This window comes from Brassica napus, chromosome C3 (genome assembly GCF_020379485.1).
Source record: "Brassica napus cultivar Da-Ae chromosome C3, Da-Ae, whole genome shotgun sequence".
NCBI classification, from domain to species: domain Eukaryota; kingdom Viridiplantae; phylum Streptophyta; class Magnoliopsida; order Brassicales; family Brassicaceae; genus Brassica; species Brassica napus.
In genome coordinates, this window is record NC_063446.1 from 31,470,430 (window position 1) to 31,531,377 (window position 60,948).

At 34.8% G+C, this 60,948-nt stretch overlaps 6 protein-coding genes, 3 long non-coding RNA genes and 2 pseudogenes across 10 annotated transcripts; 2 read left to right on the forward strand and 9 right to left on the reverse strand.

Moving 5' to 3' along the window:
* Positions 1 to 2,202: 2,202 nt before the first annotated feature.
* On the reverse strand, positions 2,203 to 2,472 carry LOC106384419 (VQ motif-containing protein 22). The gene has a single exon (XM_013824384.1). It carries the CDS (start codon positions 2,470 to 2,472, stop codon positions 2,203 to 2,205), a length of 270 nt encoding a protein of 89 aa, XP_013679838.1.
* Positions 2,473 to 3,151: 679 nt separating this feature from the next.
* On the reverse strand, positions 3,152 to 5,221 carry LOC106384420 (annotated as a pseudogene).
* Positions 5,222 to 5,532: 311 nt separating this feature from the next.
* LOC106389393 lies at positions 5,533 to 8,520 on the reverse strand (annotated as a pseudogene).
* Positions 8,521 to 10,225: 1,705 nt separating this feature from the next.
* Positions 10,226 to 11,975, forward strand: LOC125584553. Its single transcript, XR_007321468.1, has 2 exons — positions 10,226 to 10,477; positions 10,590 to 11,975. It is a non-coding gene; the product is annotated as an uncharacterized LOC125584553 (long non-coding RNA).
* A 72-nt stretch (positions 11,976 to 12,047) lies between these two features.
* LOC106384422 (phospholipase D gamma 1) lies at positions 12,048 to 17,718 on the reverse strand. 2 transcript variants are annotated; one of them, XM_048753241.1, is made up of 10 exons: positions 16,733 to 17,718; positions 16,396 to 16,515; positions 16,118 to 16,312; positions 15,783 to 16,034; positions 14,917 to 14,985; positions 14,681 to 14,828; positions 14,458 to 14,606; positions 14,205 to 14,333; positions 13,935 to 14,132; positions 12,048 to 12,738 (listed from the first exon to the last, which is right to left on the reverse strand). In XM_048753241.1, the coding sequence occupies exons 1-10, from the start codon at positions 17,564 to 17,566 to the stop codon at positions 12,445 to 12,447; spliced, it is 2,388 nt and encodes a 795-aa protein (XP_048609198.1). In that variant the 5' UTR covers positions 17,567 to 17,718; the 3' UTR covers positions 12,048 to 12,444. The 2 variants fall into 2 exon arrangements, with proteins under 2 accessions (XP_048609198.1, XP_048609197.1); XM_048753240.1 differs by having other exon boundaries at positions 14,205 to 14,372.
* Positions 17,719 to 35,375: 17,657 nt separating this feature from the next.
* On the reverse strand, positions 35,376 to 36,629 carry LOC106363043 (receptor-like protein 6). Its single transcript, XM_013802852.1, has one exon. It carries the CDS (start codon positions 36,627 to 36,629, stop codon positions 35,376 to 35,378), a length of 1,254 nt encoding a protein of 417 aa, XP_013658306.1.
* Positions 36,630 to 39,979: 3,350 nt separating this feature from the next.
* Positions 39,980 to 41,253, reverse strand: LOC106366947. Its single transcript, XR_001273764.3, has 4 exons — positions 40,882 to 41,253; positions 40,679 to 40,795; positions 40,471 to 40,559; positions 39,980 to 40,374 (listed from the first exon to the last, which is right to left on the reverse strand). It is a non-coding gene; the product is annotated as an uncharacterized LOC106366947 (long non-coding RNA).
* Positions 41,254 to 45,635: 4,382 nt separating this feature from the next.
* Positions 45,636 to 46,345, reverse strand: LOC106366944 (60S ribosomal protein L27-3-like). Its single transcript, XM_013806627.3, has one exon. The coding sequence runs from the start codon at positions 46,266 to 46,268 to the stop codon at positions 45,861 to 45,863; it is 408 nt and encodes a 135-aa protein (XP_013662081.1). The 5' UTR covers positions 46,269 to 46,345; the 3' UTR covers positions 45,636 to 45,860.
* A 1,930-nt stretch (positions 46,346 to 48,275) lies between these two features.
* On the reverse strand, positions 48,276 to 49,563 carry LOC106366946. The gene is made up of 3 exons (XR_001273763.3): positions 49,354 to 49,563; positions 49,057 to 49,189; positions 48,276 to 48,515 (listed from the first exon to the last, which is right to left on the reverse strand). It is a non-coding gene; the product is annotated as an uncharacterized LOC106366946 (long non-coding RNA).
* A 3,203-nt stretch (positions 49,564 to 52,766) lies between these two features.
* LOC106366942 (OVARIAN TUMOR DOMAIN-containing deubiquitinating enzyme 11-like) lies at positions 52,767 to 55,066 on the forward strand. The gene is made up of 9 exons (XM_013806625.3): positions 52,767 to 53,251; positions 53,417 to 53,490; positions 53,620 to 53,674; positions 53,765 to 53,839; positions 54,086 to 54,159; positions 54,256 to 54,304; positions 54,498 to 54,582; positions 54,672 to 54,728; positions 54,811 to 55,066. Exons 1-9 carry the CDS (start codon positions 53,036 to 53,038, stop codon positions 54,852 to 54,854), a joined length of 729 nt encoding a protein of 242 aa, XP_013662079.1. The 5' UTR covers positions 52,767 to 53,035; the 3' UTR covers positions 54,855 to 55,066.
* A 2,971-nt stretch (positions 55,067 to 58,037) lies between these two features.
* LOC106363042 (zinc finger BED domain-containing protein RICESLEEPER 2-like) lies at positions 58,038 to 59,869 on the reverse strand. The gene is made up of 4 exons (XM_013802851.1): positions 59,471 to 59,869; positions 59,170 to 59,320; positions 58,623 to 59,071; positions 58,038 to 58,571 (listed from the first exon to the last, which is right to left on the reverse strand). Exons 1-4 carry the CDS (start codon positions 59,867 to 59,869, stop codon positions 58,038 to 58,040), a joined length of 1,533 nt encoding a protein of 510 aa, XP_013658305.1.
* Positions 59,870 to 60,948: the final 1,079 nt, after the last annotated feature.

The window sequence follows — 60,948 nt, forward strand, 5'->3', positions numbered from 1 at the left end:
TAAGATTGTTAACAAATTTACAGGTTCATAAAAATAAATATTTTATTTTATGTATATTCATTTGTTTATGAAAAAATATACGAAACCAAGTGTATCAATGGAAAAAAAATTGTTCAAAACGCAATCTATATTACATCAGAAATTGTTTGTTCTTAATATATGATAAATGCCATTAGAATATTCGGTTATTATACTTAAAATGGAGTTTTGATAATTTATTATTTGAAAATTGGATAAGGAAGGTGTGAAATGAGGGAATCAAGTAATTAGGATTATTGAAAGATATGTTAGTTTGTAAGCTCGATATATGTGGAATTAATGTGTTCGAATTATGTTTTGTTAAGTTTAGATTTTGTGTATATTTTTTGGAAATATATGCCGCATTTTTAACTTGGAAGTTACTTTTTGTTAACTTCAAAGTTTGTCTTTATTTTTTTAAAAACATGTCAAATTTTTAAGTTAACAATTTAAAGTATTAACTCTATCTATGTATCCAAACAAAATAGTTTTTATTAATCCTACTATTCATATACCCAAACAACTCTCAAATGTATTTTAGCTTTAATGAGATAGATATATATAGATAGATTAACATTAGAGCTAAGGAATTGAAAAAAATAATAGATAAACAATAATGATCTTTAATCTAGGCATAGGCATGTTAAGGGCATGATTATTGGGGGTCCTTGCTCTTGGATCCTTAATACACATATATTTATATGTATATATTATATATGCGTATATAATTGCGGGCTAAAGACTTTACGGAAACCCAAACCGAAAGTTCTTTAAAGTCTTTAGTCCGCAATTATATGCACATATATAATATATGCATACAAATATATGTGTATTAAGGACCCAAGAGCAAGGACTATACTACCTTCACCAAAAATCTTCCTAGGCAAGTTTGATTTCAACATGATCCAATAGTCTCATCCCCATATTTATTGTCAAAAGACTATTCTGGTCTTTCAGAAAATTCTATTAAATGTATTTCACTAATCCAAATTTTAGCAATAAAAAACGATTAAAAAAAAAAAAGCTAAATTAATTTTGTGGAAGGAAAAAGGCCAATCACAGTTTATTTTCGACTACAACTCATATATGATAGATAATATCAAACCATTATGCCATAAAAGAAGAAAAATATAAAGTTATAACTTATATTTATAATTTAAATTGAAATTTTCAAAGACTGGTTTCAAGAGAATTATGGATTGAAAATTTAGAATTCTCACAACCTTTATTGAGCTAATTTGGTAAAATTGCATTCACATTAAGTTCGTGTTTGAGAAAATGTCTACAATCCAATAAGAATACAAAAGTTAGCGTAAGCTAATTTGCTAAGCTAATTTGGTAAGCTAATTATGGATTGAAAATTTAGAATTCTCACAACCTTTATTGAGCTAATTTAGTAAAATTGTATTCACATTAAGTTCGAGTTTGAGAAAATGTCTACAATCCAATAAGAATACAAAAGTTAGTGTAAGCTATTTGCCTCGTGCATCCTCCATTCATATGCACGTTTTATAAAAGAAATTATGAAGTTACAACTGATATTCATATTTCCAAATCTATCGAACTAATGGTAAAGCAGCCAAAAGCTACTTTCATACTAATTTCATGTTTGAATGTCTACACTCCAATAAGAATAGAAAATTGGACCTAGGCTATTTGCCTCATATTTTCTGCATTTTCTGCACGTTATGTGTATATTCTATGACTAATATTTGAGAAATATATTTTTCACATGCAATTGATTTGAACTTCACGTGAGGATATTTCTATTAATCGCTAAGGTATGTGATATAAATATTAGTGCTTAAGAACATTTATTTTAATTAAGCTACGTCTAATAGAAATATGGGCTCCATAATTTTTGTCCGATAATTTATTTTGGTAGAAAATATACACATTTATTTGGGAAACACTATTTTATTTTTCTTATTGCCAATTTGGAAATTTGAATGCAAGCAATTATGCATGCAAGTCCAGTCACTGAATATTTGCCTCTCTAGGACCATGATAACGCTATACCTTATGCTTAAAACAAATTAAAGATGATAAAAACTTAAATATGAAATTGAAAAAACAAAACTAAATAACAAAGGTCAAAGATTTCATTATATGACAGAGAAAGTCAGACCTAACATTTCTGCTTTTCTGCGAAAATATATTTTCAAAACGAATCCAGTCGTTTTCTCATGGCAGCTTCGAAGAAGACGTATTACTACTAGTCCCCTCCTTAGACGACGGAGCCGAACCTCCTCCTCCTCCACCATCCGCCGGAGGAACTTGTTGGGAAGATCCGGCGGATGGATCCGACCCAAAAGCTATAGCGGATGGAGATACCGTGTACTGCTGAACCACGGCGCGGTAATTGGCTAGATCGGTGGTGATTACTATCGCTGGTGTATTACGGGGGGCTCCTGATCTTTCACGGCCTGTTTCTTGACTCGGACGTGAGTTCATTTTGTTGTGTGTCTCTGAAGCCGGACTGTGAGAGTTTGTAAGAAAGAAAAGTGCATTTGCCTTCGTTACTTGTTTGTTTATTTATAGGTTTTATTTTGATTCGACTTAGTCAGACGAAGACTATTCTAAATCAATCATGACTGTTAGTTGAGTTTTACCAACAAACTATAAGAATTAAGTTTGGTAATTGGTAATTGGCTACTTTCCCAACAAGTTTACGAAATTGATCTATTTCACTCTTATGTATTCTTTGATTAAAGTAGTACGTATAATAAGTCCTTCACTTTACATAAAACGTTACAGAGCTTACGACATATTTCCTGAAAGTTCTAACCAAAATTAGTGTGAATCCCTGAAAAAAAAGGTGTGAATCCTGATCCTGACGTGTGATACAAACTACATCATCGTTCTCTTTTTGTTAATCAAAAACAGCCAATGACCAAGCTTGGTGATAATCAAGCCCTAGTTAAAAAAACACAGACGATATAAAAGGAAGCTAATCTTGGGATCACACAATACAACCACAAAAAAAAAGTATAGACCTTCTTCTTTCACGTATCCTCTTCACTTGTTGGCATTTTTTTCCATGAACTCTTATTAATCACTTTGTCGTTTCGAAAAGATGACAGGCCAAGTGAGACACTTATTCTTTTTTTTTTTTTTTTTGAAACACAAGTGAGACACTTATTCTGATAGTAATATTATCACACTTTTGAAATAAAAACTTATACAAATATAACGTACTATATATATAATCACATTGGGAGGGCCATGAGAAGCATGGTCCGTTCTCCCAAAAAAAAAAAAAAATCTGTTTCACAAAATTAAACCCCAATCACCTTACTTGAATAATAACAGTACTTACCAATCCATATAAGGAATCCACCAAGAACAATGGACAAAAAGGATGGCTAACTATAAATAACAGACAACAGTGAAGACGGAAAGACACCAATACCACAGGTGTTCTCTTCTTGATCAATGTACAAAAGCAACTCTCTCAAGTCTGAAACCCATTGTGTTCTGTTCTCCCATGATTGTGTCCCAGAAGCTGTGTATATGTACATGAACGATGGGAGAGGGATTTGGGCTGATGATTCACAGAGACTTAAGCAGGGCAATGCAAGCCTTTGTTTTATTGGTTCTGAGTTGCGTCTTCTTTGGTTTTGGGCAGATGTCTCCGTGAGTTTTCCCGCTCGGATGACTTTAGCTGACGGATATCCTAAGGATTTTCCTGCTCAAGAATGAATATTCACAGTTTAGACTTAAATAGGACAACCCGAAATCTTTCAAAGATTAAATGTGTTGCTTCTCATAGTTCCAATGTCTAATGCAAATCTGGCTCTCTTATCACCATCACAACATTGATAAGACTATTCTCTTAATCAAGAAAAAAGTTTTTTAAAAAATAAGTTTCCTAGAAAGAGAGAAAGAGATCTGACCACTGTTTGGTAGAGATAACCGTTCCTTTGGACTGCTGTGAGATCTTGGAGCAGCACCAGGTCTTCTTGAGTTAACTTCAACAGCAAGATCGTCTTTAGCAAGCTTTGACCTAGCCTTGGATACCACTGGAATGCTTCCAGGTGAAGAAGAATCATTATCAGACAGAGATGGCCCTGCTGCCTTCCCACTCGGATACAAGAGTTGAAGTGTTTGGCATCCTGCTTGCAGTTTTCATCTGTGTTCTATGCACATTCTCACACTGCTCCATATTGTTTAAGTTTGCAACCTCTCTCTCTGAGGTTACTAGTGTCAAGAAACCGGTTCTCCCATGGACGAACAGCCATCCATCTCTCCAGCCAGTTCCATCCCCAGTTGTTTTTGTCAGGTTGAAATTCACTGTGCGCAGACAGCTGCCGAGTTCCTGCTTGCCACTACAAGACAACAATTTAAATGTAAGAGAAAGAATGATCTATTAACTAGCACAGAGGTTGTTGTGAGTAACCTGGTGAGTCAAACCATAATCCATAGCCCTCTCACGCTTAGCTGCAGCTTCCTGCCTCTTTACCAGCTTTGCTTGGATTTTCTCAACAGATCCATTGCTATCACACCAACCTTCCTGATAGATGAAAAGACATTGTCAACACAAGTCTATAACTCTCTCAACAAAAAATTAAAGTGATTATCACCTCTATTTCTCGGACTCTGGCTTCATTTGCTACCTGCTGCTGAAGTGTCTGCTGACCTGTTTCACATTCCAAGGAGAGACGAACACGTCTTGCACGTGCACGAGCCTAACGCTTTTATGCACCGAAGGGTTACAGCTGCTTGTTTTCTCACAACGTGTCCTCTAACAAGGGCTTGTAGTCTAACCAAACCCTTCAACGCTCTTAAAGCCCTTCTAGCATAAAAAATACATCATCCATAAAGTAGAAAGCAAAACAATAACAGATTATAGGACTTAACAAGGCTAATATTGATACCAGAAAGGCTCGAAAAGCTTATTGGATGCGCGTTGCAGCCATATATATGATCCTTCCTTTGTTCTTCATAAGCTGCACCATATGATTGTAGTTAAGTTGAACTAGAGACTCCAGCCTCTATCACACTATGCACAGTATTTAATTCTTCAAGTCCATCTTGGAACTTTTCAGCATCAAAACCAACTGAATGCTTTCTCCCAAACCGGCTCTTGGTAGGAATCTTGTTTGTGATTTGGAGAGAATAAGAGGAAAGAAGGATTTTATTTTACTTATATCTTTAGGTTCTTCATACACTTACGTACGTAGAGCTGTTGGGATTGATGCATCGATCTTATGAAGTCTTGCCAATTCTTACTTTCAATATTTTCTTCATTTCTACATGTCAATATTTAGTGGTGTGAACCAATCCTCTCAACTACTAACTAATGATCTTATGACATTAACCACTCGACCAACTAGATTTTTCATAAAACTTCTAACGTTTCGTTTCTCATAAAAGAGGCTGCAAGCAAATGCTATCTTCAAAGCCTGTGCAACAAATGATGCTACAGAGAAAATATATCATGTATGTGATGGATCAGGATTATACCCAAATTTAGAATTGTAATTGAAAAAACGTCAGTAAAACACACATGTGTGGCTACGAAATCAACTACTTTGTTTTACCGAAAACATAGTTCTTCAAATACAGAGAAACAAATAACATATAGGGAATGGGAAACACACAATGCTAAACAAGAAACACTAACTGTGATAGTCCGATCTATCGAAATACAAACACAAATAAAATATTTTGAATTAGCTGAAATGATATCAGCCACAACCTTCTTTCTCAGAAGGCCGTCTGGTTTGGTTGCTTGAATTTATTCTTCTAGATTCTTCGCCTTCTATTTTAAAACGTATGGAAAAAGAGAAACATCGATACATTAATTATATCAGTTATTCATTCATGGTGACAGTTCTAGTATAATATAAATTTGAAAAAAAAATTCAGAACATCACCTTTTTAATGAATTGTGGTGTCTGCGTTTATTTGGGACAAAAGCTTTCGTGAACCACTCTGGTTTGTAGGAAACCAGTACGTATCCCATCGTCAATCCAAAGAAAACACCTGGTACGAATCCTATTGCAGCTGCTATCCAACTCAACACCTCTTCGTCATCTTCATCTTCTTTTGGATCTGGCGTTTCAGATTGTTGACATGTTGTCGCGTGGATACAACCACAAACTTCATTAATTGAAGGACCATACAGTCCCGGGTTATCCTCGAAAGAAGAACAAGGCTGCGTCAGAAACTGAGTGCCCCCTGGCACTAGACCTATAAGCTGGTTATGAGAGAAGTTCATGTAAGCAAGGAACGAGAGGCTCCCAAGCTCTTGTGGAATCTCTCCTGAAAGCTTGTTTTGTGAAACATCCAGTGACTCAAGCTCTGCCAGGTTTCCCATTGATGATGGGATGTGGCCAGTGAAAGCATTGTTTGAAAAGTTGAGCACATGAAGCTCTTTCAGTAGACCAATGGACCTTGGAATCTCTCCTTCAAATTTGTTCCCAGAGAAGTCGACTGCTGTGAAGATTTTTAAAGATACGTTCCAGATTCCTTTCTACACCTTTATTCACCATAACCACTGAATCAGAATAATAGCTTGTACCCATGTACCTCTCTGCATATCTATCTTGATTTTGTTCAATGGTGGTATACATTGCCGTCCAATTCACGAAGAAGTCCGATGGCAAAGTTCCATTGAAGTGATTGTGGTTTATGTCGATGATCCGTAACTTAGAAAACGGAGTTTGATGTATTATTGGTCCATGAAATGCGTTGGAGCGAAGGACAAGAACCTGTAGCTCCGGCAGAGAACTCAACCAGAAAGGAAACATGTCACTGATTTTGTTGCTTTCCACATTCAGAACTTGAAGAAAAGGGATACTGATGAATGATCTTGGAAGCTTCCCCACCAGACGGTTATGACCCAAGTCAAGGGACACTAGACTTTGAGACATGTTCTCTGGAATATCTCCACTTAGATGATTTTGTCTAACATTTAGAACTTCAAGAATTCTACTGAAATTTCCCAGACAGCTAGGGAACGAACCACTGAATTTGTTGCTAGACAAATCGAGAGTGGTTAGAGAGCGCAACTCACATATGAAACTAGGGATCTTGCCCGTGAAATTGTTGTTGGCGCCAGACAAGTAACTCAGAGATGTTTCTCGGACATAAGATAGCCCATGTTTCTTTGGGGTTTGGAAACCAATCAATGTGTTGTTGGAAAGACTCACATACTCAAGAAATGGAAGCTCCCATAACCATCCAGGCACTTGACCTTTGATTTTGTTGTTGGAAATGTCTAGTGTCGTCATGTTGTGTTGTGTTCGTAAGAGCTCCGGAAACTCGATGATACCGCATCCTAACAAGTTCAACTCACGTAACAATGGAGGATCTGAAACCAAGCTACTGTTCTCAGTTGAAACATGGTTTCCCGAAAGATCCAGTGTATAAAAAGTGACTTCAAATATGGTAAGATTGCATTCAAGTCAAGTGTAGTTGTGGTGTTCAAGTGGGAGAGGTAAAGACCATTTAGCGACTTGAGACGAGAGAAGATGGGAAGGTCAACTGAGCCTTGGGTGTTGAGTTGAGAAAGGTCAAGTCTCCAAAGGTTGACTAACTTGGAGATTGATCGGGGGATTGATCCGATGAAGTTGTTATCGCCAAGGCGTAAATCTTCTATCTTAGAGGATGAAGATATATTCCCAAGCTCAAGAGTGCCGTTGAGCTGGTTATTTGACAAATCAATATAAGTCGAAGAAGGGATAGGTCCAGTAAAAGCGTTTTGTCCCACGTAAAATAACTCCAAGTTGGAGACTGAGCCTATGTTAGGTGGAAGCATGCCCGAGAATTGGTTTCCGCTGATTGATATGGAAATCAGCTTTGTTAGATTTAGTAGTTTAAGAGGAAAGTTACCATGAAGGATGTTGTTTTCAACATCTATGTGAATGAGATGATTCGAACTGCCAAAAAAAAGATGAGATTTCACCAACGAAATTGTTTTGTGAGAGGTCCAGACCAGTGAGATTCAAAAGATTTCCAAGTGAAGATGGAACTTTACCAGTAAATTTGTTTTGGGAGAGATTAAGAGTGGTGAGCTTAGAGAGGTTTCCAAGTGAAGATGGGATTTCACCACTGAAATCATTAGCTGAAAGGTCAAGAGTGGTTAGCTTTGAAAGGTTTCCAAGTGAAGATGGAATATTACCGCTGAACTCATTACTTGAAAGGTCGAGAGTTGTTAAAAAAGGAAGGCTTCGAAGCAGAAAGATAGTACTGTTGGAGTTGAACTGACCACGGAGGCAACTGTCACTAAGGTTCAGCTTGATCACATCCCCGAAACTGGCATCACATCTGATACCGTCCCATGAACAACAATCGCTGTTATTCTCCCATGACTTTAGAGGTCGGTCAAGACAAGGCTTTTGAATCTGGAACTTGTTCTTGAAATCCAGAATCGCATCCCTTTGGTCAGGATGACACAAGTGTCTACCAGGATCCGCAAACACATCTCGAAATAAAAAGATAAAAGAAATAAAAACAGAGAAGAGACTGATTGAGTTCTCATAGTCTTTCATCTTCTTTACCTTCTTTTTTTTTTTGATCAAATCATCTTCTTTACTTTCTTATCGGTAGTTATAATCAAGAAAACAGTTTCACGTTTCCATCAGCTTGACTGACTAACGAGTCTTTCTACTAACATGATTGGTCGAATTTTTTTATTTTTATCAATACTATTAAAAGGAAATGAATCTTAAAAAATCTACGTATAAAAGTTGTTTGGACACTTTCATTTATCTCATTATTTTTTTGTTTTACCTTAAATTTAAACTAACAATATGTTACCATATATTTCTCTAACAATAATTTATTCAATTCTTTTATTTATTTAAATCTCACTCCTAAATCCTAATCACTACTATTACTATATTTACCATTTTGATTTTTATTCGTAAAAGCATTGAAACTAATGTTTTATATTATCACTTTTATCGTATAATATATGATTTAAAGCAAGAGAAGTTAGATGACATATATGTGTACATTCTAACTTCTTTTTTCTTTTATAATAAAGTAATCATATAATATATAAATTTTTTTACTAAAATCTCATATCATATACTAAACTTTCAACCGTCTATAGTTTGATAGATATTTTCATATTTAAAAATGAGTTTTCTGAATATTCATGTTACCTTCACAAAAAATGTATAAACTCATTGGTTCTGTTAAAGTTAACCCGACTTCGCGATATCAGTATTGATTATTCACGATTTTGAAAATTATTGGTTTAGATATTATACTTTTATATACTTTTCACTTAAAAATGAATCAATACTATTAAAAGAGAAATAGTCTTAAAAAATCTAATATAAAAAAGTTGTTGGAGTCATGTATAACTATTTTTTTTTTTTGGTAATACCATTAATCATTCTAACCATACAATATTTTAAATATTTTTAACAGATCCTAATATTATTCCTTATGATACCTTTACTCAGAAAAATATTTCATCAATCATGTTTTTGTACAATAACGTTAAAAATCTATATCAAAAGGTTGTTGGACCTGATATGGACGTAATGGCTCCACATATGTTCGGATATTTAGGATCCTAAAAAAATCCAAATATCTAAAAAATCTGAAAAATATTCGAAACTCCAAACAAGTACTCAAAAATTCAAATACCTAAAAATTCAAAATCTTATTCAAAATCAGACACGGTGAACTGAAAAATACCCAATTTTTTTTTAATTTGAAAATTTACCTGAAATCAAAAACTATAATCGTAAGCCAAAAACTTAAAAAAAAATATCCATAATACCGGAAACATATTCGAAATATCCAAATATACCTAATAAACACAACATATTTATGATCGGGTCTAGGGTAGGATCCAGACTCAAACAAAGACCTGCGGGTCCAAAAAAACCCAATAGGTTATCTTCTCTGGATCTGAACTAAACCTATATTTTCGGGTCGGTTCGATTTGTTTTTTTGACCTGGATATAATTCTCATGCCTAAAAGAAACTTACGTAAAAGTGTACATATAAAATCTCAAATAAACTAATTCATAGATTATATAACTGTTAAAAATTATATTTTTCGATATAATAAGACTTTGTATTATAATATAATAAAAAACTCCGCGCTTTCCAAGCGCGGATCAAAATCGGAAAGCGCGGATCAAAATCTAGTTTACTTTTAAAACACTACCGAGCATTTAGCTAGAACTTGGTAAAATACATTGCCAAACAAGTTAAAGGAATAAACCAAAAAGAGTTAGGATTTTATTGTTCACCTAACAATAGTTAAACTTTTCAGTTTTCTCTTTCTTCAACCCCTCTCTTCTCTCTCTCATTACGCGAAATTGTTCTCTTGGTTTTCTGTGTTCTTAGTCGGATCTCATCCCTTAGGAGTTCTTAGTCGAATCTCATCTCATTAGCTAGCTTAATCTTTATGTATCTTCTTAGTCTATCAATTAATGATATCTTCCATACGCTCTCTCGTCCTATCCCCTTTGACGATGAAAACAAGGTATTTGTTTTTTTTTTCATATATCTCCTTTGAATTTTTATTGTATTATTAGCGTTTCAATGTGATGATATAAAGTCTGGAACATGTCTTTCCACCCATCTTTCACCGACAGGGAGAGCCCATTTAAGAAGTTTCCATGAGAAGAGCTTAACTTTTGGCGCACAAGGCATAGTCCATACACTGTTCTTCCATTTGAAACCCACTGCAGTAGGTGGGAGTTCTCTGGTTTCATCATTGTTAACTGCAGTGTAGTAGCCGGACTTGGTAGAATACTCACCCAACTTTTTACCTAACCAAACAAGCTAATCCGGAGTCCGGAGTCTGGTAGGATGCGTCTGATTTTCGCTACATCCCATTCCCCTGTTGCAGGGAGCATTAGCTCGGAGACAGAGAGAACGAGGTGTTGCTCGTTTGGAGGGCCCATTGGTCGCTGTTGTCCGGTTAAGCTCAGCCAAGGATCGTCCCAGATGCTGATTGATTCTCCATTTCCTACAGTCGAGCTGAGGTTTTTAGCCAAAATATCTCTTCCCAAGAGAATGCTTCTCCATCCATGTGATATCGAAGAGGTCTTTGTAGCGTGTAGAATATTGTTGTCCGGGCAGTATTTGCCAAACAAGACCCTACCGAGGAGGCATTGCGGGTTTTGGAGAAGCCTCCAGCTAATTTTGACTAACAAGGAGACATTGAAGTTTTGGAAGTCCTGCAGACCTAGGCCTCCTAGTGCTTTCGGTTTTGCCATGCTGTCCCAGGAGACCCACGCCATCTTTCTCGAGTTCTCATTATGATCCCACCAGTAGCATGTCACTGCGTATTGAATCCGCTTGCAGAGCGAAACTGGCAGGCTGAAGCAAGACATGGGGTATGAGGGAATGGCTGAGAGGACACTTTGAAGCATGACAAGTTTGCCCGCTGCAGAGAGGAATTTGTTGGTCCATCTCCTCGCTTTCTGCTTAATCCGTTCTACAATTAAGGAGAAGAGATCCCTCTTACGCCTCCCAAAGTGTTCGGGCAAGCCCAAGTATTTCCCCACACCACTTTCACTTTGGATCTGCAGCACATCTTTATCCATTGTTTTCAGCGATACTGGCGCTTTCCGGGAAAAGGTGATAGCAGATTTGTCTTTATTTATTGACTGTCCAGACGCGTGTTCGTATTTGCTCAAATTGGACTTGAGGGCTGCACAATTCTCTTTATCGGCTTGGAGGAAGAACATTGTATCGTCCGCAAAGAAGAGGTGAGTTAGTCGAGGACTGCCTCTAGCCACTTTCAAACCTTGAAGTAGGCCTTCTTCTTGCACTTTGTTACATAATCCCGAGAAGACCTCACTACACATAATGAATATGTAGGGAGAAAGAGGGTCATCTTGACGGATTCCTCTACTTGATACTATCTTTCCTTTAGACAAGCTATTAATGAGGAAGGAATATTTAACAGAAGTGATACAATGCATTATGCATCTGATCAAGTTTTGGTGGAATCCCAATCGGTTTAAAACTAACGTGATATCTCTACTTTGATCATGATTACAGTAGACAAGTTATAGGGTAATTTAATTTTCATGTACCAAAAATTTGAGAACCCTTTTTCTCTTAACCATTTTCACAATTAAAACTTAAACTTACATATTCGTACAATTACAATCTTAAAATTACACAACTCAAGTTTTGACTCTAGATTACATGACAATTTCTCCTGACGTAGACCTTATTTAATTTAAAAGGAGTCCCAATCCCACAAGAGAAATCAACAAAATCAGACGAGAAAAAAAAAAAAAAAAAAACCAAAAAAGCATACAAGTAAAACCCAGGAACGACATAAAATGCCATGCACATATATTCATATTCCTCTGGGTTAAAGAGGTTTTACCCTTGAATCTGTTCTTATTATAGCCACGAAATAGCAAGAAATGTTTCACGCTGGCATTGATACGGGGCATATTTTGCATACGAATCAAACCAAGGTAATTTTCAGATGGTGAGGTTTTCTTTGATCACAAAGCCTGTGTCTATAATGCTGCCACCAAGACCTGGGAATGTCTCGCATCCAGGAAGAGAACTCACTTTGCCTGTCCTATCGACTTGAACGGGATACTTTAGAAGATGACTTGTCATCTCCGTGACTTCCTCTGCTGCATACTGTCTCCAGTTAAGCTCACTCAATCTCCTAACTCGTCTCACGCATTCCATGTTCTCTGGCTCTTCGAAACCTTTCTCTAGAGACCCTAGATGTTCCGCCCACAGCGACATTCTGTATCCAAAGATCTGCAAGAAATAGGAAAATATGCAACAAAACCATGTTTTAGGGAAATATGCAACAAAACCATGTTTTAGAGGAGCCAGATTTGTAAATTGGTGACTGTGATCTCAAACTTTCCTAATTATAGGGAAATATATTGGACAGAACTTAGGTGAACTTTTAAATTCATTCACCATTTGAATGACACATAGATTATTAATTAAAAAATATTAAATTAAATAAAAAATAATTACGAAAAAGAAAAACGCTAATTTTAACGACGCTAACGCTTCCAGTTAAACCTTAAACCCTAAATCGTAAATTTTAAACCCTACACCCTAAATTCTAAACCCAAATCCAAACCCCTAAACCCAAATTCTATACCCTAAACCCTAATCCTAGATCCTAGACCCTAGACCCTAAGACCCTAGACCCTAGACCCTAATTATATACCCTAAACCCAAAAACTAGACTATAAACCTAAATTCTATACGCTAAACCCTAAACCCAAACCGTAAACCTTAAACCCAAATTATATACCCTAAACCCAAAACCTTAACCATAAGTCCAAACGGTAAATCCTAAACCCAAACCGTAAATCCTAAACCCAAAACCTATACCATAAACCCAAATCCTAGACCTAAAACCCAAACGGTAAACCCTAAACCCAAACCCTAAACTTAGATGCTATAGGATTTGGGTTAAGGTTTAGGGTATAAGATTTGAGTTTAGGGTATATGGTTTAGGTTTATAGTCTATTTTTGGGTTTAAGATATATAATTTGGGTTTAGGGTATACGATTAAGGTTTAGTATATAGGGTTTGGGTTTAGGAGTTGAATTTGGGTTTAAAGTTTAGGTTATAGGGTTTAGAATTTAAGATTTAGGGTTTAGGGTTTCGCTGGAAGTGTTAGCGTCATTAAAATTAGCGTTTTTATTTTTTGTAACTATTTTTTATTTAATTTAATATTTTTTAATTAATAATCTATGTGTTACTTTGATTATAAAGTGTGGGATGAATTTAAAAGTTCAGCCTGGAGTCTGAACTTAAGTTTTGTTCAAATATATTCTAGGAGGTCTCATAGTCCCCAAGATCTCATAATAGACTGTGGTGGCTACTAAAGCTCCAAGCCTGTGAAGCAGAAGGAAAAACTCTCTAAAACAGATTGGTGGGTTTCTGGTTTTGTGTTATTTGAATGCAAACTCAGATTGAAATTTTATTACCTGCCCACGAGGATGAGAACCTTTCTCAGCCCATGAGTGGTGTGGTTGATATCCTCCCATTGCGATTTCAGTATCCCTAGATCCTTCCAGGGATCTCTCGTTGATATTCGCAGAACCAATTAAGACAAACTCATCGTCCACTATCATACCTTTGGAATGAACATATATCATGAATCTTCGACTCTTCAAAGCTTCCACCTGGATTATTTTGTTGTTTTAGTGAGACAAATGTTATTAAAGCGAAGACTTCAACAATCTATATGCATATACCTGTGGGGCATCTTCTTCCTTTGTGTTGTTGTTAACGTTTCCATCAGCAACCTCTCTGGTTCCAAGACAGAAGAAGTTCAAATAGTCTTGTGGCTCATACTGACTATCAAGTTCAGCTTCCACAAGTGCCTTGTAGATAGTTAGATACATCATTTGCATGGTTTTATACTGCAGAAATGATGAAAAGATTCCAGTCTAAAGGATGCGAGATTGTTATTCAAGTCAGTTAATATTTAGCAAACTAAGTATTTACCTGATATTGTAAAATGCTCTGCGTAACGATACCCGTTGGATCACCTTCCGGCAGCATTGGGATGAGAATATAAGCAGCAAAATTTTCTCTTGCTCTAATTTTATTAGCAATCTTAAGCGCAATTTCCATAGGGATTAGATTATTAGCACCTGCATTTCAAGAAACCTTGTAGTATTATTGCACGAGTTGACTGAATTGCCTTCAAAGGTAACAATTTTCTTACCAACGATTTTATGTGAATCCCAGTTAAATGATGATCCAAAAAAATATTGGTTCTCAATGTAAATGAAACGCTGAGCAGATCTTATGGCCTTAACATAAGCCGTGTGTATGCTCATGTCTATAAGTATATTCTTCCCACATTGAAGATTCTGTTGACATCTTAATAATCATCAGTAAATAGCTACATTGGTGGTGACTGAAGATGACAAGTTTAAAAATGTTCAGAATTGTGCTTACTCTTGCACTAGCTCCCTTTGAGTCCTCTGGAAACGCTTTGACTGAGGTTGAATCAATGGACCGAAAAACCTAAATAAATAGTAAAAATATAAATTAATAATATGGGGACTATTATTAATATATAGAGTTACTATTTTACAATATTTTTTTTGAGTTATATATTTTTGAAGTATATTATTATATAAGAATAAGAAGAAGGATTTATTTTACTGTTGATATACTGATTAAATATTATGTTATTATTATGCAATTATTTGGTGTATATGAGATACATATAGTAAATGTGGATGGTATTTTAGATGTCATATGACAAAATCACATCAAAATATTTTAAGTGGTTATAAAAATTAATATGAATTAAACTGTGAATAAGAAAGAAAAAATACAATGTTTTATTTATATTTATATAAATAATATATATATATATATATATATATATATTAATTATGTTAATATTAGACAATATATTTGCATAATTTTTTTAAAAAATTACTTTATTTCCAGATAACAATACAATATAAAGAGATATCTTATTATTTTTAATATGTTTTTATGCGAAAATTTTATCATATTAATTTATAATCAATTATCTAATATAACTTATAAATATAATATGGTTAATATGAATTATTTTTAATTATATGATAAATTATACAAAATATTCATTAAAGATATAAAAGACATTAACCACTCCAACTTTCAAATCAAATTGTATTATTTGCACTTGTCTAATCCGGAACTTGTGAAATTTATTAATTTATCGAGTATTAATTTATTAAGTTAAATTAGTTCATTGGAAAAGAGATTAGATTAATCCTTTTGTCACCACCACATATGGCTACAGTCCCCTCATATTTCTCAATTACCTGAACATGCCAAGACTCTGGATCATTTTCATCAACAAAAGAAGCTTCTGATAGTCCCATGATATTTGGAATTCTGTCAATCTTAAGCAAAGCATCCTCAGAAGACGATCTGTGTATCGAAATCCTGTGCCTTTTCTCTGAAGCCTGTAGCCAACGTTGTTCAAAATTAGCAAGCACGTCATACGCTGCTGGACCATCAATCATGCTGTGCAGATCATGCCACGGTTGTCTTGGTCCATCATCCTCAGTAGTCTAATACGGAAAAAGAAGTTTCTTTACACTGATCAAAAATAGTAGCAAAACTGAACCAAACAAGAATTGTCTTGAATGGTTACCCCAAAACAATTGTTATAGAAATCATCTTTATGAAGAGTCTTTAATGTCGTAAAGAGAGGATGCTTAGGCGTATCAAAACGTCCTTTGCACACGTCTAGCCCTCCAACAAACGCTACGATCTTTCTTCGACCCTGAGCTGCCTCAGCATCTACAATCACAGTTTTCTGATGATGTGTGTAGATAGTTTGAACTTCCTGATCATCACAATGAGGTTCATAGGATTAAACTATACATACAAGAGTTTAAGCAGTGATGCAGTAATTATTGAGCATCTTACCGTTTTTTTTACAAAGCTATGAAGACCTCTTCCCCCAGATCTAGGACAAATAATAACTTGCACCGACGAGTTCTTAAAAAAATGGCGAGTCTCCTCATCGCTTGTCTTCATATATCCGCGCTGCATACCACAAGCATTTCGTTAAAACAACAAAAGGTTTGTGTAACAGACGTCATGTGAGATTGGTCTAGTGTTGTAACTTGTAGAAGACGTTAATATTATATAACCCTTTTCATCTATCCAGTTTCAATCTACTATTATTATAGTTTACAAGGGATATGATTAAGAAAAGATAGACTGTTAAGAGAAAAACAATACATAGTTAGGCACCACTTACTGTTCTGTACCCCAGAAAGCTCCTTGAAGTTGGATCATCCCACACCAATAGCAACACTCTAACACCTTCTTGAGATCTTTCTTTAAGCAAATCCCCTAATGTACCATTGGTCGGATCATTATTGCGACGAACCAGCCTAACCGGATGGTAAACTGACCAACCTGTGATATAAATCAAGTTCTTTGCCTGTCTAATCGCATCAGCCATATCCTCCCAGCACTTTCCATGTATATACTTCATCCCACCATCGAGATCTACACTCGGAAGTGTCCCGTCTTCAACATGGGCATCTTGATACAGAGTAACTCTACCGCCTTTCCTCAAAGGGAAGTATGTACCGGGAACTCCTTCGCACTCATTACCAACACCCATTTGGTAAAATTTCATCATTTCCACGGGAGTGTATTGAATAGCCAAACTCAACACAGCACCCTTTTTACATGGCTTCCCACTACTATCAAGTATCGGAAACAGCCCTTCGATCGTGTTTCCTGAACATAACTCCTCGGTTGGGATTCCAACATCTCCTATGAACTTTGCTCCAAAACGGTCACTGTCTTTCACCACAAACTTAACCACCTTAGCATGGTGAGCCACCGGTACATAGAAATGCTGCTTCCACACAGGATTCTCATCGTTGTCGACCACAAAAGTTGTGCCAATCTTTGCACCTGCGATAGAGACAGTCACGAAGGGATCACTTGTACTGTTCTTCTTGTACCTCCGAAAACGATCCATGTTAGGAAGATTTTTAGCTTCCTTCACCCAAACGTCTAAGTTACCATGTAACAACACTAATCTCAAAGAACCGTTACTTGACCCTTCCATTGACATGAGTCTCGGTATAAACCGAATGATGCGTCGAGAAAAAGCGGAAAAAGTACTAAATAAGAAAAGGATCAAATGTCGAGCCCAACCCACAAAAAGAAAAAAATCTTTCAGCAAGACCTTTGAGTTACAGTTTCAGAATAGTCTTGAGTTATAAGTAGACGAATCAAGCAGTGAGCTCGTAATATATAAGGTTTGTGTTGTCAGCCGTACGTTGTTGACCGTTCAAATTTTAGCCATTGACACACTTCAACCGTGGTCCAGGCTTTCAATAAAACCTTCCTTAAATCGTATGGGGACAAGACAGAGAATGCAAATTATCAGAAGAAACAAACGTGAGACTTAGAAATACGTTGACTTGGCCGGATATTTGGAGTTGACCTCGAAGTCAAGAAAATAATCTATACTATTATCTGCGAATTGTTTTTTTGCAACAGAACTCTCACTTTAAAAATTAGGGTTAAAATCGATGCTATGTTTAATAAATTATTATATTTATTTAATTTTATATAATTGATCATAAAATTAACTACAATGAAAAAAATTCAAAAAAAAAGATGCAGCATTAATGGTAACTAAATCGAACATTAAACTAATACATGCATTAAATTCAAATCAAAAGATATTAAAACAAATTATCTGCATATTTTAAAAAGAGAAAAACAATGTATAGGATAATTTTGGTCAGTTTAGGCGTATGTTTGGTTTCATCATTAATTATATAATTTATCATACGAATATAATTATAAACCACTCTAAAAAAACGTGTTTTAGTAATTATTTTGTTTGCAAATATTTTGATAATAGTTTGCGACATGCACTAATCAAATCCCTTCGTTTCTTTACAAAAAAATAAATTCTTTAACTTCATACTTTTGTAGAGCTTATACATACAAAAAATTATACTATTATTTACGAAGTAATTTTCGCAACAGATCTCTCATGTTAAAAGTTAGAGTGATTAAAGTCGATGTTACCCTTCATGAATTATTATATTTATTTAATTTTATATAATTGATCATAAAATTAACTACGATAAAAAAAATTTCCAAAAAAAGATGCAGCATCAATGGTAACTAAATCGAACATTAAATTAATCTCCCTTTATATTAATTGAGAAGTCACTTAAGTGATTTATGCTGAAGTGTCGCTCATAGGAGAGCTATCTAATTAATTGTTATCATTTGATTGGTTGATGGTTTTTTAATTTGTTTATTTAATTAAAGTTTTTAAAAGGAAACTAACCCTAGAATTACCTAATCTAATATATGTTTTCAAATATACAATTAAACATCTTAAATATAGATGAATTAATATAATTTATTTATAAAAATAATTAAATATCATAGATTATAATATATAAATTGATGATGTACATTTAAATACATATGATATTACAAAAACAATTATAAAACGGGTTTTAATATATTTATATTAGTGGTGAATACAATAAATCATAGATTCCAAAAAATTAATTACTGTAAACCTAATAATATTAATTAAACTCACTCATTCAACCTATATTCTAAAATGTTTCAAATAAATGCAAAACAGTCAAATATGTAATTTTAAAAAATTCTCATCATTTTCCAATGACAATGTGATATCATAAATAAGTTATGATTTTTAGAAATGATTAAAATATTTTTATATTTTAAAGCATCCCCCTAACTATTAATTGAAAAGTCACTTAAGTGATGTATGATGACGTGTCGCTTATAAGAGAACTCTCCAATTAAATGTTATAATTTGATTGGTTGATGGTTTTTTATTTAATTAAAGTTTTTAAAAGGAAACTAACCCTAGAATTATCTAATCTAATATATCTTTCCAAATATACAATTAAAAATCTTAAATATAGATGAATTAATATAATTTATTTATAGAAAAAATTAAATATCATAGATTATAATATATAAATTGATGATGTACATTTAAATACATATGATATTACCGAAACAATTATAAAAACAGGTTTTAATATATTTATATTAGTAGTGAATACAATAAATCATAGATTCAAAAAACTAATTAATGTAAACTTAATAATATTAATTAAACTCACTCATTCACCCTATATATATATATATATATATATATATATATATATATTCTAAAATGTTTCAAATGAACGCAAAACAATCAAATATATAATTTAAAAAAATTCTCATCATTTTCCATTGACAATGTGATATCATAGATAAGTTATGACTTTTAGAAATGATTAAAATATTTTTATATTTTAAAACATAAAAATTATATGGTAAGTCATTTAAAATTATATTAATCAAAGTATTTTTTTTACATGCTTTTCCTTAGAGTAAATACACTATTAATATAATTCATATAGCTTTGATTATAATAAAATTAGCATGCTTGTTTTGAAGAGTACAAAAATAAAGGAGACATAACTAAATAACATGAGGGAAGAATAATAAAATATATTTGTTGTGTTTCTTGGTTCTTTATATTTTTATGTATTTAATTTTATTTATTTGTCGAGATGCATGTATTTTTTGTGTTACTATAAATGAGAACTAATTAGTTTTATGTGTTTTCAAAACATTGTGATAAATTGAGTTAGAAATATCAATAAAAATGACTTGTTTTCAATTGTTAAAGTCAAAGATATAAAATATAATGTAAATTGCAAGTAGGATAATTTTTTTTTAAAATACGATATGTATATTTTGCGGTATAATAAACTTTTAAAACGTACAATAATAAAATTTAATCAAATTTTATACAAATAAAAATATTTTATTTTGATATAATATTTGATCTCACATTAATATTAAGTATATATGCCTAAAATGACAACATTTCGTTATTTAAAGATTTAAAATTTATCTTTTATTATTAATTAATTAGATTAAATTAAAATAGGTATGTTTTAAAGGAATAAATGGTTTGATTAACCCATTTAATTTTTATGTTAATCACTAAATAAAAAATGAGTGATAAAGTGTGAATTGTGATTTGACAAAATATTTTATTTTGATATAATATTTGATCTCACATTAATATTAAGTATATATGCCTAAAATGACAACATTTCGCTATTTAAAAATTAAAAAATTATGTTTTCTTTTTAATTAACTAGATTAAATTAAAATAGGTATGTTTTAAAGGAAGAAATAGTTTGATTAACTCATTTAAGTTTTATGTTAAACACTAAATAAAAAAATGAGTGAGAAAGTGTGAATTGTGATTTGACAAAATTATAAGAGAAATTACTTAGACTGTTGTTTTCCTAATACATGTTTTCATGTTTATATTAACCAAATTTATCCTAGGTTTTAAAGAGATAAATCATACTATATATTAATTAAGAAGTCACTTAAGTAATTTTTTTCTTATGTATTGTTAATAGATTAAGTTTTAAAAAATAGTTATAATTTGATTGGTTGTTGACGTTTATTAGTTATTTATTTTAATTAGATCTAAAAATAAGAGGTAACTATAAAACTAATTAATATAAATTACCAAATAACACAAGTAAGATTATAAATAATGATTGTAGAATTGGAGAAATAATATATATGTTTTATCAATTTCTTTTTTCTTTATCAATTATTTATATATAATTAAATAAAATACTTTAACCTTTTTATTGAAAGAAATTTATTGGTTATATATTCTTATATAAAAAATAGATTTGTAGGTAAAGAATTGCTAGAAATTTTTATGTTTTCTAAAGTCTACACAAAAACGTTTACAAAACATTTTCATGATAAAAACATCCGATCATTTTATTGGTCCTGCACACAAAAAACTCTCTTTTTATTTCTTGAAAACTAGAGTATCCTTGTTTTTTTCACGTGTTAAAATAAAATATAAAATAATTCAACAACCAATTATCTGAATTAATTATAATATTGTTTTTCTGTAAGAGAAATATTTGTAATGACTAAGGTTAACGTTGTTGAACTATTTTAAATCTCACAGATCTTCTAATAATATATACTGAAATGTTTGATTATTCGACTATTTGAAATTAAAAATTAAAATTTTAAAAGTTTAATTATTATTTAAAAATTATAACAATGTAAATATAATATTTATTTATTCGGGTAAACACCTAGTTCTTTTGTATTTGTACTTTGGTTTGATCGATCAAAAGATCCAGTTTGGTTCGGATAGTAAGATGCTCTGGGTGTTTGGTTTAGAATTGTTCTCATCGAAATAGACTTAACTTCAAATTTGACTTGGTTCGGCTCAATAATATTCAATCTGGGTTGGTTTCGTTTAAAATACTTAATGAAATAGTTTTTTTTTAATACCAGGTTTTGGGTCAAAATCTATAATCCTTTTAGATTCAAAATTACGGCATACTCCCTCTGTTTTTCAAAAAGTGTCATTTTAACTTTTTTTCTTGTTACATAAAAAATGTCGATTTAGATTTCCAATACAGTTTTTACGTACTTTCAACTGAATATTAATTGTAAAATAAATTGATATAATAAATAAATTTATTTATCTCAAATATCATTGGTCAATTAGATGTAATTAATGAAAACATAAATACATTTCAATTATTTTTTTAATATGTGAAAAAAAATTTAAGTGACATTTATGATGAAACGGAAAGAGTATAATAGTAGTTTCGTTTCAAACGTTGCTATTGAATGGTCTTTTGATTTTTTTTTATCAACTTGCTATTGAATGACCTCTAAGCTTTGTTTATGGTGTTTTTCCAGCTGAATCAACGACACTTGTGTAGGATATTATTTATTTCTAGAAATTTTTGAATGTCTGATAAAGATATTTTCAAAATAATAAAATTTCCATATATTTCATATAATATCATAGATAACAGTATTATATCATTAAATTTGTATGACAATCTCGAAGAACTTTCAACTCGACAACTAGTCCACCACCTAAATAACACATTAACACTCATAAGAGATATATTTATATATATACAGTTTAAATCATGTTTCAGACATTAGTGCAAAACTGTTAGGTGAAAGAATATCAGAAAGTTTGTTCCAATTCAATCCTTTCATGTGTTTCAAATCACCTTTTAGACTAGTTGCTTGAAAGACTATGACCTAATATATTTATTTATTTATTTTATTTTTTTGACATCAAACTACGGATTCATATTGACTCTGTGAACCACTCCGGAAGATCTTGATTCATGTGAACGACAAACTACGGTTGCTTCCTGACACTGCGTGCTAGGCTATCAGCTCATGAATTTGTGTCATTGGTACATAGATAATCTCTGATCGTGTGAAACTTTCTTTCAGAGTCTTAATATCTTCCAAATAATTTGCAAATGCTGGTAATTCTTCTGGTTCCGAAACCATCTTCACCAACTGAGAACATTCCGTAGCAAACGTAACCTGAAATTGGCGTAAGTTTTTCATGCATTCCATTGCCCAGAGTAGTGCTTCTATCTCCGCATGTAGAGGAGATAGACAAGCCCGGACATTCCTTGCTCCCAACAGCCCATCAAAACCTTCTAAAGTGCTCAGCCAACCTTGCCCGGAGAAAATCTCATTCTCCCTCAATCTCATTCTCCCTCTAGGAACCATCTGTAAAGCACCATTTCCCCGAAATTGATGGGAGAGTCATAACCTCGACTTGGGATACTATCCTATTTCCGGTTAATACCTGTGCGTCAGCCCAAAGTATTGATTCTGTTTCTGCCAATTTGAGCGTTTCCCTTGGGTCCATGTCCAGATTACTAAAAACTTTATTGTTCCTTCATTTGCAAATATACCAAAGTATCCACGCAAATTGATGATCCTCCATCGGTGGAGAGACTCTCCAAAAGAGATGATCCACGTTTGTAAAAAGGGAGCTCGTTGGGAAAATAGTTGGGTTTGATGGTATCTTGGAGAAAGACCAAACCTGAAGTGCTGGAGGACATTCAAAAACACATGGTTGATCGATTCCTCATCCGCTCCACAACGTGCACAACATATGTCTCCTTGTATTCCTCGCGCTTTCAGATTCTTCTTGACTGCTATACAACCTGTAACCAATTGCCATAAAAAAATGTTTTAACTTTGGGGGGCACCGTATTTTCCAGCAGAATGCCTTCAAAGCATCAACTGATGGTCCAAACATTAAAGGTGGTTTTTCCTTGTCTGGATAAACTCGTTCTATCTGATAACCTGATTTAACCGTATACTTTCCATTGTTTGTGAAATGCCATTCATCCCTGTCCACCATCTGTGTTTTACTCAGTGGTATACTTTCTATAATTTTCACATCCTGGAGATCCATCAAAGCCCTGAGTGCTTGTGAATTCCATGTTCGCGAAGTAGAATCAATAAGAGAATCCACTGTTAGTTCTGGGTCAAAATTGTGTTGATTTTTATTTGCTGGTCTCGGGCGAGTGGTTGGGAGCCATGGATCGTTCCATACAGATTAGATGATCCTGATCCCACCCTTTTGATTAGTCTTTTTCTTACCAGAGATCTAGCAGAAACGATACTCCGCCAGCCATATGACGGAGAATAAGAGCGAATCGGTTCCAGGGGTGATGTATTCCTGTAATACCGTCCCTTGAACACTCGGAAAAATAAAGTATTTGGCTTCTCAATCAGGCGCCACAACTGTTTACCAAACATTGCTGTGTTGAAATCCGTAATATCCTTAAAACCTAGTCCTCCATCCTCCTTATCAAGACATACTTTATCCCATGATTTCCAGTGCATGCCTCTTGTCCTTCCCCCTGGACTCCACCAGAATTGTGTGACCGCGGTCGTCAGTTTTTTGGCGGTTGCCTTAGGCAGACGATAGCAAGACATCACATGGTTTGGTAATGTTGTAACCACGGATTTAATAATCACTTCCTTTCCTCCCTTTGTGAAAAACTTGAAGGTCCAACCATTAACTCTATTATTTAGTCGGTCCTGCACAAAGCTAAAAACTTGTATATTGGATCCCCCCAGATTTTCTGGAAGACCTAGATAGGATCTCATGCCTCCAAGGTTCTGGATTCCCAATATATCTCTTAACTCCTGTCTAGCTGATTCCTCAATTTTGTGCCCAAATTGAATCGAGCACTTATCGAAGTTTATAAGCTGACCTGATACAACCTCATATTCCTTTAAGATCCTAAGGATGGTTTGACATTCTTCTTTTTGAGCTTTACAGAAGAAAAGACTATCATCCGCAAAAAGCAAATGAGATATCGATGGACATGCTCTAGCTACCTTCATTCCCAATAAGTGTTTCCCTCTTTCCGCCTTTTTAATATTTTCAATTAAGGCCTCAATACACAGAATAAATAAATAAGGTAATAAAAGATCCCCTTGTCGTAAGCCCCTGTGTGGGACGATAAGACCCCGTTGTTGACCATTTAGTAGGACCTGATATTGAACCGATGATATACACTCCATCATTAATGTAATCCAATGAAGATCAAAACCCATCTTCTGTAATAGAACCTTGATAAAATCTCATTCCACTCTATCATACGCTTTACTCATATCCGTTTTAATTGCCATATATTTTCCTTGGCATGCCTTATTAGTCCTTAATCCATGAAACATTTCTTAAGCTATAAGAATATTATCAGAAATCAAAATTCCTGGCACAAATGCCGACTGGGTTTCTGATATGAGGGAAGGTAAGCATATCTTCAACCGCTGACACAAAACCTTCGAGATAATTTTATACCCAACATTACACAGGCTAATTGGCCTCAGTTCTGTCATCCTTGTAGGCCTCTCCGTCTTGGGATCATACAAATATTAGTAATATTTAACCTCGGATCCAGTATTCCAGTAACCAAAAAATTATTCACCATGTCCACTAAATCCTTCTTAATAATATGCCAGGAGCGTTGAAAGAAAAAAGCTGTCATGCCGTCCGGTCCTGATGCCTTCTCTGGGTGCATCATAAACAAGGCTTCTCTAACCTCGTTCTCCGTCGCTACTCTCAACAGTCGTTGATTCATCTGAGGAGTGATACCCGGTGTTACTTCTGTGAGGAAGTCATCAAACTCCGTTGGAGAAGTGGTAGTAAAAAACTCTTCGAAATAGTCTACTGCCACTTTTTCCACACTTGTATCCTCCGTAATCCAATTCTCCATGAAACCATTAATAATGTGAAGAAGCATAGTTTAATCAAAAGTAGAATCTATAAAAAAAAAATTATTTGAGTCTTTTGCTGTTTTGTAAATTGTAATTGGTGAGTGAACTCAAAATGCATATAGAGTTGAGAAAAAACGACTGCAATTTCACTTGAGGTTAATGGCACCCACAATGTGTTTTGATTCAATCCCCTCTTTTTTTTTGTAAGCTAAATTTTGATTACCAATCAAAAGATACAAAGTTAATACAAACTGACAAAAACAAATTATTACATAAGTATGTATATACGTCATATAAGGAATCCACAGAGATTCATGGACAAAAAGGATGGCTAACCATAAATCACAGACAACAATGAAGACAGAAAGAAAGACAACATAAGTTCTCCCATGATTGTGTCTCAGAAGCTGTGTATGTACATGAACGATGGGAGAGGGATTTGGACTGATGATTCTCAGAGACTCTAGCAGGGCTATGCAAGCCTTTGCCTTATTGGGTTCGAGTTGCGTCTTCTCTGATTTTGCGCAGATGTTTGCGTGAGTTTTCCTGCTCTGATGGCTTTAGCTGACTGTGATCCTAATGATTTTCCTGCTCAAGAGAATATTCACAGTTTGGACTTAAAAAGACAATGGATCAAAAGACAAATCGAAATCTTTCAAAGGACAAATGTGTTGCGTCTTAGTTGACTGTAACTTGTTCCATATCTAATAGCTGAGGTATTTGATTTGAGGTTTGGACAAACTCTCCAATAAAACTTAGCTATCCTAACATCTAAATTGTGGTCTGGTACCTTTATGACCAATGCAAAACTGATTCTATTATCACTATCACAATGTTGATAAGACTATTCTCTTAATGTTAAGCGTAGAGAAAGAGATCTGACCACTGTTTGGTAGAGATAACCGTTCCTTTGAAGATCTTTCTTTTGGATTGCTGTGAGATCTTGAAACAGCACCAGGTCTACTTGAGTTAACTTCAACAGCAAGATCGTCTTTAGCAAGCTTTGACCTTGCTTTGGATACCACTGGAATGCTTCCAGGTGAAGAAGAATCATTATCAGACAGAGATGGCCCTGTTGCCTTCCCACTCGAAACACCACCGGATACAAGACTTGAAGTGTTTGGCATCCTGCTTGCACTTTTCATCTGTGTTCTATGCACATTCTCACACTGCTCCATATTGTTTAAGTTTGCATCCTCTCTGGGGTTACTACTGTCAAGAAACCGATTCTCCCATGGACGAACAGCCATCCATCTCTCCAGCCAGTTCCATCCCCAGCTGTTTTTGTCAGGTTGAAATCCACTGTGCGCAGACAGCTGCCTAGTTCCTGCTTGCCACTACAGAACAGCAATTTAAACGGAAGAAAAAGAATGATTTCTTAACTAGCATAGAGGTTGTTGTGAGTAACCTGGTGAGTCAAAGCATAAGCCATAGCCCTCTCACGCTTAGCTGCAGCTTCCTGCCTCTTTACCAGCTTTGCTTGGATTTGTTCAACAGATCCAATGCTATCGCACCAGCCTTCCTGATAAGACAATGTCAACACAACAAGAACTCTCTCAACAAAAAAAAAAATTAAAAGTATTTAGACAAGTGATCATCAGTCATCACCTCTATTTCTCGAACCCGGGCTTCATCTGTTACTTGCTGTTGTAGCGTCTGCTGACCCGTTTCACATTCCAAGGAGAGACGAACACGTCTTGCACGTACACGAGCCTGGACTCTTACTAACGCTTGCATGCACCGAAGGGTTACAGCTGCTTGTTTTCTCACAACGTGTCCTCTAACAAGGGCTTGTAGTCTAACCAAACCCTTCAACGCTCGTAAAGCCCTTGTAGCCTAAGAAATGCATCGTCCAGTCCAGTCAAAGGCCATAAAGAATAGAAAATCACAACACAACAGATTATAGGACTTAACAAGGCTAAAATTGATACCAGAAAGGCTCGAAAAGCTGATTGGATGCGCGTTGCAGCCATGTGTTCCTTCCTTTGTTCTTCACAAGGTGCGGCGTATGATTGTAATGAAGTTGAAGTAGAGACTCCAGCATCTATCACACTATGGACAATTAAATCTTCAAGTCCATCTTGGAACTTCTCAGCATTAAAATCAACTGAATGCTTCCTCCCAAACCGGCTCTTGGTAGCAATCTTCACCTTCATCAGTTGAACAAACATATAATGAAAACATACAAAAAAAAAAAAAATGAAAGCTGTAACCAACATTTGATAAAGAGATTCTCTAGTCATTTACATTATCATCCTTCTTTGAAGACTTTGACTTATCAGACTTGGTGAAACCAACCAATGCTTTAATCCATCTCCCTGAAGCACCCATTGCATCAATGAGAACACCAAACCTGCAAAACTGCAGCTGAATTATACAAAAAAGAAACAACCTTCCTATTTTGGGTCAAAGCAAAAAAAACAAGGAAACTCAATTGGGTCGCTAAATGCTTCAGACAATGTTTTTTGTTTGACCAAAACTCTTCAGACAATTTTTGGATCCCAGAGGAACACTAAATCAAACAGCTGTCTAAAGCAAAAGAATAAGCAAAATTTGCAATAAAATTTTCAAGTTGAGAAACAGAGAGAGAGAGAGAGAGAGAGAGAGAGGGTAAGCAAAGTTAGAAACTTTACCGGCGGGGAAGGAAAGATCAGCAGCCGATGAGATCTCCGAGGAGGGTGTGAAAGTGAGTGATCTTCAGTCTCACTGACCGTCTTTCTTGCCTACTTTCTCTGTCTCTCTCGAAACAGTCTCATGGATTATTACAGATAGGAATTGACTAGCTGAAATTTGATTTTTTTTTTTTTTATCGTTTCGTTTCCCTCTCCATAGATACGAATGAGTGAATGATTGGATAGATTGCACGCCGTCAGGGTGCTAAATTTGCGCCGTGTGACCTGAACATGCTGAACTTAAAATGATATATATCATTGACCCAAAAACCCCAAACATTCATTATGATAAACCATTTTCTTAGTTAAAAATTTTTGTTAACACAAGAAATAGAAGAAAACAAAACTCAACAGAAGAAAGAAGGATGCATAACCTCAAACAAAAGATACAAAAACTAGATCGAACCTTAGCTACTTTATTTAATGTTTTCCAGTGAACAAACATAGTATTTATTTTCGGAGAGGTTGTACGTTTTAGGTTTCATCGCTGACATCTCTCATTGTTGGGCTCACTAGAATTCCATTTAGTTATCCTCCTTCGTCTTCCCTCGAACGTCCCGAATTTTCTGAATCAAAAATTTAAGAAGGATGAGAAAAAAATTCATGGAAAGTACCTAGGAGACGTTGTTGAGTGTTCTGCGTCTATGATCGTTGATGCCGAACACCTTGAAAAACAAATGCGATTGGCAGCTGCAATCCAGTTCAAGACTTCTTCTTCTTCTTCGTCCTCAAGCGGCGGCGGGTCATCATGGCCAACTACTCCTCCACACTCGACGTCGAGAGGAGCACCACAGAGTCGGGTATTATCTTCAAAACCAGAAACTTTCTGCGTTTTAAACAGTGTGCTCTGCGGAATCATGCTTGTTGTATGCAACTCTTACGGTGGATAGGCTTGTGAGGCGGATGAGGAATTTGGCCTGAGAGCTTGTTATGCGATAAGTCTAGCGACTCGAGGTGAGTCAGATTCCCCAGAGATGAAGGGATGTTGCCTGTGAATCCGTTGCTTGATAAGGTACATGAAGAAATCTGTCGGTAAGGTTCCCGTGAAGGCATTATTCGTTACAACTCATTGGAGTGGAGGAAGACTACTTTTAGCTTTGGCAATGCCTTTAACCCAGAAGGGAAAAGTATCGTTGATTCTGTTGTACTCGATCCAGGTTTACAACTTCTAAACAAGAGCAATCAGAGAGAGATCTTGGAAGCTGCCGTTGAGAAATATGTCTGCTAGTTTTCCACCGAGGTGATTACCACCAAGGTTTAAAGCTGAAAGAGACCTCTTGATGAGAGCATTGAGGCAATGTGGAACAGACAAGTTGTTGTTTGATAGATCTACAGCTTCTAGAGAAGTCATATCACATATTGATAAAAGTTATTTTTATCCAGAGCTATCACTTGCATCTGCCTTTTTGAGAGTTCTTTTGGGAATTGTATGAAACCGCTCAACATGTTGTTGTTGATAGCAACCAACGTCAGTTTTGGCATTTTCCATAACCAGCTGGGCACGACACCTTTGATGTAAGGAAACCACCCTTTGATAGTGTTTAGCACTAGCCCAAGACCGTAATATCCGAGAACCCGAAAGAACCAAAAGAATTTCTAAGTATGAAGAATAATATGGAAGAACACTCAAAAGATTTAGAGAACTTTGAGTATAACACTCTTTCTTTAAGAAAAACTTTCTTATTTTTACACTTGTTCAACTTCTTGTGTTATGTTACAAATGAGAGAGGAGAGAGCTATTTATAGGCTCCAAAAGTACAAAATATCTTACAAACCTTATCTTAATCTCTAGAACTCTCTACCATAATATCTAGATTTTTTCTACTAATACTTATCCAAAAGAGATCTCTAGAACACTTGAGGACGTGATGATTTTTTATGATTTTTCTAGAAAGATTCTAGAACCTTAACTTAACTTTGGGTTTAGCCAAATAAGATTATTGGAACCCATAATTAAGGATAGCCCAAAATCATGTTTAACTTCAATACTCCCCCTTAAACTTGATTTTGTCCACCATTCCGAGCTTTGAGCGGAGTATCTCGAACTGACCTTTTGGTAATGACTTGGTGAAGATATCAACAATGTTGTCCTCGCTTCGAATCTCCAATGCTTCAATTGTTCCATCAAGCACCTTCTCTCTTATGAAATGATGTTCCAATTCAATGTGCTTCGTTCTTCCATGGAACATTGGATTATTGGCCAGCTTGATAGCACTTTGATTATCTCCATAGATGGTAGTCGATTTATTGATTGGCTCAAACAAGTCTTCAAAGAGTCTTCGAAGCCATGTACATTCTTGGGCTGCGAGTGTTGAAGCTTTATACTCTGCTTCGGTAGTAGACAAAGACACCGTTGCTTGTTTCTTGCTGCACCATGAAATGCTTGTGTCTCCACACAAGAACACAAAACCCAAAGTCGATTTTCGATCATCTAAATCTCCACCAAAGTCAGCATCTGTGAAACCATGAAGAGAAACCTTGGCATTATACCTGTACATCAGTCCCAAGCCAAGTGTTGTCTTCACATACTTCAATATCTTCTTTGCTGCTTCTAGATGTGGATTCCTTGGTTCCTGCATAAACCGGCTTACAAGACCAACCGCAAAGGCAATATCTGGTCTTGTAATTGTTAAGTATAAAAGACTTCCAACAAGAGAGCGATAAGGTCGAGGATTGGCTAACAAGGATCCTTCATCGCATTTGAGCCTTATGTTAGTATCCAGTGGAGTAGAACGTACCTTTCCTTGGTGTACTCCAAACCTGTAAACAATAATTTTTGCATAACCTTGTTGACCGATGAATATTCCATCCTTTACCCTCTCGACCTCTAGACCAAGAAAGTGATTCAGCTCGCCTAACTTCTTCATTTCAAACCTCACCGACATATCTTCTTGTAGACGAGCAATTTCAGCATCGTCATTTCCAGTAATGATCATATCATCCACGTAGAGGAGAACTACTACATGAACTCTTCCACTTCTCTTGAAGAATAGGCTTGGATCAGCACTTGATGCCATATACCCGCAAAACTGAAGAAATTGAGCAAGCTTTCCATACCAAGCTCGTGGAGCTTGTTTTAACCCGTACAAGGCCTTCTTTAGCTTGCACACATGGTTAGGATACTCTTGTGATTCAAAACCAGGTGGTTGCTCCATAAAAATTTCCTTATCAAGCTCACCATAGAGAAAAGCATTCTTCACATCTAACTGCCATAATTTCCATCTAAAGCTTGCAGCTAGTGATAAGAGTGAGCGTACCGTAGTCATCTTTGCTACTGGGCTGAAGGTCTCATCATAATCTTCTCCGTACTTCTGAGAGAATCCTCGAGCAACCAACCTTGCTTTGTATCTATCAATGCTCCCATCTGCTTTTCGCTTTAGTCGATACACCCATTTACAAGAAACAGGCTGAGCATCCTTGGGTTTCGGAACCAAATTACAAGTTTCATTTTTCATGAGAGCATTAATCTCCTCCTTCATTGCGGTCATCCATTCCTCAACTCCTTTTGCTTCTTCATAAGATGATGGTTCATCTTCATCTAGAGGAGCTGCAAAGTAACAAGAGTAAGTGGTGACGAACCTTTCATCTCTGAACCGAGCGGGTTTGACAATGTTCCTTTTTGGTCGTTGATTGGCGACAGAATCATGATCATGATCCTTTTCTTCATATTGGTCAACGCTCCCCCTTTCACCTTGAGTCTCTTTTTCAAAGCTTTCATTATTACTTGGAACTTCAATAATTTGTTCATCAGTCTTGGAGGAACCTGTACCATTTTGCTCAGCCAAGACTTGAGGTGTTCCATAGTAGGATGAAACTTCGTCAAAGACAACATCACGAGACACTGTGTATTTATGTGTCTCTGGATCCATGCACCTCCAGCCCTTCTGTTGTTCATCGTAACCGACAAAGATACACTTCTTAGCCTTTGCTTCCAACTTTGTTCTTTGAGAGTCGAACACATGGACGTAGCAGACTGATCCAAATATCCTGAGATGCTTCACTGTTGGCTTCTTCCCGTGAATCATCTCGTAAGGCGACTTCATATTGTTTGGACTGAGTGGCATCCGGTTGATGACATAAGCTGCACATCTCATGCCTTCTGCCCATAAAGCCTTAGGCAAATTCTTGTCATGTAGCCAGCTTCTGCACGTCTCGGTTAGATATCTAATCTTTCTTTCTGCTACTCCATTTTGTTGAGGTGTATACGGGCATGTATATTCTCTCTTAATACCATTCTTTTGGCAAAAAGAGAGGAACTCCTTTGACATGAATTCTCCTTCATTATCCGTCCTTAGAGTCTTTAGCTTCCAACCAAACTCTCCTTCCACAGTAACCTTGAATTCTTGAAATCTTTGAAATACTTCTGATTTTTCCTTCACAAAGTATACCCAAGTGTACCGTGAGAAATCATCTACGAACAGCAACATGTAGCGAAACCCGGAATAGGAGGATGTTCTTGTTGGACCCATCAAATCACTATGGACCTTCTCCAATGGACCGCTGCATCTTGAGGTTGAATGATCAAATGGAAGTCTATGTGACTTTCCGTATTGACAACCTTCACAAATTTTTCCTCCATCTTGAATCTTCAATTTTGGAAGCCCATGAACCAAATCTTTATTCACCATGACCTTAAGCTTGGTCATATTTATATGGCCAAGTCTAGCATGCCAGATGGAAGCATTGTCATTCGTACTCATCTTCTCCACATAGGCATGTGAGGCCGATAAAACATATAAATCTTTGACGCGTGCTCCAGTGTGAACAACATCCGCCTTTAATTCTTTAATATTCCTTAAGAACTTAACGTCTCTTGGGCCAAATAGAACATAGTTACCTGAGTCAACCGCATTCACCACCGAAAGAAGATTCTTCTTTACTCCAGGGACATGGTACACATTCTTGAGGGTGATCGGTTCCTCATCATCTCCTTTAATGACAACAGTCCCTTCCTTCTCAACTCGATGGATTGAATTATCAGCGGTAATAATGGCTTCTTTTCCGTCATGACGTTGAAGACTAGAAAATAACTTCTCATCTCCGGTAATATGATGGCTACAACCCGAGTCTACAATCCAATCATTTCTCAAGTTCTTAGTTGTGGGTGTACCTGGATGTGTAGCCTCCACCGTGAAACATTTCCCCCATTCTTCGTCTTCCGTATGACTTTTTGACACCACCATATTTGTTTCCTTCAACTTGACTCGACAATCCCTTTTGAAATGCCCAAGCTTTCCACACCGGTAGCACTTGAATTTTTTCTTATCCATAGAAGATCTTTCACTTTCATCATTGTGTCTTGAACCTCCATCTTTGTTTTTCGCCTTGAAGCTTTGTTGTCTCCGAGCTACAAAGGCGCTTCCCGAGTCATCATTAATTTTGACTCCTGACATTTGCATGGCTAATGACTCTTGCGAAGCTAGCAAATTTTCAAACTCTTCCAAGGAAGGTTGTGTAGCCCATCCTTGAACCGAAGTCACAAACGGTGTATATTCAGGCCGTAGACCTCGAATGATAGACCGCTTCAACCGTGCTTCAGAAATTGACTCCTTCGGATTTAGAGTATTAATCTCAGAGCATAGGTTCTTTACCTTAATAAAAAACTCCGAGATTGAAGACTCCCCCTGCTTCGCATTCGCAAGCTCATTCTCTAATAATTGTAGCTTAGCCTCATTCTTCTTGTTGAACAATTGATCTAAAGCTTGCCAAATGGAACTAGCGGAAGTACACCTTGAGACATGCTCAAATATGCTTGAAGATATGGACCTCTTCAAAGCAAACTCCGCCTTGGCATTCTTCCGTGTCCACTCCTTTGTCGCTTCCGGGGTTGCAGCATTTCCCCTTGGTGGTGTTGTGTTGTTACCACCGACGACATCCCATAAGTCCTCACTCACCAGGTATGACTCCATGCATGACTTCCATAACCGGAAGTTAGATTGGTTTAGGATTTCCATTCCTAATCCAACAACACGACCCGTTGCTTCCATACTTAGAATAGACCCGAGCTCTCTTTTAAAAAAACGATCTTGATGAGCACAAGATTAGCTTGGCTCTGATACCATGTAAGGAAACCACCCTTTGATAGTGTTTAGCACTAGCCCAAGACCGTAATACCCGAGAACCCGAAAGAACCAAGAGAATTTCTAAGTATGAAGAATAATATGGAAGAACTCTCAAAAGATTTAGAGAACTTTGAGTAGAACACTCTTTCTTTAAGAAAAACTTTCTTATTTTTACACTTGTTCAACTTCTTGTGTTATGTTACAAATGAGAGAGGAGAGAGCTATTTATAGGCTCCAAAAGTACAAAATATCTTACAAACCTTATCTTAATCTCTAGAACTCTCTACCATAATATCTAGATTTTTTCTACTAATACTTATCCAAAAGAGATCTCTAGAACACTTGAGGAGGTGATGATTTTTTATGATTTTTCTAGAAAGATTCTAGAACCTTAACTTAACTTTGGGTTTAGCCAAATAAGATTATTGGAACCCATAATTAAGGATAGCTCAAAATCATGTTTAACTTCGATATTTGATTCCGTTGTTAGAAAGGTTTATGATGCTCATGTATTGTTGGGTTCTTATGAACTCTGGAAATCTTGTGATACCACAGTCTGACATTTCCAACCTGTTCAGTTGTGATGAAAGAATGGAAACTGAACTCATGTTTCTGGGCGAAACATGGTTGCCTGAAAGACCCAATGTAGTCAACGACTTGAGATGCGAGGATAAAAGTATATTCAAATCAATCGTAGTGGTGGCGTTTAAGTGAGATAGGAAAAGAACTTTGAGCAACTTGAGATGCCAAAAGATACCAAAGTCAAATGGTTCTTGGGTTTTGAAATAAGTAAGATCAAGATACACAAGGTTGACAAATTTGGTTTGGATATGGATCTAGGGATTGGCCCTGGTTATTATTCACTAAAATAGTCTCAAGAGAAGGAATGGTGAAAAGAGTAGATGGGATTGGCCCTGTCAAATCGTTTTGGGAGAGATCCAACTCTCGTAACTTAGACATTGAAGATATATTCCCAATCTCAAGAGGGCCACTGAGCTGGTTATTATACACATAAATTTTCTCAAGAGAAGGAATGGTGAAGAGGGTAGATGGGATTTGTCCCAACAAAGAAGTTTAAACTTGCGTCAAAGTACTCCAAGTTGGACAGTGAATTGATGTTTGGAGGAAGCGTGCCTGTGAACTCGTTATTTCCCACGTCTACATAGGTCAGTCGGTTCAGATTCTGGATTGAAGATGGGATTTCACCAGCAAAGTTATTAGAAGAAAGGGAGAGAGTGTTGAGATAAGAAAGGTTTCCGATTGAAGAAGGAAGGGATCCACTTAGTTTACTAGAAGAGAGGATCAGAGAGGTGAGATGAGAAAGACTTACAATTGAAATTGGAATCTTTCCTGTGATGTTAGAATCTTGAATTTTCAAAACATTCAGGTGTTTAAGGTTGCCAATGGAGTCTGGTATGTTACCTGAAAGAGATGTTTCAGAGAGGTCCAGATATACAAGAACAAGAGAGTTACTTCCATTGAGTTCTGGGAGATAGGATTCTAGATATGGATTGGTACTCAAATCAATGGATTTAATAGCAGGACTCAGAAGAGCATTCAAAGGAAGTCTTCCAAATAAGTGGCATTTATGAAGGTGGATTGATCTTAGAGAGGTCAGGTTTGAGATCATCTGAGGAATTTCTGGGGAAATGTTTACATAGCTCATATAAAGGTGTCTAAGCTTTGTTAAGTTCTGAGCAAGTTGAACAAGAAAGGGTTTCTCTATAAACAAGGGACGACTTTGAGAGAGGTTAAAACAAGAAGAAAGGCCGAGAGACACCAACTTGGTAAGATGAAGATTCTCAGGTGGAATCTGACCAGAAAACCAAGAGTGGGAGAGGTTAAGTCTTCTTAACCCCATGAGTTTATTGAAGCCAGACGGAATTGGAGACGCATTGAAATCGTTGTAAGCAAGGTTGAGATCTTGGAGATGTCGCAGTCCAAAAAGACTGCTATTGGGTTTGAAATGACCATGGAGGCAGCTGAAAGTAAGGTCTACCCCAATCACCACACCAGAGGTAACATCGCATGTGATACCATCCCAATAACAACAGTCGCTGCTGTTTGCCCATGAATTTACATCGACAGGAACCAGGTAATCATATATAAACTCGTCAAGAAACTCAGGAGGGTTGCGAAGCTCAAACTCACTCTTGAACTCGAGAAGTGCGTCCCTTTGGTCGGGACGACAATATGTAAGAGAAGCACAAGTGTATAAAAAACTTGAAATAGAAGAAAAGAGCAGAAAAAGGCTCATTGAGTTGGTTGCTATCATCCTTTATCAGTATCAGTGTGTGTGTGTGTGTGTTTTGTAGTAAGTGGTGAGATCGTTCTGTAAACCTTAGTCCCTATATATACAGACACAACATGCATTGTTCATTTAGTAGTATGAGCACATCCTGCCGCAGTCGGTGACATTTTAGACATAGGTTTTCATTGTCATTCGCAATTTTACAAAAAAGCAAACAGTATTACTGTATTACTTTTAATGGTTCAACACATTATTTCCTTTCGAGTATGCAAACTTTGGTATAAGAATGATATTAAAGAAAGATATTATAAGTCATCAACGTTGGACAGTTAAAGTTAATACAGCTTTGGATTTTTCATAAAGTAGAGACGAGGATATTGTTGTTAAGATGCAAAACAAGAACAAACTCGTTGTGCTGTTCTTCTTTCATATAGTTTTGGGAAAGTGGCAATGGTTGCCTATTTACATATGGGTGTGATTGACATAACATCTCTCTTTTTTTTTTTTTTGTTTACATAACATCTTTCTCAATGACTTAATTTATCTTTATAATATACTTCATTTTTTAATTAAAATAAATTTTATTTATCTCCCTAAACCGGGCGTCATTACAGTAAGCTTATACACGAAATCAAGCAAAATCGGTACAACCACAAGATTTAGTAGATTAGACTCATCGGACACACATCCAAACTTACAATATACTTTTGGTGCAACTGGTGGGCCAACGGTCATTTTTCCAGAAGCAAAGACAGAGACTACTAAATTGGCATTACACCGATTCATAACAAAACCATTTACTTCGATTCATAGCAGTTGACGTTGAAACATGAAAACGAATTCAGACCAGCGCATTTAAAATGAAAAGCAGTCACCTAATGTATGGGGCTTATTTGTTCTTCTTTCATATAGTTTGGGAAAGTGGCAATGGTTGCCTCTTTACATATAGGTGTGATTGACATAACATCTTTCTAAGTGGCTAGTGAGATCTTTGCATTTGCCATTAATTTATGACTAGACTTTGACCCGTGTGTTTTTTGGTTTGTAATGTCAAATATTTATTATTGTTTAGCAGTTTGTTATAAATTTGTATATGTGTGAATAATTTGTGACCTTGATAATAGTGTATTCTATGTTGATTAAAAATTGAAGTGGTAATTTACATTAGTTATTGAATGTTTGTTCACATCATTAGGTTTGTATATATAAGTACTAGTGGTATTCCGGCGCTACGCGCCGGTTTCGTATGTTTTATTCTCTAATGAATTCAAAATTATTAGTTTTTATCCATTTGATAGTAGCGATGGGTTTGTATATTTTATTTTCTAGTGAGTTCAAATTTTTTTATTTATCAATTTGATAGTGATTAGTGATAGTAGTATATTATTTTGTCTTGAAGTTGCTTTGGTCAAAGAAGAATTGCATAAATGTTTTCACTCATCGATTCAATACAAATAGAATAAATAACTGATGGTTTCACCAAAATAAATATATTTGAACTTAAAACATAAAGTAAACTTGATATTCCAATTAGAAAACATGTAAATGTATGTGTTTTTTTTTTTATTATCTTGTTTGGACGAAGATAACAAATTATTTCATCTTTTTAAAGTAGGAACAATCCTCACATGCGCTGTCCATGTCATATGTCATGGTGTTGCAATCTGATAGGGGCTTCATTGCGGACATATTGGTTAAATACTTTGTTTTAAAAATATTTTGAATCCAATAAGTGAATTCTTAATCATGGTCCAACATTGTTCGGATCTGAATTGACTTAATACATCAATACGTAAAACAATTTGCATGTAGTTCAATTTTTTTTTGTCTTTTAAGAAAAAAAAAACAAATGGACTGCATGTAGTTCCCATCCATTATATATTTGTTTTTTTTATCCGGTTCTTTTTTTTCCTTGTCTAATACTCCTCCGTTTTTGAATAAGTGTCACTTTGACACTTTTCACACAGACTAAAAAATAGCGGAAATATATGTAAGTTGTTATTAATTACATCTTTTTGACCAATAATATTTGAGATAAATAAAATTATTTATAAAACCAATGCAGTTTGCAACTAATTTTTAGCTGAAAGTAAATATAATTTGCATTGGAATTGTAGAATGACATTTTTTTGTGTAAGAAAAAAAAAGTTAGAATGACACTTATTATGAAACAGGGGGGGTAAATGATTTTGTTACAAATAATTAATTTTAAATACTTTTTGTTTTAATTCTATTTTACTCACAATTTAATAATACAAAAAATATTGACTATTTTGTTCTCTTTTTATTTTCATCATATAATTTTACAATTTTAATTGTAACATATATTATGTAAATAGTTTTTTAGTTTATATATGTAAAACAAAGGAAGAAATATGTATTTCTTAATTGTTAATGATGTATTTTATATTTTGATTTTAAAATTGAAGTAACATGGCTTTAAAAGATGTATTCTCTGGAGGGAAGTTTTAGAAAATGGATTGATGAGAAATATATTATGTTGTGTTCCTGTGTGATGATTTTTGTACATTTTGGTTAAATGTTTTATGTTTAATGTATGTGTTGTTATATCAATGGTTGCGTTGGTGATTCATTTGTTATGTGTGATGTGTATAGTTTTATTTGTTATTTGAATAAAAAAATTGATATTGGGGGTCCATATTATATTCGTATATTCAGTTTTGTTGTACTGTGGTCCAATCTTGTGTGGGGTTTAGTGCCCCTTTTTTGGTTGGGGATAATAAGGGAGGTTTGATTTTGTTGTGCTAAGAAGCTATTTCAGGGAGCGTGATGTCTTAATACTTTCTTTCAGGGAAACGTTTCTGGTGATTGAGCATGACCTCGCCTATGTAAAATTTATGTTGAAGTAGATTGTAGGTTCGTTGCGGCTAGAAGTTGTAGTTTCTTGGTTTTATTTGGGAAAGCTTTGTTGTTATATTTGTTTTTCTAGACATTTTAGTTCATGGGTAGTGGACGATAGTAAGATAGAGTTGTAGTTGTTTAGGAGGTTGTGTGTTGATATGAATTTCAGGTTTAGTAAATCTTAATGTAACGTTGCCACTTGGGAGCTTGGTTTTAATCATGAAAGGCAAATGCCGGATGGTTGCCTTGGAGTTTTAAATGCACGTCGTCCTTTTTTTTCAGGGTGCATATGCAGGTTGTGAATCTTGAAGAATCATAGTCCTGATTAGATTCAAAATTTTGAGGAAGCGAAATCAGCAACATGCGTTACTGGCAAAAGTTTTTTGTATTCCCATATGACATGCTGCAAAGAACAGTTGAATGATTTCTCTACAATTTAAAAAACATCATGTTGACTTGCTTATCCTAAAACAACAGGTGCATTAAAAGAGAGCAACAAAAAGAACATTCACTACTCAAAGAAACCCAATATTTAAGAAAATGATGACAAACAAACCCAATATTTTTAAAATGTATCCATGTTTGTATAACTCTATTGATTCTCAAAGAAGGCAAATTACATGCCCCGACAACAAAAACCAAAACCGTAATCTTTCTAATCTGCTAGTGCTTCTGCACTAAGGCAATGAGACTGATGTACAAACAACACAACATATACTTACTCTTTTTCCCCTTCTTATTTTCTTTAAAAGCCGTTTTAATTGCGGTTTTAGCCAGGGATGATGGATTTAGTGCACTCTATGGGATAATAGATTGTCTGATCTTGAAAACTGTTCAAGCCGTTCCAAGGGCACGCGCGCATGCTTGAAGCCCTGCGTTTTTCACCTCTGATGTCTTTGCTCCATACCTACAAAATCATATTAATAACACTAATCATCCGATCAATATAACACTGAACACACCAATGGATTTTGTATTATATTTAAAAAAAAAAGTTACTTACATTTGATCACAAATTTCAATAGTCATGATAGGTTGAAGATGTTTTCATAACGTTCCTTCCTGCTACTTCAACAGCATCACAAACCTAGCCTGTCACACAAAACAGAGTTCAGGTTCAAGATGGATATAATATTAGTAGGATAATATTACGAATCCATCAAGTGTTGCAAGAACCATTTCTCCAAGAAGAAGATGAAAGAGTTTCTCACCGACCGTGCTATTAACCACTGAGCTCGAGAAGAAACCATATACTTTTATAACCTATAACCCCAGAGAGCAGCACTCCATTCGCCACTTCCTTTGTCATCTTCGTCATCTTCCTCGCTCTGTTATAACTTATAACCCAATCAGCTAGATACAAAATATAATTTTACAAACATATTTATAAAGAGAAAAAGACACAAGATTGTACCTTATGAGACATTTCAGAGTTGCATGGCTAACTTCTCTCTCCTCTGATTAAGACAACTTCCGTTTGTTTCTCCACTTGATTTTGAGAAATAAGACACAAGATTGCACCTTTCGTATTCCTATTTGACATGCTAAACTTACAGGGAGAAGCCGAAACTGTGAGTTTCCTTTGCAGCATGAAGATGTTATATATAAGACATCGACGGTTTACAGAGAAGGTGGAGAATCTTAATTGAATAAATTGAGATGGAGTGAGTGGGAGGGGAGGTGGAGCGTAATTTAGTGATTGGATTGATGGTGGAGCTAAAGAGACGGGAAAAGGTTACAGATTTTTCTATTGGAAACCATGAACACCTGAATGTTTACGGCGCTGACTATTTAGCTTGACCACGAAGACGCTAAGACAGCCCTAGAAGATATGTCGGGCCGGGATTCTTGTATAATGATGGGCCCAAACAATGAATTCAAATGGAACTTAAAGCCTTTGAAACACAATTTAATTCATTTAAGAAATAAAGAATGAGGAGCACACGTGGAAAAAAAACGCAAATGCTCTGGTGTGCGACACGTGGCGCCAAACGCCCATCTCTCCAGAGTGACGTGGCAGCAGGAGGTGAGAGAAAACCACGTTTTATTATTATAGATAAAACCAATTAGAATAAATATTAATATGTTTTTGTTCATTAAACTGTATTGGAAAATTAATTGTAAAGCGTGATTAGCAAGTTTATACTCCCTCCATTTCATAAAGTTACATATTCTAGAGAAAAAAAAATTGTTTCAAAAAGATCTATTTTTTACATTTTCAATGCATGTTTTATTAACTAATTGCAAATTTTTTTAAAAAAATAATTGTACTTATTGGATTTTTATTGGCTTAAAATTAAGGAAAAAATGTTTTATTAAAATGTGTGAAAAATCTAAAATATGTAACATTTTGAAATGGATGGCGTATATTATTGTTATTAATATGTAGCTTTAATTTAGGGACTTGTCATAGTCAATGATTTTAGGACTCTCAAACGTTTTAATTTTAGCATATCGATAGAAAATCTGATATTCTTGTTTTAATGCTTTGTCCAACTAAATCGTTAGGAAATCTATAGTCATTTATTTTTCTGTTTGTAAAAGATAAATTTCGAAACATATTTATTTACAATTATTATATACTAAACCAAATGAATTTAAAATTTTATCTTATTCATGTTACACATATATTTCGGTTTAGTGATGTTCTAGTACATTAAAATTACTATAGTTATGCTATAGTTCTAGTTTTTATTGTTAATTCAGTTAGATGTTGGAACTTGATTAAACAATATTGGTTTAATAATATATAAATCAATTTATGCATATATTGAGATCAGTGTGATACTTGCACTGGTCGACATTCCGGTTTACTTATGTTCTCGTTAATTAAATTTCGAGGTTATGCAATAGTGCTGGTTTTTAATGTTAATTCAATTTAGATGTTGGCACTTGATTAAACAATATTGGTTTACTAATATATATAACCCAGTTTATGCATACCTGAGATTGTAGTGCCACGAAAGATCAAACCCATTTATGGTTTGAGAAATAGAAATACAAATGAAATTATTGTGTAATCGAATCTTAATGGCCTTGTTATTCGGTTTTGTAAAATGGCATGAAAGCCTAACAATATATTTAGTTAAGTTGTAGAGATAATATCAGTGGCAAATGTTGTAAATACTAAGATGAAGTAAGGACAATTTTTTATTTGTACTTCAGTTTTAATAGATTAGATGATTAATTCAATTTAGATGTTGGCACTTGATTAAACAATATTGGTTTACTAATATATATAACCCAGTTTATGCATAACTAAGATTGTAGTGCCACGAAAGATCAAACCCATTTATGGTTTGAGAAATAGAAATACAAATGAAATTATTGTGTAATCAAATCTTAATGGCCTTGTTATTCGGTTTTGTAAAATGGCATGAAAGCCTAACAATATAATTAGTTAAGTTGTAGAGATAATATCAGTGGCAAATGTTGTAAATACTAAGATGAAATAAGGACAATTTTTTATTTGTACTTCAGTTTTAATAGATTAGATGATTAATTCAATTTAGATGTTGGCACTTGATTAAACAATATTGGTTTACTAATATATATAACCCAGTTTATGCATAACTAAGATTGTAGTGCCACGAAAGATCAAACCCATTTATGGTTTGAAAAATAGAAATACAAATGAAATTATTGTGTAATCAAATCTTAATGGCCTTGTTATTCGGTTTTGTAAAATGGCATGAAAGCCTAACAATATAATTAGTTAAGTTGTAGAGATAATATCGGGAAAATGGTTCATTCCCCTATGAACTAGTTGTTCCCGGTTTTTTCACACACGAACTTTTAAGCCTTGCCAAAAACCACATGAACAACGTAAAAATAATTTATTCTCCTATGAACTAGTTGTTTCCGGCTATTTCACACACAAACTTTAAAGTCATGCCAAAAAACACATGAACAATTCTATTTTTTGAATTACATACACAAACTATCAACTTTAAACTAATTCTCCTAAAACCGTAAATGGTGTTGTTTAAACGTTAACTTGGTATATGACAGGTAGATAGTCGGTTTCATTTAGGTTGATAAAAATAGAATACTATGTCGTTTTGTTTTTCTTCTTTTTGTCAACTGCTCTTCTTCTTCAGAAATTGTTTTACTCTTCATCATCAATTGAGGATAAAAAAATTTATTTTGCATTTTCGAATTATATGACATAGTAACTGGTTTGGTAGATATTTTCGAGTTATATGACTTAAAGCATATAAAGAGATCATATGACATTAATTTCTGGATTGAAGAGAATATATAAATCCCGCAGGACCGGAACCTGAGAGTAACATCCGCTTACGGAACCTGAGAGTAACATCCGCTTACGGAACCAATCAAGCGTCCTAGACTACGCCAATTTTATAGTTCCTTGTGACAATATATGGAGATCGGTAAGTTAGTATTTGCTGCTCTTCTTTCTTTAAACCGTCTCTCCACCTATCATAAACCAAGTTAACGTTTAAATAACACCGTTACGGTTTTAGGGGAATTACTTTAAAATCGATAGTTTGTTCATGTGGTTTTTGGCATGGCTTAAAAGTTTATGTGTGAAATAGCCGGGAACAACTAGTTCATAGGGAAATAAGTCATTTTTCCATTGTTCATATGGTTTTTGGCATGACTTAAAAGTTCATGTGTGAAAAAGCCGGGAACAACTAGTTCATAGGGGAATAAGCTATTTTCCCAGATAATATCAGTGGCAAAGGTTGTAAATACTAAGATGAAGTAAGGACAATTTTTTATTTATACTTCAGTTTTAATAGATTAGATACGACTTTTTCTTCATGCTGCATTGTTCTTAGTTTTTTATTTTTCTTTGGTTTCGGAGTACTAACTCCTACGGTCCTACCAGTTTTAATTTCCAGCGAAACTCGGACTTTGGTTTCCGGTTTTGATAAGTACTTTTCTCATAACTTTTGAATGCTCCTTTCTGAGCCACAGAGACTGGCTTAAAATTGCTAAATGCAGATTAAATACGCGCAATGCGCAATTATTACCCACAAAGCCACAACAACTCTAGCTTTCTTCTTTGCAATTTAAAAGAGAAAGACTTGAACCTCCTCAATATATATATACTGTAGTGCAGTTGGTGTTTTAACTTTTATCTCTAATGGCTCAACCTAGAAATCGCGAGTGAAATTTTCACATAATCAATGACAACAGACTAGAATGGCAGGTTACACTTTAGTAATGCTCATAATATATAGCACCAATTCTAAATAACAAAAGGCGATACCTTGACTCACACTAATTGATGATCATGAAGAAAACAAATTTTATAGAAACACATTTCAAGAACAATCAATCCATCATTGTTAAACTGGAATTCTTATCAGTTGCTAATAAACTATGATGCACGGGGACGGCATATCATTGACGTCTCGCGTACCAGCGGCGTTTCAGGGACGGGGACGGCGCGGGGACGGTGTGGGAACGTTTTCGAAACGTTTCAGAGAGGCTGGGGACGGCAAAGGTTTCTGGGGACGGCATGGTTAGGTTTTGGAAACGTTTCCGAAACTTCTAGGATGTATAGTCGGCATAATTTTGTAAAAGTTTGATTATTTACTTTTTCATACTCTTTTTATTTGGATAACAATTGAAAAAAAAGGAAACACGCCTTGTATAAAACAATTAGGGTTATAAACTTTTAATCCATCTTCTCTTAATCTTAATCAAGCTCTTATTCTTCATCTTTCTCACATCTAAGAAAAACACAGTTTGTGATAAATCAAGCTCTTATTCTTCATCTTTCTCACATCTAAGAAAAACACAGTAAGCATATCACAAACTCTGGTTTTGGTTTTTCAATGCTCACGTAAAAGAAAGTCTTAGACAATATTAATATTAGATAGTATTTGGTTTGTTTCATTTATGTAATGTACGTATGTGTTGTTTATATAATACAAGCTTCTTTTTTTGTTTATATTATGGTGTTTTATTTTATATGAGATTTATGCTTTGGTTTTAATATTTATATATACACATTTATATATATATATATACGTCGTTTCCCGTGCAACATAGCTAATAAACTAGTGACAGTACATAAATTAAAGCAACAATATAGCAAATGATCATTAACTAAAAAGACAAAAATCAAGAACCAAATAAGTCATAAACCATGGGAAACATGATCGACATTCATTCTAGAAACTAGATAATAAGTTGACGGTAAATTCCACTGAAATATAAAGATCGGAAGCAAAATGAAATGAAAATGTTTCTCCAGACATAATCAAAGCAGACACTCGCAGCTACAAATGATTAAAATTGACAAGTAATAAAGACAAAACCCAGAATCAATTTCAAACCAAAAGTCTTAAACCATCCAAAACACGATCCACATTCATTTCTAGAACTACAAAAGTAGACTGTAAAGAAACTCGGTTCTCAGAACCTGAGCTTGGTGAAGAACCACCTGTTCTTCCCAGTCTTGAACCTCTCCTCGAGCTTAGCCTTAGCCTCCTTAAGAGCCGCCACCTTCTTATCCTTCGAAGCCAGAGCCTCGAGAGTCGCCACTTCCTTCAGATCTACATCCAACGTGTAACGAGTAGGCATCAGATGCTGGTAGTTAACGACCTTGATGAAACACTTGACTCTCGACTTCTTCGCAGTCTTCTTGGCCGAGTCCTTGCGGATGACCTTGCTCGGGTACTTCTTGAGTCCGGCTACGAGGCAGTGTCCGTAAGGACGCTCGCGGTTGCCGTCGTCGAAGGAACGGATGATGACAGCCTTCTTACCAGCATAACGGCCTTGAAGGAGGATCACAGCTTTGTTCTGCTTCAGAAACTTAACCATGGCTTCGTCTCTACTTTTTTCCGGCGAGGATTAGTTTGCTATGAAAATATATATAGTGTGGTATGGAAAACCCTAAAGGTAGAAATGAAAGGCTTCTCACTCGGCCCATATATAGTGGGCTGGGCCTACTGAAATCCAAATATCTCACAACAGAATAAACTTTATTCACATTTTTAAAATAGAGTATGCCTTACAACATACCTCTCTCTCGATATATATACCAGGTCCGGCTTATAGTATACACATGCGTCTTGTGCTAGAGTACATTTTTTGCTTCCAAACTTGCAGTTATGTTTTTTTATAAGTCCTATCGGCTATCTGCTCGGCCATGAAACATAGTGCTATAGAGTGAACTAACCTGAAAACGTATCACACCGTCTGACTCGAACTTGAATACTTTTTGATGAATGCTAGAACCGATCGTTTGTTATGATCCACCATATAAACCAATTGAGTCGAAGTCCACTAGCCAAATAGTAGTAATTTAGTTCTCATCATGAATCGAACTCATGACCGACATGGATATACGTTGAGCTCCAAGATATTACCATTAAACTACCACCACTTGGTTAATTGCAGTTATGTTTTTGTAAATTTTAAAATAAAATCCTAAATTATGTGTGTTTTAACAAATTGATATCCTAATTTATCATGTAAAGAGTACATGCTCAGAGCTGGCAATGATATGTGAATGTGTACACAGTTTTATATGTATTTGAATATGACATGTGTTTATGCATGTTTTCTCTTGTGGTATTTCAATGATTAGATAAATGTTTGAACGAACTTTTAACCAATTTGAGGATATTTCTGAGAATTGATGGGATGGAATATTAGTCTAGTAAAAGATGAGCCTGGAATATCAAAAATTATGTCACTCTGAGAATCTCTATCACATGTTATTGTCTTCGAGACCAATTCGGTTTCAGCGGACAATCCATTGGCCTCCACGCACTCTCCTGCACATGGCAGTCCTCTTTTCGGGTTCGGTTCGGTTCGGATAGTAAATGTAGGAACCGGAAAATATCCGGAAAAAGTTCGGTTCTCATTTGGATCCGGTTCGGGTTCGGATAGTTCGGGTAGTTTGGATAATTTGGATAAAATATCGGTTATTTAAGGTAAAATATCAAATAATTAAGATGATTTACATAAAAATTTTGGATATTTTGGATTACTTTGGATATTTCGGATAAAACTATCCGGATACTTTCGGATACTTTCGGGTAGTTTGGATACTTTATAATAATTTAGTTATCATAAACTATTTTCAGATACTTTTAATAGAATTTTAAATTTAAAATATATATTTAATGATGTTATATGTATATATAATTAATATTTTTATATATTCGGATACCCGTTCGGTTCTCGGTTCGGTTCGGTTATTTCGGATATAAAAATATAGGAACCGTTCGGGTATTTGAGGGTATTGGTCCGGTTCCGGTTTCGGGTATTTCGGTTCGGTTCCGGTTCGGTTCTTCGGTTCTTCGGTTCCGGTTATTTTGCCCAGGCCTAGATGGGATTATGAGTGATGCTACGGCAAACCTCAACATGTCACGAGTGGAAGGCCAATAAAACCACTTCAAAAATTTCAAGTTATGGAATGGAACACACTACGAGGAAAGGGTAATCGAGGTCGTCGAGGCCGCGGTAACCGTAGACCATCTACCTAGTGATTTCATCATTCTCTTGTTTTCACTAAACTTAGGTATCATAAGTTTCTTTTTACAAGCTAATGCTTGGTTGAATATGATGCATGTCTCATCGTACTTTCTTAAACTTTATGGTTGTTAAGCCATACCTTGTATGTCTCTTTGAATTTTAATTAGAAAGCCTTTTTACAAAAAAAAAAAAAAAAAAAAAAAAAATCAAAAATTGCATGAATAGAAATATTGATGTCAAACTTTAAGAGATTTTCTTTAAGTTTCTTGTTTAAAACATATGTTGAGTTGAATAATATTAACGTGTTATGAAGATCTAGGGACAGGACAGGTGTTTCAGATAGCATTTCGACACACCAAATTCACTTATATATATATATATATATATATATGATCACTGAATATAAAGCACAACAACGACAACCATCCGTGGAGTACATCACATAAAGCGTAATTAACACAATTATCATCAAATATATATTTTCTTTTTGTAACACCAATGATTTGCATGAAACCGTTAACTCCGAAGTCTCATTATGGTGATGCCGCTAAGAGTCGCAGGCAACAACAGCAGCACTTGCCAAGACTGCCAATAGACAATACAACTTAGATTAATTGTAAGTTTTCTTTTTTACAGTTTTTATGTAAAGACATATTATATCGTACTAACTAAAATAGTAATACATCTTCTGAAATACTATATATAAACAGAGAAGTTTTCATTTAGCAAAGTACGAAACAATTTCAGTTTACTTTGGTTGCTCAGTTGGAAAAGGAAAAGAAACTCTGAGCCGGAAAATATGAAGTGGATTTTATTATGAATAAAAAACTGTAAGTTGGTGAAACTAAACTTTTTTTTTAAGAAAACATCAGTTTAAAATTTTAATCTCATATAACATGTTGAAATGAAATCTATAAAAAAATGTCTGATGAGTTGAACAGTTTAAAAACCCGGGAAAATGGAGAAACACACATTTCTAAAATCTACACAAACAGACCATTGAAAATTTGAGTGCTGTATCAACATTCTGCAAAAGATTAGCGTATAACTAGAAGCAAATAATATATAAATTTATATAGTATATTTTGTAGTAAAAAATAAAATAAACTAAAAGAAATGTATATACCATGACCAAAATCCATCGCCTTTGGACTTCGTTTCCACTGCGGCTACCACAGGATCACCAGCAGCCGCATCCCTGGTCGGATAACCAATCGGCGGCGGACTTGTGTAGGGCCCCTGTGGCTTTTCCACTACGACTAAAAAGATAACTAAATTATATAACGAATTAATGGCTGTTGTTCCAAAAAAAAAAAAAAAAAACGAATTAATGCCGGCTAATGGTAACTGAATAGCTGTTGGATATATTCTTAACACAAGCACCAAAAAAACCGTTGGATATATGGATAATCTGGAGGATTACCTGAAGATTGATTCATATTTGATTCAGTGATAAGTGAGGGAATAAGGATTATGAAGAGGAGAGAGTGTGTTGTGGTTTTAATTTCAGGAAGAAGAGCTGAGTATTATGGTTTTATAGAGATTATGAATATCAGGATCCGGATTATGAAGATAATGAACATGAGAACGAGTGGATACTTAGGTCCACGACAAATCACTCTCTAGGTCTTTAATTGTTTGTATTTCGAGTGAATACTTAGGAATACGACTTTGGAGAGAAGTCTTAGGTATGTAAGTGTTCCTCAATGGACTTTTCCATATTCAGCATGTGCCTCCTAAACGATGATTTTACGTTCATCAAACTCTTTTTCGTTCATCTTTTGTTTGGCATCATCTCTCAGAGATTATATACCCTTTTTAGTTCCAGTGTGTAGTATACTAGTATTGAATTTTTAGACCATTTGATAAAAAAAGACCATTTAATAATTTTACTATAATGGAATAAAACAAAATAGATTCGTGCTACTTCTGGGCTTTCTTTAGGGTTAAATATCTAACTTTTTATTAAAGTGTTATACTACCATAGATTTATTTGGAAACTGGACATTTTGCAAATTAACCTAATCTTTTCCGCTTGTAAATTTTCGGCGATGACCAGAAACGAGGAAAATGTTATAAAGTGGGTCCAAAAGAGGAGGCTTCGTACATGGCGATCACGAGCATCGTTGATCAATCATGTGCCGTCACCACTCCGCCTATCAACGACAAATTAATAAAATCTACCTCCAAAACGGAAATAGACGTAAGCCGATGCACGTCATCTTTCTGACGTCATTTGCTCTCTCATTAAAAAGACAGGCTACGAAATAAGCTACACTTAAAATCTCAACATGCATTAATATATATATATATATATATATTTTTTTTGGTAGGTTTCCGACGACCGTGGTCAACCGACTATTTCCGCGAGGCCCACGGCACTCCATGTATCCTTGGGATTTAACCATAGCCCGGGTGGCCAACGGGACTCAAACTGCGGGTACCGTATTAGAGATTTTCCCCTCAAGTACCACTAGCGCAAGGCCGCTGGTTATGCATTAATATATATTGAAACTATTTTTAAATAATAAATACAAAATAATAAATATATTGCAACTATTTTGTTCTTTTGTTTTGAACTTTCACTGCAACTATTACGTCTCGATAATGATTTATTCAAATATTTAAATGTAAAGTTCGTATTCAAAATTTAAAATATTAGTTGCAAAAAAAAATTAAAATATTGAAAAGTCACACTTTACGTGCAAGCTTTTTAAGTGGCATAATTCTTTTCCAAACTATATTTTCATCTTTTGTAAAATATAGAATGTTTTAGATAAGATTATTAATATTTAAAAGTTTTTATCTAAATATATCAATAAAATATAATTTAATATTAAACTTATTATAAAATAACCTATAAATTAATATAATTGGGTTATATAATATCAATGTAAGCAACTTTATTTTAAAATATTTAAAAGATCTTTAAGCATATGTTACATTTTAAGATGGACGTAGGCATGTCCAATACCGAACCGTACAAAACTGAACCGAACCGAAATAGACAATATGGTGTGGTTTTGGTATATACCATATAAACGAATGGATATGATTTTATAAAAACCGTAGGATTTGGATATGGTTTTGTTTATAACCGATTAAACCGAATAAACCGAACAAAACCGATCAAAAGTAGAAACATGTAAATATGTACATATTTTATAACGTCACATGAAAATCTATTTGTTATATAAGTTATTCTTTTGTTAATAAATACTACCATATTTTTTTATAGTAATAAAAAATTTTAATTTGAAAAACACTTAAAATATAATTAAATAACAATTCATCGCAACTTAGGCTTCTTATTTCTTAGTCTTCTTCTTTTAATCATTTTGCTTTCTTTTAGCATTGATTAAATTGAAGTGAAAGTTATAAATTTGATAGAAAATAACTAGAAAAAAAATCTTCTCAACTTTTTTCTTATTTATAAACGAACAGAGTTTCACTCGAAGAAGCATGACTTTGATGAACACTAAATATGAAAGAATGGAAAAACTTTTCTTTCATACTTTTCTCTTTTGTTTTTTATTTTTATTTTCAAAATTTCGAGCTTTGATTTTAATTCTAGATTTGATTATTTCATCTGAAGGTATAAGTGTTTTTATTTTTTGTTCTTTTATTTGAAAATATAATATTTTTTCAATAAATAGCGGCGATGACAATATGACTCTAAAATTTATATAATATGATCCCAAACTAAATAATTTTGTTTTGGTATAAAACCGAATAAACCGAAAACAGACGGTATATAAACCGAACCGAACCAAAGTAAATATGGATTTAGAATAATAGTTATATTTTCTAACCGAAATACCGAAAAATCGAAAAAACCGAACCGATATCCAGATTGAACATCCCTAGATAGACGGACTATAGTTAACCAATGGGCTAAAAAGAACAAAACAATCAGTGATATAATAATTAATTTAATATTCATTAATAATGTAATTGGTATAATATCTCGATTTATTATATGTGGGCATATGTTGAGAATTTAAAAGAGTACATTTATCTTTTCAATCATTTATCCAAAACTTTTTTTAGTTAAAGTAAGTGTGTTTGAACTGGATAATTAAAGTGTGATTGAATTATCAAAAAGCTATTCTTGATATTGTACAAGTGAGGACAAAATTCGAATCCAATATCACATGATGCTTACAGGGTAAAAAAAAAAAAAAATTGAGCCTCCAAAAACTAACACGTCAACTTTAACATGGGAGGTGAAGTCCATATATCGAGTGAGGGAATGTGGAAAACCCATTAATCGGATGTTACATACGGTTCTTTAGATTAGGCATTGAATGGTAAGAGCCTCATAACTGTGTTACACAACAACCACTGGGGGCAGATTTCTCGAGATCACAAGATTTCCCATGTATCAAAACCCTAGTTTTATCAAACCTGGTTGTTTACTCCGGTTCAACTTTTATCTCCAGTTGACCATGTCCGGTTCAGCTTATCATAGTTTTTTCAGAATGTTCTTGAAGGCTAGTGTGTTATCTGATAACTGGAGACCAGTTTGTGAAATGGGTGCGAGAATGAGCGGGTTTGGAGAGAAAGAGGTAAAAAATGGGTTGAAGAAAGTTATGGAGGATTAAGAGATGAGTAAGCGATTGAAGAAGTTGAGAAGTTGAGATATAAAAAAAAATGGTGAATGAACCCGTTAACCTCTTTCAAGGATGAGACAAGCTGAGAAGTGCACTCAAAATATTAAAACCAACCGAGCTTCATATATTTAGCTTATTGGGCCTATGGCAAAAGCCTTTTTAAAAACATAGTGTGTCCAGGGCCCAGAATCCTAACTGGAAACTAGATTAAAAACACGATTAAACCGAACACTACAATGTCAATGTTAGAGATTCGGTTTCTTGTATAGTTATGAACATTTCAGTATCGATTGATCTTTGGTCTGGGTTTCTGTAATCTTGTGCGATTGATTGGGAAAGTGTCATCATTTGGATCTGATTGCTTAATCGTTTCTCAAGATTAAAGCTTTTCATTTTGGGGGATTAAAGATATGTTTTTTTTTTTTTTTTTTTTTGGAGAGCTTAAAGAGATACACTTTGTGTAGGTGGTAACTAGTATAGAATCCAATCACCATGGGTGAGCACAATAGGAATCCATTTGCGATTGCAAGTGCAAGTGGAAACGCAGGGGGAGGAAGTACAAGTGCGAGCTCAGACTCCAGTTTTAGTAGCAGTGTGGCGGATACAGATGATGACCAAACCATTGCACGTATGTTAGCTGAAGATGAGAGCTTAAGAAGAGAGCAGGGCAAGCTCGGGAGGAGGCTCTCTCATTTGGGTTCTATCCCTGTATGATAAGCTTCTCTTCTTACCTATTAATTATATATATTAGCATGAATGTGTGTTTTGGTGAGGTATTCATAGTAACCTTTTGTTTTTGCATTGTGACTTAATGAAATCCTTTGATGTCTTACTCCTACACTTTCGAGTAACCTTTGCTTTCGTATTTGGCAGCACACTCCTCGGGTTAACAGGCAAATACCCGACGTAAATGATGCAACGTTAGACCATGAGCTGCTCTCTGGGAGGTTCTTGCTCTTCTTATCAACCTTCCTTTTTCAGCCTTAGATGAAAAACAAATGTAGTTGCATTCGAATCTCGGTTTTGTAACTTGCCGCATGGATCATGTTTGATGGACTATATCCTTTTTGTGTTAGGTTGGCCACATATGGGCTAGCTGAGTTACAAATGGAGGGGGATGGCAATTGCCAGGTACATTGGAAGGAACATCCATATGGTGATATAGACCTTGTTTTGTTTCCAAAAAGAAATTGTATTGATTTTTTGTCCTTGTTATGACAGTTCCGAGCTCTAGCGGACCAGCTTTTTCGGAATGCAGATTACCATAAACATGTAAGGAAGCATGTTGTAAAACAGGTACTGTCTGAGAGCCATTCTGTTTCTTGTTCTCAAATTTTATGGTCAGTGCCTTCAGGGACGAATATTTACTTGTATGTATTTGCATTAATTATAGACTATTGCTTATTCATCCCTCAAGCTGTGTTTTCCTCTTTCTCTCTCTCTCTCTGGTGACTTGGTTTTCAATCACTTATGGCTCATGAAGTTCCCAACTCCTCTGAACTTGGTTTGTCCAATTATTCTGACTCAGTGCACTTTTTTCAGTTGAAACGGCAACGCAAGTTATACGAAGAATATGTGCCTATGAAATACAGACACTACAGAAGAAAGATGAAAAAGTGAGACATCTTTGTTTTTGTTTTTTTTTTGTATCTGTATCAGCGAGATGGATACAAGCTCTTCTCTGATTTATTCTTTTTACTAATAAATCTTAGACCGGGTGAATGGGGAGATCACGTTACTCTTCAAGCTGCTGCAGATCGTGTAAGTTGTTCTTTTAAAAACTGCATATCATGTTTTGAGTTTACAAGAGACCAGAGCAGATTATAAATACACCTCAGAGATTATGTCTTCTCTTAAATCTTGTGGAATCATTGCAACTTTAACCTTTTTCTCGCTCACATTGTGTTCCTTTTCTACTCTTGAATGAATGGCTGATGACTCAGCATTACTGTAGTTCGAAGCCAAGATCTGCTTAGTCACATCATTTCGGGAACAATCCTACATCGAGATTCTTCCCCATAACAAGAACCCTCTTAGAGGTACCAAAAAACCTCTCTTTCTCTTTGCCATTTCACTCTCTTAGCTAACTTTACTCGGGTCCTAAATGAATCGTTTTACTGTTCTGCAGTGGCTTGGCTTAGCTACTGGAGCGAAGTGCATTACAACTCGCTATACTCTGTTGGAGGTAAAAAAAAAAACTCAAGTCTCCTTCCATCATCTCTATTTTACTCGATCTTGATCTTCGGTAGTTCTTGATCTTTTATCAGATGTTCCCACAAGAAAACCCAAGAAGAAGCATTGGCTCTTCTAGGATTGAATCCAGATTCATGTATACCATATATGTATGTATAGGATCTTCCTCAGATTGTGTGTAAACTTTGTTGATAGCCTCACTCTTTTACATACTTACATGCTTTATCGCTGGTTCTCTCAATACTTTCATTGCAAGGGACCGAGTAATACTATATATTTGTTATTTGTAATCATTTAATCTTGAAATATTTCCTAAGTTTTACTTGAACATTCCGATTTGTGATTCATAACGAAAATACAACTAACAAACAGCCAATAGTTAAGTTCAAAAAAAAAAAAGCAGCCATTAGTTTTCATAGTTTAAATAAGCGGACCATAGTGAGAGATACTTGAACGGACCGGATGTAATACTTTCACGTGGACCAAATAACGTGTCGTATAGTTGATATAATTTGGTGTGTTCCTATATTTAAAGTCTAATTCATTCAATTTTTTAAAAAATATATATATGGTTGAGTTTCAAGCAAGCAAGTAAAGCAAAGGACTTTAAATCACAAGAATAAAAATAGATCGGCACAGAAAGCAGCATATATATGCTTTGAGTTAGTGAAGCATCATTATTTATACGGAAAAACCAAAGTGATAAGTGCTCTTGTCGGATTTGGTCCTCATAATGCAATATCTCTCATGTGTTGATGTTAGATTAATATTCTTATCATTGATAAATTATTAAGATTTCACCTAATGAAATGATGTTAAAGATGGTGACACTCATCCACCTAATAAAAAGATTGTTATGTAATTCTGATAATTCATAAATTCTTCAATTTTCCTCCGCTTTAGCCAAATCAAAATCAATTGGAAAACTGTCATTCTCAGTGTCCCAAATCACTAGTATGAAAGCCAAAGGATAGGAAAAAAAAGAAGGATAGGAAGTACATGACATACCGTGATAGTCTAATATCCCAACCTACAAGAAATGTGAATGATCTTTGGAGTTCTCAGTTAATGCTTATCGATTGAAAAAGATGTAGAAATTCTAACTAATCGATGATTGGCAAAATCACAACGAAAATATCAAGATAGTAGCTTGTTGGATTGCCAGAAATAAAGTTTAGATAGAAGTTGTGTTTGGCGTTAAGATATATGAAAAATATGTTAAGATAGTAGCTTGTTCGAGCCTTGTACAGTTTTATATTTTTCTTTATGTGATATTTTTCGACATCAAAAGTATTGCCAATATTGTTTAATTACATGGTTTGTTTTTTTCATGCTTCATTTTAGGCAATAAAAGAATAATTTAATATTTGTCTTTGTGAGACCAAATTCTGATTATTGTAAACTATATTTTTATATCATTCATCTATGTATTTCCTCGTCGTTCAATTATTCGTGTTCTTTATTTAGTGTGATGTAATTTTTTCTTCTTCTATGTTTTCTTTTCTTTAATATCTTTTTGAAACTTCTAATAATGTCAACCAACTTTCTTAAGTAAAATTTTGTTGATGGTAAGACGAATACAAATTTCTCATTTTAATTAGTTTTAAATAGATGATACTAAATCAAATTGTGATGTTTTCTTACATGTATAAATTGATGTTATCAGATGTTATGTGTTTTATTTTAATAAAAATTGTAGAAAGTGTCTTCTGCTGTTTAGACTCAATGACAAAGTAGAAGAAATATAATTAAATGACGACCGAGACGAAACTTATAATAAATGATGTGGTTTTGTGTTTGAGAAATTACAATTTAAAGTTTTTTTAGTAAACCATTTTTCTCAAAGATGTATTTTCGTAATAATCTCAATATGGAAATCAAAATTTAAGAAAAAAAAATTTTCAAAAAAAAATTAAATTAAAATCTTGAGATATTTTTTAATGTGGTGGCACAAACGAATCTTTGAGAAAATATTTAGCAAACAAACAAATGATATTTGATCACCTACTTCTAAATTTCATAACAATCCAAAAATTCTCTTTATTTTTATATATAATAAAATTTTCAGCTTTTATATGAAATATTAGTTTACGTACAGTTAGGTTTATAATAGATCTATGTAGGCCTAGGCATTCGGTGGCCCATTCGGGTTTCGGGTTGGGTGCAATCGAGTGTCGGGTCTTCGGTTCTCCCATAAACAGCTCCATACGGATCTTTTAAAAGTTTGGGTCGGTTTTTATCGGGTTCGGTTCGGGTTTAGCACCATACCAAAGAACCGGTTGTACTCGATTTACACTTCGGGTGTCGGATCTTAATCGGGTTTTGGGTTAAGAAACACTAAATTGTACTTGGTTTAACACTAATTACTTGCTAAAAAGAGCTAAGACATTCTCTTTGTAGTTTTGTGCATCAAGAAAGGTTCAAACGAGCTAAAAAGAAACTAAGACATTCTCTTTGTAGTCTTGTGCATCAAGACATAAATGTATACAAAGAGTCAACAATGAAACACAAAGTCACAAACGTAAAAACCAATCATATAATTTTACTGAATCTAAAACCAAATAAAAGTCACAATTATTGAAATGAAAACCAAACGAGATTCATGATCCAAAACCAAACAAAAACCAACATTGTTCAATGAAATGAAAAAAACTAAAACTTTCAAACCTGAAACTTCAATCTTCAACCATCAAACTTTAAAACCGAGACTTCAATCACCAAGGTTGTGAACCTCAAATTCTGACAAAAGAACAGTATACAAATGAATTAGTAAGAGAACACATATACAAATTTTAATGGCGAGAACTTAAATAGAAAAAACATACTTTTCTCAAGTTTATCAAGCTGTTCAACTTCGGCAAGAATTTGTTCATTTGTGATGATCCTTTCAGTAAGTTTAATATCAGTATGCATCTATTGCTCACTACACAGAAGAACCTCTATCATGAAGTGAGTTAAGCAGCTTATGTGCGGTTCTAATATTCTGCCAGTTGTGCTAAATGCACTCTCTGAAGCCACTGATGAAATCTGCATAGCAAGGAGATCTCTGGCCATTTCTGCAAGAATCGGATACTTGATTTTGTGCACACTCCACAATGACAGAATGTCAAACTCGGTTCCCGGTAAGAGTTTAGGAGTCTCAACAGCTTCCTTCAAGTAAACCTCAAGTTCATCCCTTGTGTCCTCACCTTTTTCAGCTACAAGTTCCTTGTACACAGCATCCATCCTTTCATACCCAAAATCATCAACTACCAGTTCCATTCTTTCTGATGCTTGCTCCTGAGACTCTGGAACAGGGACACTAGACGCTTGAGTTGACTGTGCTGTACTCTCTAAAACACAAGTTGTACTCCTTGAACATGCTCTGGAGAAGATCAATCACTGATCCTAGCATTTCCTTAGCCTCATAACTGTCTTTCCCATACAGTTTCTCAAAACATAGCTTAGCAAAATGCATCTTATTCCTAGGATCAAAGACTGTCGCTAGGATCAACATTTTATTAAGACCCTTGATACCTTCCCAGTACTTCAAAAACTTCTTCAACATATCAGATGCTGTCAACTTCAACTCAGAATCTAAGCTATTCGCTAAACCAGTGAGATTTCTCTCAATTGTCACTATCTCACCATAGCATTTGTATGCATTGACCTTAGATGAGGCAGAGACAATCAAAGTATTGTTGTAGAAGATGACCAAAAACCGAATCAGCTTCTCAACACCACTCCAGTCGCTAGCAGCAGGTGGTCCACACCTCTTAACCCCATTTTCTACTTCCAAAAAGTAGTCATTGTACAGCCTATCCTCTGCTTCCATCTTATCAAATGCTACCTTAAACTGTAATGCTCTAGATAGCATAAGAAAAGTTGAATTTCACCTAGTCTTTACATCCAAAGGCAAGCTACCACGAGTCATCTTACCAGTTGTGACTCTTTGATCAAAAGCATTGACCCTACTTGTAGAAGACCGAACATATTGAACCGCATTTCTGACAGCTAACACATTATCGCCTAAATCACGCAAACCCTCCTTAGCAATCAAATTTATAATATGCGCAGCACACCTCATGTGTAAATAATTTCCATCTAAGACTAAAGCATCAGGGGAAATTGAGCTAAAGACACTATGGAACCTCCCTAAAGCAGAAGTATTGGCAGTTGCATTATCTACTGTGATGCAGAACAGTTTCTCAATTCCCCAGTCTTCTAAACAGTTTAAAAGAACATTAGCAATGGTCTGACCTTTGTGATCAATGATGTACTTGAAGCAAATGATTAACTTCTTCAGCTGCCACGATTCGTTAATGAAATGTGATGTGATAACCATGTAACTTGCTCCTGATATGCATGAAACACATAATTAAAATGTATTAAAATGTATGTAGAGTAAGTTCAAATATCAGTAAGTTCAAAGAGTATTAAAACATATGTTTTACCTGTCACTTGAGCAGTCCAAATATCAGTGGTAAGGGAAACCCTTTGTTTGCTTGTGCAGAGTAAGTTCTTCAATGCAACTTTCTTCTTCACAAACATCTCCACAATGTTCCTGGTCGCAGTCCTTCTTGAGTGAGGCTTCCAGAGGTTAACCTTGCAATTTAAAAGAATAAAACAGTAAGTAATTTGAGATGACTTTAAAATGAGAATTAGAAATGCAAAATTATACAAGGTTACCTTACCTCAAAAGTGTTTGAAAGATGTACTTTCAATGAATGAAAGTGGCAACTCTGGTGACACCACCAACTCATTACACGCTTCTTTGAAAACAGTCTCAGAAACTTTAGATGGCTTCAGATTTCCTTCATTACCAATCTGTTGTCGATTCGTTTTCTGACCAATTACGAATGACTGGTGTTCTTTGCAGATTTGCAGATGCTGCTTCAGGTTCGAAGTTCCTGACTTGGATGCACATGAAAAGATCTTGTGGAAATGGTGACATACACACTTGTCTCGGGTCTCTTTGGTTCTTGTGAAATGCTCCCACACACGAGACCTTGGCACAACCAACTTCTTCACCTTATTCGCCTGAGAGGATGCTCCAGATGTGGCATTCGCATTAGCACTTGTCTCTTGGTACACTTGGTCTTCACATTGCATATCAACATCGGTTTGTTGGTTATCGAAAGCTGAGGATGTCATCTGCAAGAGAAAAAAAATTATTATTAGCTTTACAGATGAGATTGAAAACAATAGAAGAAGTGAAGAACTAATATTAGTCTTTTGCGTTAACATAGATCAAAATCATAAACGATGAAGAACTAAGATAATAAACGATGAAGTGAAGAAGTGAAGTGAAGAACTAACATTGAAGAACTAACGATGAAGAACTAAGATCAAAGAACTAACATCACAAGGCTTAATACTTATTACACAAACTACACTAAGAATAATAAGGTACAAAACGCATTAAGACTCATCAAAATCATAAACGACAACTCAAGCTTCATATCTAAGTCTTTCAAGATTAAGACTAAAAAGCACAAGCTTTAAACCTGAATCTAAAAGTGAAAAGCAAAGATACATGATTTAAAGAAAACTAAGCATCTCGAATTGGAGGTGGAATGGCTTATGAAGTCTAATGATACGCATCAACATATATAGGAGATGGACAAAGGGTTCCATCAAATTTTCGGGTTATGGAAAGGATTTCGGAAAGGATATACGGAAATTGAGATTTCGGAAAGGTTTGGTTGTGAATTTCACAGAGGATCTTCGTATCTCGGGGTAATCGAAAGAAGGAAACAAAAGGGGGCTAGAGTTGTGTCTGAGTGTCTCGATGATCTTCGGGTTTTGGAGGTAATTAAATGGTTCTCGGTTTTCAACCGAACCGAACCAAACCGACCACCATTACACCACGAAAACATAAACCGTTTGATTTATTCAGAAGATCCGATACCGAACCAAACCGGTTTTATCGAATCGGTTTCCATTCGGTTGTTCGGTTCTCGGATTATCTGCCCAGGCCTAGATCTATGTTTGTCTCCCAGCCATTTACTGAAGTAAAACAAAATGTAAAAGGAAAAATATTAAAAAGAAGAAAAAAAACTAAATGTAGATTGTGGATTATGTTTAACAGTGTCATTATGTGTCGATGTAAGAAGACACCGCGAAAGAAACAAAACAACAAGCAAAAGCTTTTAAACTCAACCCTCTTTTTCTTTTTTCTCCCATAGAGATGCCAGTAGATTAGGGAGAAAAAGGAGGGAAGAAGATTCTCT

Bases quoted from the DNA above. Each gene is read 5' to 3' on its own strand.
- LOC106366944 (XM_013806627.3), bottom strand. From the start codon at position 46,268: ATGGTTAAGTTTCTGAAGCAGAACAAAGCTGTGATCCTCCTTCAAGGC.
- LOC106363042 (XM_013802851.1), bottom strand. From the start codon at position 59,869: ATGACATCCTCAGCTTTCGATAACCAACAAACCGATGTTGATATGCAA. The intron at 59,321-59,470 runs GTGGTGTCACCA...TTAAATTGCAAG, and splicing joins AAGAAGCGTGTAATGAGTTG to GTTAACCTCTGGAAGCCTCA. The intron at 59,072-59,169 runs GTAAAACATATG...CATGCATATCAG, and splicing joins TTGGACTGCTCAAGTGACAG to GAGCAAGTTACATGGTTATC.
- LOC106366942 (XM_013806625.3), top strand. From the start codon at position 53,036: ATGGGTGAGCACAATAGGAATCCATTTGCGATTGCAAGTGCAAGTGGA. The intron at 53,675-53,764 runs GTACATTGGAAG...TTGTTATGACAG, and splicing joins AGGGGGATGGCAATTGCCAG to TTCCGAGCTCTAGCGGACCA. The intron at 54,583-54,671 runs GTACCAAAAAAC...ACTGTTCTGCAG, and splicing joins TAACAAGAACCCTCTTAGAG to TGGCTTGGCTTAGCTACTGG.
- LOC106363043 (XM_013802852.1), bottom strand. From the start codon at position 36,629: ATGATAGCAACCAACTCAATGAGCCTTTTTCTGCTCTTTTCTTCTATT.
- LOC106384422 (XM_048753240.1), bottom strand. From the start codon at position 17,566: ATGTCAATGGAAGGGTCAAGTAACGGTTCTTTGAGATTAGTGTTGTTA. The intron at 16,035-16,117 runs GTAACCATTCAA...TTTCCGTATTAG, and splicing joins TCTATAACAATTGTTTTGGG to ACTACTGAGGATGATGGACC. The intron at 12,739-13,934 runs GTAATAAAATTT...TATTTCTTGCAG, and splicing joins GTTCTCATCCTCGTGGGCAG to ATCTTTGGATACAGAATGTC.
- LOC106384419 (XM_013824384.1), bottom strand. From the start codon at position 2,472: ATGAACTCACGTCCGAGTCAAGAAACAGGCCGTGAAAGATCAGGAGCC.